General features: G+C 38.2%; 1 long non-coding RNA gene across 5 annotated transcripts; it reads left to right on the top strand.

The window, feature by feature from the left end:
• The first annotated feature begins 36232 nt into the window (after window positions 1-36232).
• Window positions 36233-64674, top strand: LOC122056441. Of its 5 annotated transcripts, none has more exons than XR_006133165.1 (5): window positions 36233-36610; window positions 36706-36796; window positions 36893-36985; window positions 37255-37318; window positions 38409-38625. It is a non-coding gene; the product is annotated as an uncharacterized LOC122056441 (long non-coding RNA). The 5 variants fall into 5 exon arrangements; XR_006133163.1 differs by having other exon boundaries at window positions 36893-37160; XR_006133166.1 differs by lacking the exons at window positions 37255-37318; window positions 38409-38625 and adding an exon at window positions 64578-64674.
• Window positions 64675-72089: the final 7415 nt, after the last annotated feature.

Genomic DNA, 72089 nt, shown 5'->3' with positions numbered 1-72089 from the left:
CTAGTCCTTCTCGTGTACTTTAATATATGCTTTACCGCATTCCAATGTCCTTGTCCAGGTTACTCGATATATGCCCTGGACAAAATAGATATCGGGTCTCGTATATAGCATTGCATACATTAGGCTTCCTACAGCATAAGGCTTTCATGTCCTCTATCTCTTTCGATGTCTTTGGAGACATCTCTTTAGATAGAGCTACTCCATGTCTAAAAGGTAAGAAACCTTTCTTGGAATCCTGCATGCTAAAACGAGCAAGGATTGTATCTATATATGAAGCTTGGGACAAACACAACATTCTTTTCTTACGATCCCTTATAACTTTGATCCCAAGAATGTGTGCACAATCTCCTAAGTCCTTCATATCAAATTGTTTGGACAACCATACCCTTACGTCTGATAATACCTTGACATTGTTGCCAATTAACAAAATATCATCTACGTATAGTACAAGAAATACCACCACGTTTCCGTTACACTTCTTATATACACAAGACTCATCTGGACTTTGAATAAATCCATATGACTGGATTACTTCATTAAACCGGATGTTCCAAGACCTTGAAGCTTGCTTCAGTCCATAAATGGACCGATTAAGCTTGCACACTAGATGCTCTTTGCCTTTTTCAATGAACCCTTCTGGTTGCTTCATATGGATGTTCTCTTCAAGACTTCCATTAAGGAAAGCTGTCTTGACATCCATTTGCCAAATCTCATAATCCATATGAGCAGCAATGGATAAGAGTATCCGGATAGACTTAAGCATGGCTACCGGTGAAAAGGTTTCCTCATAATCGATTCCTTCTTTCTGAGTGTACCCTTTCGCAACAAGCCTAGCTTTGAAGGTTTCTACCTTCCCGTCTGTCCCTCTTTTCCTTTTGTAGATCCACTTGCATCCAACGGCTTTTACACCATCAGGTGGTTCTACAAGCTCCTAGACCTTATTAGAGTACATGGACTCTATTTCAGAATTCATTGCCTTTTGCCAAGATGCTGCATCTATATCTTGGAGTGCTTCATTATATGATCGGGGATCATGTTTACCGGGATCAAGTCCGAAGACTCTCCCAAAAACATGAATCTTTCAGGCTGCCTCACAACCCTCCCACTACGACGAGGTACTGTCTGTGGTTGTGCATCATGTGTGACACGTGTTGCGTCTCTTGTGGTACTTCATCTTGTCCTTATTGAAGTAGACATGTCCTCTCTAAGTTCTTCTAAAACAACTTTACTCTGGGCTTGTGATCCATTATATAGTCTTCTTCTAAAAGCGGGCATTGGTGCTAACAATGACCTTACGGTCTTAGGACTATAAAATAAACCACCTTCGTTCCTTTAGGATATCCTACAAACACGCGAACTTCAGACGAGATTCTAACTTATCAGCTTCTGACACATGTGTTGGACTACCCCAAATCCGAATATGTCTTAGACTAGGTCTTCGCCCATTCCACAATTCTATGGGAGTAGAAGAAACTGATTTAGAAGGTACTAAGTTGAGAACGTATACTGCTGTTTCCAGTCCCCAAAACGAATTTGGTAATTTCGAATAACTCATCATCGATCTAACCATCTCCATAAGAGTCCTATTCCTTCGCTCTGCTACACCATTCTGTTGGGGTGTTCCAGCTGCATTGGATCTTGGCCTCCGATAAGTAATTCTAAACTCTCCTAAGAGGTATTCGCCACCACGATCAGATCGTAGTGTCTTGATACTTTTACCTAATCGTTTCTCCACATCAGCCTTGTATTCTTTGAACTTATCAAAGCACTCGGACTTGCGGCGCATTAGGTAAATGTATCCATATCTTGAATAATCATCTATAAAAGAGACAAAATATTCAAAACCACCTCTTGCCTGGACAGACATAGGACCACACAAATCAGAATGAACCAATTCTAACACTTCTTTGGCTCTATACCCCTTGGCCTTGAACGGCCTCTTGGTCATTTTTCCTTCTAAGCAAGATTCACAAGTTGGAAAATTTTCCAACTCTAATGAACTCAAAAGTCCATCGGCTATAAGCCTCTGAATCCTACTTAAGTTAATATGACCAAGCCTTAGATGCCAAAGATATGCTTGGTTCATTTCTGAAGGTTCTTTTCTCTTATTAGAATTAGAAGATGAGTTATAAATTTCCATGTTTTGCTTTGTGGAAGAAATTGGATTTAAAATATACAAATTGCCAACTAATGCACCAGAACAGATAATCACTTTATTTCTTTTAATAACTACATCGTTACTGAAAGAAACTGAATATCCATCTAAAACAGTTTAGAAACTGAAATTAAATTCTTTCTAAAACTGGGTACATAAAGACAATTTCTTAAAACCAAATTTTTATTTCTACTAAAAGATAAGTAGACGTCTCCCACTGCAACAGCTGCCACCTTAGTAGCATTGCCCATGTAGACGGTAATCTCTCCTTCCCTGGAACCCCTGCAAGGAATTGCAGACATGATCATGGCTCCCGTATCTACACACCAGGTGCTGGTAGATAACACCGCTAAACATGTTTCAACAACTAGAGCATGAGATATACCTTTGTTTTGGTTCTTACGAGATCCGCCTTCCAATGCCATTGTTTGCGGATGAAGCACTTGCCTTGACTTCTTCACTCGACTTTAAATCAGACTGAGATTTATTCACTTTCTTTCCTACCACTTGTTTCTTCTTCTTCTTTCCTCTCGGTTTAGAAGTAGAACCATTTTAGATAGTGAATTTGAGAATTTTGACGAAATAATCCTTCTGCTAAGTTCGTCAATAGTTCCCCTAATGAATAAATCCTCTTATTCATATTATAGTTCAAACGGAACTGCTCAAAACTAGGTAGCGTTTGGAGGATCATATCGATCCGGTTTCCCATCAATTTCTCCTCCAAGGATCTGTATCTCGTTCGGATAAGCCATCATGTTTAGGATATGATCCTTACAGGTGCTTGCATGGTGGCCATCATTATCTTTCTCATAGCTTCTTGTCTAGAAGCCCTATCCCGTGACCAAAGAGTTCCTTGAGATTGTTCATAATATCATGTAGCTGGTAAATCTTTATGTCGATGTTGCAATACATTTGACATTGAAGCCAAATGTAACACCCGCCATCTCATCCGCCTTTACCCATCTCTTATGATATTCAATCTCCTCTTGGGTAGATTCACCAGTGGGTGCATCAGGACAAGGTTCAGTCAGTACAAATTTATAGCTTTCAATCATGTAATTTGGTCCAGTAAGTCTATTTTGTTGAAGTATGATGGACAGTGGGTTGAAAGTCATCCTAAGAATCACAAATAACTTTTGGTCAGAACTCTAAATTTAGAATAATATTGATTCCTCAAACAATACTATGTTAAATTAACCAACACCTCATAACACCGTGAATTTTGTATGCCACGTTAGTGTGGACGTATACAATTTCAACATTTGTAAAAGGAGGGTTTTAACCCATTAATTTTATTATCTTGTCAACCTAACTTTTTGACAAATAAAATTAATAGTTGGTATTATTTGATCTCACAAATAATAACAGTGACTCCGTTGGGGAGGATACTATTAGATGTGTCTAAGTGTTCACCATTACTTTACACTAAGTCCATTAATAAGATTATGCCCCTTCCGTTGGGGAAGATCACACGCTCTTGATTAACTTCCTATAGTCATCCAGAAATGGAAGTCTGTTCTAGTGATCCGCAAACAAGCTCATCCGTTATGGAGGAAGGCACTCAGAGCCAACACGCAAGTTTGTTTGCATCACTTACAAACCAGTAATGGAGACCATGGGATTTACTTAAAAATCCCTCTCCCACTTAGTTATTTACAAATGAGGAATTTTAACTATGCTAGCCTACTAAACTTGTAAACTAACATGCACACACAGCACAATATAAAAGCAATAAATAGAAAATCTAATTTTCAACTATTATGGCTTTTATCTTTAATTGTCCTCCGTGTGTTGTCATCCGAAGCTGCTGCCATATTTGGCCACCGCCACCGGGTCTAACTGTCGCATCCATCTTGCTCCGAGTTCCGCTGCGCCTTTGGTCCTTAGAAGGTTCCACGCTTTGCAAGATTCGATCCGCGACATAAATAGAATTTTACATTTTTGATCCTATATTCCATAAAAGGAATGTACATGTATCTAGTGTTGGAGTGTATACTGAAAGCCTAAGTTTTGTAAACATTCATTATGAATAAAGAATCACATTTGGTCTAATTATCTACATTTGTTTTGTAGTTGTTCATTTAATTTATATTGTAGATAACATAGTATGTGGTGTCACATACAGAAGATGATGTTATCAGTACCTTATAAATTATAAACAGTAGCTCACGACCAGAATGGAAAGGAACAAACCATTAGAAGGTCGTAGTGTAATTAGGTATTAGTTTATCTTGACTATATAATTACACTAGTACACTCAGAGTGTATTGAGTAGGACCATTTGAGGTCGTTCCTTTTATACTGACTTTATAAAGGAACAAAGACCTCAGTTATTATGGAAGTGTGTGCTCTTAATCCTAATATAATAACAAGCACATATGTTTGATATTTATTTCTTTAATTTATCAATGGGTGAGATTTAGTTCGATGAATCAATAAACCCGATAAATTGGGAAATGGTATCACTCATAGTGTGTGTTGTTGATTATAGAAGGAAACTGTGTCCTAGTGATACTAGGTTGATAATGTCCTCAAGAGGAGCTCATAAAGATTGTCATGTTAAACCCTGCAGGTGGACTTAGTCCGACATGATAATAAGGTTGAGTGGTACTACTCTTGGACTTAGATATTAATTAAATGAGTTGTCAGTAACTCACTTAATTAGTGGACATTCGATATCTTAAACACAGGGAGACTAACACACTCATAATAAGAAGGAGCCCAAAAATGTAATTTGGGATTGGTGCGGTAATTCAATGATAGTTCTCTAGTGGAATGAATTATCATTGATAAAATTAAGTTGTGTGTTCGGGGCGAACATGGGATACTTAATTTTATCGGGAGACCAAAATCAATTCCTCCTCTCGGTCCCTATCGTAGCCTCTTATTTATAGAGTACTATACCCACATATACCCACCTTCTATACCCACCTAAAGGGGGCCGGCCAAGCTAGCTTGGGAACCAAGCTAGGGCCGGCCTAAGCTTGGGTTTAAGGTGGCCGGCCCTAGCTTGAACCCAAGCTAGTAGGGCCGGCCATAATTAAATAAAAAAGAAATTCAATTTTAGATTTTATTATTATGTGGAAGAAATATTTTAAAGAGAATTAAAATTAAAATATCTCTCTTGTAAAAGATTTACAAAAGATTAAAGAAAGAGATTAGATCTCTTTCCTTATTTGTAGATTGGAGAGTTTTTTATTTTCTCTTTAAAATTATTCACATGTTAATAAAATTAAAATTATAGATATTTCCTTTTATTAACCATGAAGAGATTTTTAAAGAGAAATTTCAATTTTTAAAATTTCTGGAAACAAATAAGGAAAGTTTTAATTGTTGATTAAAACTTGTCCAATTTGCTTCCTCTTGATGTGGCCGGCCATTAGAGTTTATTTGGGAAATTTTATTTTATTTTTCTCAAATAAATCATGTCAAGGAAATTAAGGAAATTTTATTGTAATTAAATTTCCTAATTTGCCTAGGCCAAGGAATATAAAAGAAGGGGTGAGGGTGCCTTCACAAGACACAACCTCTATTGTTTTCTCTCCTTTTCTCCTTGGTGTTGTGGCCGGCCATTACCCTCTCCCTCTCTTCCTGTTGTGGTGGCCGAAGTTCATCTCTCTTGGAGTTCTTGTGGTGGCAGGATACTACTTGGAGAAGAAGAAGAAGAAGGAGAGAAAGCTAGCATCTCTTGGAGCTTGGTTAGTATTTTGATTTTCTTCTTTGGTAAAGTTCTTCCTTTGTGGCCGAACCTTGCTTGGAGAAGAAGAAGGTGGTTGGTGGTTTCTCATCTTGGTAGATCGTTGCCCACACAACGTCCGAGGTTAGAAGAGGAATACGGTAGAAGATCAAGAGGTTTTTCTACAAGGTATAACTAGTAATTTCTATTTCCGCATCATGCTAGTTATTTATGGAAATAATACCAAATACAAGAGGCTTACGTTCTAGTATTTCGAATATGTTTTTTCGAAGTTGTGTTCTTTTGTTTCTTTCTTTTCCTTGTGATTTGATTGTTCTCTTTGGTTAACCTAAAGTTATTTTAGGAAATTAAATATTAGCTTTCTATTAAAGGTTTTGTCTAGTCGGTGGTGGTTGCTCCCATATCCAAGAAGGCCATGTGCCTCGCCACGTCAGTACTGGGAACCTTTTATGGAAATTAATATTTAATGGAATTAATAACTTAAGGAGACTTGGGTCGAACGTGTTAAGTTCCGCAGGAGATCCAAGTCAAAACCTAAAAGAACAAATAGATTAAGTTTTGGATCAAACGTGTTAAGTTCCGCAGGAGATCCAAAATTTAATTTAAAAGAACACATGGTAGCTAGGAAAAGGTTCAGATCTTTGTACAAAATTTTTGTACAGTGGAACCTATAGGTTTTCCGAGTAGCAACCAACAATTGGTATCAGAGCTAGGGTTTTGCCTCTGTGTATTTGGTATTAGTTTAATTATGCACATGTCATACATAATTTAGGCAGGTTAATAGTAGGATGTGCTAACTCTATGGATGCAGGATCCAACTATTATGGCTTTTAGTTATTATGTGTGTGATTGGACCCTTGGACATGTCAAGGGCATTTATATGTGTGTGCATGATTGTATTAAAATACAGCAGGAGCTGTATTTAGTTTTTATTAGGATTTTATTTTTTGATCTAGATACATGTACATTCCTTTTATGGAATATAGGATCAAAAATGTAAAATTCTATTTATGTCGCGGATCGAATCTTGCAAAGCGTGGAACCTTCTAAGGACCAGAGGCGCAGCGAAACTAGGAGCAAGATGGATGCGACAGTTAGACCCGGTGGCGGTGGCCAAATATGGCAGCAGCTTCGGATGACAACACACGGAGGATAATTAAAGATAAAAGCCATAATAGTTGAAAATTAGATTTTCTATTTATTGCTTTTATATTGTGTGTGAATGTTAGTTTACAAGTTTAGTAGGCTAGCATAGTTAAAATTCCTCATTTATAAATAACTAAGTGGGAGAGAGATTTTTAAGTAAATCCCATGGTCTCCATTACTGGTTTGTAAGTGATGCAAACAAGCTTGCGCGTTGGCTCTGAGTGCCTTCCTCCATAACGGATGAGCTTGTTTGCGGATCACTAGAACAGACTTCCATTTTTGGATGACTATAGGAAGTTAATTAAGAGCGTGTGATCTTCCCCAACGGAAGGGGCATAATCTTATTAATGGACTTAGTGTCAAGTAATGGTGTACACTTAGACACATCTAATAGTATCCTCCCTAACGGAGTCACTGCTATTATTTGTGTGACCAAATAATACCAACTATTAATTTTATTTGTCAAAAGTTAGGTTGACAAGATAATAAAATTAATGGGTTAAAACCCTCCTTTACAAATGTTGAATTTGTATACGTCCACACTAACGTGGCATACAAAATTCACGGTGTTTTAAGGTGTTGGTTAATTTAAAATAGTATTGTTTGAGGAATCAATATTATTCTAAATTTAGAGTTCTGACCAAAAGTTATTTGTGATTCTTAGGATGACTTTCAACCCACTGTCCATCATACTTCAACAAAATAGACTTACTGGACCAAATTACATAGATTGGAAAAGAAACCTGGATATTGTTCTTACTGCTGAAAGCTATAAATTTGTACTGACTGAGCATTGCCCTGATGCACCCACTGGTGAATCTACCCAAGAGGAGATTGAATATCATAGGAAATGGGTAAAAGCAGATGAGATGGCGCGGTGTTACATTTTGGCTTCAATGTCAAATGTATTGCAACATCAGCATAAAGATTTACCAACAGCTTATGATATTATGAACAATCTCAAGGAACTCTTTGGTCATCAGGATAGGGCTTCTAGACAAGAAGCTATGAGAAAGATAATGACAACCACCATGCAAGAGGGTACTCCTGTAAGGGATCATATCCTAAACATGATGGCTTATCCGAACAAATACGATCCTTGGAGGAGAAATTGATGGGAAACCCGGATCGATATGATCCTCCAAACGCTACCTAGAAGTTTTGAGCAGTTCCGTTGAACTATAATATGAATAAAAGGATTTATTCATTAGGGAAACTACTGACAGAAGCAGAAGGGTTATTTCGTCACAATGCTCAAATTCACTATGTTGAAAATGGTTCTACTTCTAAACCGAAAGGTAAGAAGAAGAAGAAACAAACTGGTTCAGCAAAGAAAGTGAATAAATCTCAGAGTACGGGATTTAAAGCGCATCTGCAAGCAGGCAGGACATTGGAAGGAGGACTGTCCTCGTAAGAACCAAAACAAAGGTATATCTCATACTCTAGTTGTTGAAACATGTTTAGTGGTGTTATCTACCAAGACCTGGTGTGTAGATACGGAGCCATCGATCATGTCTGCAATTCCTTGCAGGGGTTCCAGACTATCTGAAGGGGAGATTACCGTCTACATGGGCAATGCTACTAAGGTGGCAGCTGTTGCAGTGGGAGGCGTCTACTTATCTTTTAGTAGAAATAGAAATTTGGTTTTAAGAAATTGTCTTTATGTACCCGTTTTAGAAAGAATTTAATTTCAGTTTCTAAACTATTTTTAGATGGATATTCAGTTTCTTTCAGTAACGATGTAGTTATTAAAAGAAATAAAGTGATTATCTGTTCTGGTGCATTAGTTGGCAATTTGTATATTTTAAATCCAAATTCTTCCACAAAGCAAAACATGGAAATTTATAATTCATCTTCTAATTCTAATAAGAGAAAAGAACCTTCAGAAATGAACCAAGCATATCTTTGGCATCTAAGGCTTGGTCATATTAACTTAAGTAGGATTCAGAGGCTTATAGCCGATGGACTTTTAAGTTCATTAGAGTTGGAAAATTTTTCAACTTGTGAATCTTGCTTAGAAGGTAAAATGACCAAGAGGCCGTTCAAGGCCAAGGGGTATAGAGCCAAAGAAGTGTTAGAGTTGGTTCACTCGATTTGTGTGGTCCTATGTCCGTCCATGCAAGAGGAGGTTTTGAATATTTTGTCTCTTTCATGAGACGATTATTCAAGATATGGATACATTTACCTAATGCGCCGAAGTCCGAGTGCTTTGATAAGTTCAAAGAATACAAGGTGATGTGGAGAAACGACTAGGTAAAAGTATCAAGACACTACTACGATCGTGGTGGCGAATACCTCTTAGGAGAGTTTAGGAATTACTTATCGAGGTCGGATTCAATCATTGTCTGCACCTGGAACACCCCAATAGAATGGTGTAGCAGAGCGAAGGAATAGGACTCTTATGGAGATGGTTAGATCAATGATGAGTTATTCGAATTACCAAATTCTTTGGGGATATGCTCTGGAAACAGCAGATATCGTTCGAACTTAGTACCTTCTAAATCGTTTCTTCTACTCCCATAGAATTGTGGAATGGGCGAAAACCCGGCCTAACACATATTCGGATATGGGGTAGTCCACACATGTCTGAAACCAGATGTTGATAAGTTAGAATCTCGTCTGAAGTTCGCGTGTTTGTAGGATATCCCAAAGGAACGAAAGGTGGTTTATTTTATAGTCCTAAAGACCGGAAGGTCATTGTTAGCACCAATGCCCGTTTTAGAAGAAGACTATATAATGGATCACAAGCCCAGAGTAAAGTTGTTTTAGAAGAACTTAGAGAGGACATGTCTACTTCAGCACCAGGACAAGATGAAGTACCACAAGAGACCGCAACACGTGTCACACATGATACACAACCACGGACAGTGCCTCGTCGTAGGAGGGTTGTAATGCAACTGAAAGATTCATGTTTTTGGGAGAGTCTTCGACTTGATCCCTGTAAACATGAACCCGATCCCCGGACATATGACGAAGCACTCCAAGATATAGATGCAAAGATCTTGGCAAAAGGCAATGAATTCAAATAGAGTCCATGTACTCTAATAAGGTCCGGAGCTTGTAGAACCACCGATGGTGTAAAGCCGTTGGATGCAAGTGGATCTACAAAGGAAAAGAGGGATGACGGAAGGTAGAAACCTTCAAAGCTAGGCTTGTTGCGAAGGGTACACTCCAGAAGAGGGAATCGATTATGAGGAAACCTTTTCACCAGTAGCCATGCTTAAGTCTATCCGGATACTCTTATCTATTGCTGCTCATATGGATTATGAGATTTGGAAAATGGATGTCAAGACAGCTTTCCTTAATGGAAGTCTTGAAGAGAACATCCATATGAAGCAACCAGAAGGATTTATTGAAAAAGGCAAAGAGCATCTAGTATGCAAGCTCAATCGGTCCATTTATGGACTAAAGCAAGCTTCAAGGTCTTGGAACATCCGGTTTAATGAAGTAATCCAGTCATATGGATTTATTCAAAGTCCGGATGAGTCTTGTGTATATAAGAAGTGTAACGGAAACGTGGTGGTATTTCTTGTACTATACGTAGATGATATTTTGTTAATTGGCAACAATGTCAAGGTATTATCAGACGTAAGGGTATGGTTGTCCAAACAATTTGATATGAAGGACTTAGGAGAATGTGCACACATTCTTGGGATCAAAGTTATAAGGGATCGCAAGAAAAGAATGTTGTGTCTATCCCAAGCTTCATATATAGATACAATCCTTGCTCGTTTTAGCATGCAAGACTCCAAGAAAGGTTTCTTACCTTTTAGACATGGAGTAGCTCTATCTAAAGAGATGTCTCCAAAGACATCAAAAGAGATAGAGGACATGAAAGCAGTTCCTTATGCTGTGGCTAGAGGAAGCCTAATGTATGCAATGCTATGTACGAGACCTGATATCTGTTTTGCCGTAGGCATGGTCAGCAGATATCAGAGTAACCCTGGACAAGGACATTGGACTGCGGTAAAGCATATATTAAAGTACCTGAGAAGGACTAGGGATTATATGCTAGTTTACCAAGCAGATGATTTGCTCCCTGTGGGTTACACGGATTTAGATTTTCAATCAGATAGGGACAATAGTAAGTCTACATCAGGCTATGTGTTTACTTTAGGAGGTGGAGCCATTTCATGGAGGAGTGTTAAGCAGAAATGCGTTTCGGACTCAACCATGGAAGCTGAGTATGTAGCAGCCTCTGAGGCAGCTAAAGAAGCAGTATGGCTCAGGAACTTTCTAATGGACTTAGATGTGATTCCTGTTTGCCCAAGATCATCACAATTTATTGTGATAATAGCGATTGCAAACTCGAAGGAACCACGAGCTCATAAGCGAGTAAACATATAGAGCGCAAGTACCACCGATACGAGATATCGTGAAGCGAGGAAAAGTTGTCATCGCCAAGATTGCATCAGCGGATAACCTGGATCCTTTCACTAAGGCCCTTCCGAAAGCTTTCGATCGGCATGTGGAGGAATGGGAATCAGATGTATGGTAGAAGATATGGCAGCTTAGTCATTAGTATAAGTGGGAGATTGTTGGAGTGTATACTGAAAGCCTAAGTTTTGTAAACATTCATTATGAATAAAGAATCACATTTGGTCTAATTATCTACATTTGTTTTGTAGTTGTTCATTTAATTTATATTGTAGATAACATAGTATGTGGTGTCACATACTGAAGATGATGTTATCAGTACCTTATAAATTATAAACAGCTCACGACCGGAATGGAAAGGAACAAACCATTAGAAGGTCGTAGTGTAATTAGGTATTAGTTTATCTTGACTATATAATTACACTAGTACACCCGAGTGTATTGAGTAGGACCATTTGAGGTCGTTCCTTTATATTGACTTTATAAAGGAACAAAGACCTCAGTTATTATGGAAGTGTGTGCTCTTAATCCTAATATAATAACAAGCACATATGTTTGATATTTATTTCTTTAATTTATCAATGGATGAGATTTAGTTCGATGAATCAATAAACCCGATAAATTGGGAAATGGTATCACTCATAGTGTGTGTTGTTGATTATAGAAGGAAACTGTGTCCTAGTGATACTAGGTTGATAATGTCCTCAAGAGGAGCTCATAAAGATTGTCATGTTAAACCCTGCAGGTGGACTTAGTCCGACATGATAATAAGGTTTAGTGGTACTACTCTTGGACTTAGATATTAATTAAATGAGTTGTCAGTAACTCACTTAATTAGTGGACATTCGATATCTTAAACACAGGGAGACTAACACACTCATAATAAGAAGGAGCCCAAAAATGTAATTTGGGATTGGTGCGGTAATTCAATGATAGTTCTCTAGTGGAATGAATTATCATTGATAAAATTAAGTTGTGTGTTCGGGGCGAACATGGGATACTTAATTTTATCGGGAGACCAAAACCAATTCCTCCTCTCGGTCCCTATCGTAGCCTCTTATTTATAGAGTACTATACCCACATATACCCACCTTCTATACCCACCTAAAGGGGCCGGCCAAGCTAGCTTGGGAACCAAGCTAGGGCCTAAGCTTGGGTTTAAGGTGGCCGGCCCTAGCTTGAACCCAAGCTAGTAGGGCCGGCCATAATTAAATAAAAAAGAAATTTAATTTTAGATTTTATTATTATGTGGAAGAAATATTTTAAAGAGAATTAAAATTAAAATATCTCTCTTGTAAAAGATTTACAAAAGATTAAAGAAAGAGATTAGATCTCTTTCCTTATTTGTAGATTGGAGAGTTTTTATTTTCTCTTTAAAATTATTCACATGTTAATAAAATTAAAATTATAGATATTTCCTTTTATTAACCATGAAGAGATTTTTAAAGAGAAATTTTATTTTTTAAAATTTCCGGAAACAAATAAGGAAAGTTTTAATTGTTGATTAAAACTTGTCCAATTTGCTTCCTCTTGATGTGGCCGGCCATTAGAGTTTATTTGGGAAATTTTATTTTATTTTTCTCAAATAAATCATGTCAAGGAAATTAAGGAAATTTTATTGTAATTAAATTTCCTAATTTGCCTAGGCCAAGGAATATAAAAGAAGGGGTGAGGGTGCCTTCACAAGACACAACCTCTATTGTTTTCTCTCCCTTTCTCCTTGGTGTTGTGGCCGGCCATTACCCTCTCCCTCTCTTCCTCTTGTGGTGGCCGAATACTTCATCTCTCTTGGAGTTCTTGTGGTGGCCGGATACTACTTGGAGAAGAAGAAGAAGAAGGAGAGAAAGCTAGCATCTCTTGGAGCTTGGTTAGTATTTTGATTTTCTTCTTTGGTAAAGTTCTTCCTTTGTGGCCGAACCTTGCTTGGAGGAGAAGAAGGTGGTTGGTGGTTTCTCATCTTGGTAGATCGTTGCCCACACAACATCCGAGGTTAGAAGAGGAATACGGTAGAAGATCAAGAGGTTTTTCTACAAGGTATAACTAGTAATTTCTATTTCCGCATCATGCTAGTTATTTATGGAAATAATACCAAATATAAGAGGCTTACGTTCTAGTATTTCGAATATGTTTTTTCGAAGTTGTGTTCTTTTGTTTCTTTCTTTTCCTTGTGATTTGATTGTTCTCTTTGGTTAACCTAAAGTTATTTTAGGAAATTAAATATTAGCTTTCTATTAAAGGTTTTGTCTAGTCGGTGGTGGTTGCTCCCATATCCAAGAAGGCCATGTGCCTCGCCACGTCAGTACTGGGAACCTTTTATGGAAATTAATATTTAATGGAATTAATAACTTAAGGAGACTTGGGTCGAACGTGTTAAGTTCCGCAGGAGATCCAAGTCAAAACCTAAAAGAACAAATAGATTAAGTTTTGGATCAAACGTGTTAAGTTCCGCAGGAGATCCAAAATTTAATTTAAAAGAACACATGGTAGCTAGGAAAAGGTTCAGATCTTTGTACAAAATTTTTGTACAGTGGAACCTATAGGCTTTCCGAGTAGCAACCAACATCTAGATCAAAAATAAAATCCTAATAAAACTAAATACAGCTCCTGCTGTATTTTAATACAATCATGCACACACATATAAATTGCCCTTGACATGTCCAAGGGTCCAATCACACACATAATTAACTAAAAGCCATAATAGTTGGATCCTGCATCCATAGAGTTAGCATATCCTACTATTAACCTGCCTAAATTATGTATGACATGTGCATAATTAAACTAAATACCAAATACACAGAGGCAAAACCCTAGCTCTGATACCAATTGTTGGTTGCTACTCGGAAAACCTATAGGTTCCACTGTACAAAAATTTTGTACAAAGGTCTGAACCTTTTCCTAGCTACCATGTGTTCTTTTAAATTAAATTTTGGATCGCCTGCGGAACTTAACACGTTTGATCCAAAACTTAATCTATTTGTTCTTTTAGGTTTTGACTTGGATCTCCTGCGGAACTTAACACGTTCGACCCAAGTCTCCTTAAGTTATTAATTCCATTAAATATTAATTTCCATAAAAGGTTCGACGTGGCGAGGCACATGGCCTTCTTGGATATGGGAGCAACCACCACCGACTAGACAAAACCTTTAATAGAAAGCTAATATTTAATTTCCTAAAATAACTTTAGATTAACCAAAGAGAACAATCAAATCACAAGGAAAAGAAAGAAACAAAAGAACACAACTTCGAAAAACCATATTCGAAACACTAGAACGTAAGCCTCTTGTATTTCTACCGTATTCCTCTTCTTATCCCGGACGTCGTGTGGGCGACGATCTTCCGAGATGAGAACCACCACGCACCTTCTTCTTCTCCAAGCAAGGTTTGGCCACAAGAAGAACCACCTCCAAGGAAGAAGAACTTGATCACCACCAATGCTCCAAAGGATCTTCAAGATGAGGCTTCCTCCTCTTCTTCTTCTCCTTCCTAGGTCCGGCCACCAACAAGAGCTCCAAGAGATGTATGGTTCGGCCACCAAAAGAGAAGAAAGGAGAAAGGCTAGGGCCGGCCACAAGAAGAAGAAAAGAGGGAGAGAAAAATAAAATATTGTCTCTCTTCAAGGCACCTTAACCCCCTCTTTTATAATCCTTGGCCTTGACAATTAAGGAAACTTATTAAAAATAATATCAATAGCTTTCCTTAATATGAATTAATGAGGAATTAATAAAATAAAAACTCCCCATTAAATTCATATGGCCGGCCACAATTTAAAGAGAAGAAAAATTTCCAATCAACAAAAATTTCCTTATTTGTCCTTGTAAATTTAATTTCTCTTCAAAATCCCTTCATGGTTGATAAAAAGGAAATTTCTATAATTTTAATTTTATCAACATGTGGATAATATTTAAAGAGAAAATAAAACATCTCTCCAATCTACAAATAAGGAAAGAGATCTAATCTTTTTCTTTAATCTTTTGTAGATCTATTACAAGAGAGATATTTTAATTTTAATTCTCTTTAAATTATATCTTCCACATAATAATAAAAATTAAAATTAAATTTCTTTTTTAATTTATTTTGGCCGGCCCTACTAGCTTGGGTTCAAGCTAGGGCCGGCCACCCAATAATATACCTAGGCCGGCCCTAGCTTGGTTCCCAAGCTAGCTTGGCCGGCCCCTATTGGGTGGGTATAGAAGGTGGGTATAGGTGGGTATAGAACTCTATAAATAAGAGGCTACGATAGGGACCGAGAGGAGGAATTGGTTTTGGTCTCCCGATAAAATTAAGCATCCTGTGTTCGCCCCGAACACACAACTTAATTTTATCAATGATAATTCATTCCACTAGAGAACTATCATTGAACTACCGCACCAATCCCAAATTACATTTTTGGGCTCCTTCTTATTATGAGTGTGTTAGTCTCCCTGTGTTTAAGATATCGAATGTCCACTAATTAAGTGAGTCACTGACAACTCATTTAATTAATATCTAAGTCCAAGAGTAGTACCACTCAACCTTATTATCATGTCGGACTAAATCCACCTGCAGGGTTTAACATGACAATCTTTATGAGCTCCTCTTGAGGACATTTTCAACCTAGTATCTCTAGGACACAGTTTCCTTCTATAATCAACAACACACACTATAAGTGATATCATTTCCCAACTTATCGAGCTTATTGATTTATCGAACTAAATCTCACCCATTGATAAATTAAAGAAATAAATATCAAATATATGTGCTTGTTATTATATTAGGATTAAGAGCACACACTTCCATAATAACCGAGGTCTTTGTTCCTTTATAAAGTCAGTATAAAAGAAACGACCTCAAATGGTCCTACTCAATACACTCTGAGTGTACTAGTGTAATTATACAGTCAAGATAAACTGATACCTAATTACACTATGACCTTCTAATGGTTTGTTCCTTTCCATTTCGGTCGTGAGCTACTGTTTATAATTTATAAGGTACTGATAACATCATCTTCTGTATGTGACACCACATACTATGTTATCTACAATATAAATTAAATGAACAACTACAAATGTAGATAATTAGACCAAATGTGATTCTTTATTCATAATGAATGTTTACAAAGCTTAGACTTTCAGTATACATTCCGACAATTCATTCCCCCTTGTTTCATCATGAATGATGAGAACAAATAAATAAATAAAATAAAAAGAAAAAAATGAAAAAAAGGGGCTAAGGGAGAAGGAAAGCAAAAACCAATTTTTCTACCTCTTCCCCCTTAACATAAAAGAGAATATGTAAAGAGAAGATTTTATTTTTCTCTCATTTTCCCTCATCCTCCCTCTCCCTCACCGAACCCTCAGTCCCCTCTCCTCCATCTTCGGCCCCAAGCCAAGGTTTTCTCCTAAGAAAGCCTAAGATACAAGGAGGACTTAGCAAGGGAATCAAGGGAAGGGAACTAGAAGAAGAGGCTACTTCTTCCATCACCACACCTTAGATCCACAAGCGAAAAGGATGTAAGCTTCCCCTCACCTGTGGTACAAGGCGTTTTACGTACTTTTCGGATGTTATGAGGATTAGAAAACCTAGAATAGAATTTAAGAAAAATTCGGCCAAAGAAGAGTTTTCAAATCTAGGAAGGTTTAAACAAGTCATCATTTCATGATATTTTTCTATGCTATGTAGGAAGGTTTTCCTTCATGTTTTTTTATACCTATATGATGCTTGGTCAGAGGAGTATCTAACGCTAGAATTTCGGCCAAAAATATTTTAAAGAGGTTAGGGAAATCATTGTTTAACCAAACTAGTACAAGATTCCCTCCATGAATTACTAAGGGTCTTTTATTGGTTTTTCTTGCTTGAAAGTTACTTGGAACCAAAAGAAATCCACTCATATGTTTCGGCCAAGAAAAGAGCTTAGGGTTAGGAAGACCTTTAAATTTAGGTAACCATGTTTATATGATAGAATATAGAGTTCTCTTAAAGAATTGCATGTCGAATATTGCTAGAAATTCATGAACTCTTCATTAAGATTTTCGGCCATGATAAGATGGATAGCTTAGAAAAGCTTAAACAAAATTTTAACATGCTCAAGACCTCTGTGATATTAAGATATGAAAGTTGTTTAATGCTCTCATGCTTAATTAGGGTATAGAGAATTTAGTTACATGATATATGACATGTAAGATCACAAGGGTCCTAGCTTGTTTATGAACCAAATTTGTATATGATGTTCTTAGTAATTTTTGCCATGAAACTTACTTAGGTTTTCCATGCTTTAGGCCACTTAAAACCTAGTTTAGAGATTGGTAGGTTTCGGCCATGAGGAAAAATAAAAGAAAAAGGAAAGAAACCTAGGAAGCCTAAGACACAATTCACATGTATGTTTATTATGCTTGTCTTTATACATGCTATGAAACTTGTATGACTTCCTATGCTTTTAGGCTATTTGAAGCAAATTTAAACACTAATGAGTCTCGGCCAAGTAGGGTTTAAATGACCTAGAGGCCTTAGAATTGAAACCAAATGTGTTAAAAATGCTTCTTATGGAAATATGATAATATGTTGATTGTGTCACATGCTTGTATAATTTTTCCATGACCTAAATGGACCATTGTATGTTTCGGCCATGAAGGGATAGATGCCCTAGAAACCCTAGAACAAAAATTAAATATGCTCATGTCACTCTACATGAAATATGATAAGTAGAAAGCCAAAGTTCTCATGCTATATGTTGTTTAATGACCTAAAATGAGGCTAGGGTAAGTTTCGGCCATACCCATTGTATGATGCCTTATTATGAATTTATACATGATGTTAGTTCAAGTTCACATGCTTGTATGCTTGCTTTTAGCCCTAATGAATACTTGTTAAATTTCGGTCATGACATATGTTAAGGGCTTGAAGAACTTAGGAACTAGCTCAAATATGCTTACTATGTTACTTGGAAAAAAATGCTATAAATATGGTTTAAGGTTTCTATGCTTTCATGACATTTGGGACCTTGTTTCACACCTGATAGGGTTCGGCCACATGAAGTTTAGGGACTTGGAGAACTTAGAAACCAAGTTAATCATGCTTATAATGCTTCCTATGAAATTGATGTGATGATAATTTAGGTTCCACATGCTTGGAGGTTGTTTTTACCTAAATTGAGATCTAAAGGGGGTTCGGCCATGATAAGAACCCAAGGGATTAGGAAGCTTAGAACCCAAGCTAACTATGTTACCATGTTTCTTATGATAGTATAATCACATGATACACCCTTATGCTTAAACATGTATGCTTGTGATTTATACTTTCCATGATATGATATGTGCTTAGAAATATGCATGCTTTGATGATATGCTATGTGCTTAAAAAAAATGCATGCTTTCATGATATGCTATGTGGATAGAAATACGCATGCTTTGATGATATGCTATATGCTTAAAATATGCATGCTTTCATGATATGCTATGTGGATAGAAATATGCATGCTTTGATGATATGCTATGTGCTTAAAATATGCATACTTTTATGATATACTATGTGGATAGAAATATGCATGCTTTGATGATATGCTATGTGCCTAAATGCATGCTCTCATGATATGCTATGTGGTGAAAATATGCATGCTTTTATGACATGATGTATGCCTAAGTGATGCATACTTTTTATGACATGATGTATGCCTAAGTGATGCATACTATTTATGATATGATGTATGCCTAAGTGATGCATACTTTTATGACATAATGTATGCCTAAGTGATGCATACTTCTATGATATGTTATGTGACTAAATGATGCATTTTTATACATGCTACTTTACTTTGTAAGGCTTGTACCAAGGGTGGGCTCCTAATCAGCCCCTAGGCCTTTGGCTGTATGATCCAGGCTAGTAAAAACAAAGGGATGGACTCCTTAGTACGCCCCTAGGTCTATGGCTGTGTGATCCGGACCTAGTTCCTAGTATGATTCAAGACTTGCTACCTTGGATATACTTAGGAAGCGCGCATATCTACGTGATTTATCTATGTGTGGTACAAGCCGGGGCCCTGATTATGTTGATATTATGTTCAAGTATATATGTAAGAAGAAATGATTTTAAAGATCATGAGCCATACACATGTTTTTTGGATACATGTTTTCAAAATCATATTGCATATACCTTATGATCATGATGTGATGATGCTATGATTTATGATATGCCATGATTAGATATGATTATGTTATGTTTCATGCTATGCTTTAAGAGCTTGATATGCCATGCCACCTTATGATGATACTATGATATGCCATGATTAGATATGATTACGTTATGTTTCATGCTATGCTTTAAGAGCTTGATATGCCATGCCACCTTATGATGATACTATGATATGCCATGATTAGATATGATTATGTTATGTTTCATGCTATGCTTTAAGAGATGATATGCCATGACTAGTTATGATTTTGTTATGTTGCATGATATGCTTAAAGAGTATGATATGTTATGCCATGACTAGTTGAGATCATGTTATGTTGAGACATTCTTTGATCAAGTGATGATTTTCGGTTTTAGTGAGTAGGAAAGGAACTTACTGAGCCATGAGTGCTCATAGCTTACTTTCCTTGTACCACAGATAAAGGAAAAAGCTGGATGAGCTAAAGGAGCAGTAGGAGAGGCCAGGAGATGTGTGTGGCAGTGGCTAGGCAACCAAATAAGAACCTGCTTTAAAAACTTTTAAAGAACTATGCTTTGGTATCATGAATTGTAGTACCGTATGTGTGACTTGATGTTATGTTTCTACTAATTTTAATATCATGTTATTGATGCCGTGATAGTGTAGTTCGGATCTGATGAAAAGAAAAACAAAAGAAAAGTTTTTATTAAACTAAGAAAATTATTTTAAGTCTTCCGCTGTTTTAAAAAGAAAAATCTGTACATGGAGTATCGTAGCCCCGTCCCTTAGGGTTAGCAGGGAGGGCGGGCATTACACACATTGATGCTCGTTCGACCTTCAATCAACCGGTAATATACTAAGAACTTCTTATAAGGCTAAATACCTTTACGTTCGGTCGGGCTTTGCTTGACCGAAAGCGTGTAGGCACACATTGGTGTCCGCTCAGCCTTCACTTGGCTGGTAATATACTAAGAACTTCTTATAAGGCTAAGTGCCTTTACGCTCGATCGGGCTTTGCCTGATTGAAAGCGTGTAGGCATACATTGGTGCCTGCTCAACTTTCACTCAGCCGGTAATATATTAAAAGCTTCTATAAGGCTAAATGCCTTTACGCTCGGTCGAGTTTTGCCTAACCGAAAGCGTGTATACGCACAATAGTACTCACTCAACCTTTAATAGGTTGGTAATATGTTAAAGACTATATATAAGGTTAAGTATCTTTATGCTCGGTCGGGCTTTGCCTAATATAGCGTGTGGAGGCACATGGGTGCTCGGTCGACCCTCGCTCGGCCGGTAATATACTAAGAACTTCTTATAAGGCTAAGTGCCTTTATGCTCGGTCGGGCTTTGCCCGACTGAGCACCCGCAAAAAAGCCTTTTACTTAGTCATTCATTATCTTATTAATTATACATTCGTCCAGCTATATACTTCTCCCATCCTTCTCAATCCAAACTCCTTCATTTGATAGGCCGATCTATCATAACCTGTATTAGCCTAGTAGCTCTGAAATTACTTAACTATTTTTCAAGCAATTTTAAAAACTTTTTCTTTAAAAGTATTTTCTTTAATTCCTAAGTAATATTTTTTTTCTTTATCTAGCACTATTAATCCCAAAACGAGAGTCTTGGAAATTTTCTTCCTTTTTACTCTTTGTTACAAGGATGTCGAACTCCTACCAAGAAGGGTACAACACCATTCTCCCTCCATTGTTCAAAGGAGAGAACTTCAACTACCGGAAGAACAGAATGGAATGCTACCTCAAATCTGACATCGAACTTTGGTTCACAATACTCAAAGGATATACTCCTCCAATGGTAGATGGAAAGTTGATAGAATTAGAAGACTAGACTCCACCAATGATCAAGAAGGCGCAATTAAATTATAAGCAATCAACACCATTCAGTGCAGCCTGACCATGGAAGAACTTAATAGAGTCGGGCCTTACATAAATGCAAAAGAACTCTGGGACCATCTAGTAAAGCTACATGAAGGAACCGATGAAGCTAAGGTAAATAAAAGAGATTTACTATTTAAAAATTTATTTAATATTAAAATGCTTCTCGGAGAGACGACCACGCAACTGCACGCGAGACTAAAGGATATTCTCAATGGCCTACATCTCATCGGACACAACATAGAGAACCATGACACAATAAGGTATGCACTGTAACGCCCCGCCCCTCCTGCTAAGGCGACGGGGGTTACTTTAACATACATACCTACTTACTACAGCGGAAGTCTTATTTATAGAAATTAAAAACTTTTTTTTTCTTTAAAATTCACCATGACTAATCACCTGGACATATAAAACCACATAGCATACTTAACATGATTTTTAAGTCATAATACCCAAACACATAATTAGATGTCATGGAGTCATAAAGTAGTAACATAAACTAGGCATAGTTCTTATTAAACAAAAGCAGGTCTCCACTACCACACACATCCTTCTAACCCCTCCTGCGCTCTAGTTCATCCATTCTTTACCTTTATCGTGATACAAGAAAGTAGTGTGAGCACTCATGGCTCGAGTTCCTTTCCTATCACAAAAACCGTATCAAAATCACAAGACATAGCATGGAACATCATCATATCATCACATATCATGGCATATCGTAACATAATCGTAGGTATCATGGCATAACATAACATGATCATCAAATACACGACATATCATAACATCATCATAAATATCATGGCATAATCATGGCATAAATAGATCTAGGATTAGTAAACATGTATATTATAAGTTTTACATAATTTTATGTTTTCGCATGATACATGTTTAGAAATTCACCTTGCATATACCTTATGATTATGTCATGATATTTATGATGATGTTATGATATGTCAGGGTGCATTTGATGATCATGTTATGTTATGCCATGATACCTTACGATTATGTTACGATATGCCATGATATGCTGCATGATATGATGAATTTATCTCCATGCGTTATGTCTTGTGATTTTGATATGCTATACGGTTTTTGTGAGTAGGAAAGGAACTTACTGAGCCATGAGTGCTCACAGCTTACTTTCTTGTACCACAGATAAAGGCAAGGAATGGATGAACTAGGGGAGCAGCAGGAGGGGCTAGAAGGATGTGTGTGGTAGTGGCTTGGCTAAAGGAGAAAGACCTGCTTTTGTTTAATAAGAACTATGCCTAGCTTATGTTACTACTTTATGACTCCATGACATTTAATTATGTGTTTGGGTATTATGACTTAAAAATCATGTTAAGTATGCTATGTGATTTTATATGTCCAGGTGATTAGTCATGGTGAATTTTAAAGAAAAGAAGACTTCCGCTGTAGTAAGTAGGTATGTATGTGTAAAGTAACCCCCGTCGCCTTAGCAGGAGGGGCGGGGCGTTACAGGTTGGTATCAGAGCCAGGTTAGCCTTTTCACTACACACATGTCAAGCCTCCATCCTGCCGCTCTAAGTAAGAATCTATATGCTTAATTTAATTTTCTTTTTTTTTATGATGCTTTAATATTATGCATGTTTACTTATTCTTTTGATTGAGTTTAGGTATGCATGATGGTAGGATAGGAATAGTAATAACCTTATGACAGCCGAATAGGAATAACGATAATTTATTGTTATTTAATGAAGATAAGCATGGCTAGGAGACGTACTACCCGAGCAGACGAGATAGTAACTCCACCAGATCTGACTCAGGTAGTTACCGACCTCCAACGTCAGATCACGGAACAACAACAGCTGATCACGACTTTGATGGGTCAACAAGGAACTCCTGCCACCCCGCCAGTAAATCAGAATGCAGTGCCCGTCGTGCCAATAGTTGCACCAGTACCACCAGTAGCCCCTGCCCCAGTGATTCGACAGGAGACCTATTTAATACAGTGGCTGAGGCTGAAGCCGGAGAACTTCTCGGGTACTTGCGAGCCATGGGATGCCCAGGCCTGGTTCAAGATAGTAGAAAGCATAGTGGAACTACTGGACTGGCCCGAATCGGAGAAGATCAAATGCGTATCTTTCTGCTTTTCCGGAGACGCGAGAATGTGGTGGGAAAGAGTTAAAGCTAAGAGACAAATTAATCTGATGAATTGGACGGACTTCAAGACAGAGTTCTTCGAAGAGTTCTTCCATATGCAAGTGACGAACCGGCATTACGACGAGTTCACCGAGTTCCGGCAAGGCGACTTATCAGTGAACGAAGCAATAAAGCGCTTCAACCGTCTAACACGCCTTTGTCCAGAATTGATCAGCACAGAAAGAGAAAGGGTCAGACTGATGCTGAAAATGCTTCGACTTGAGATAGCACTGAATGTGGCCGGCGGAATTAATAGGTCGCATACTACAGAGGAACTGGTCAGCAGTGCCCTAACTACATAACACTATCAGAAAGCGATGAACGAGAATAAGAAACAGGCACGAGTAGAAGGACAGAGACCTCAGAGTACCAAAACAGGCTGGAAATGAACCCTTACCGGGAAAAGGAAGCAATGGGACATTGCTAAAGGTGGCCCAGTGAATAAGCAACCGAAGTACCCTCAGTGTACTATTTGTGGGAAGCTGCATTCCGGATTATGTCACAAAGGTACAAGAAAATGCTATAATTACGGACGGGAAGGACATTTGGCCAGAGACTGTCCTACTCAGTTTCAGGCACCACCCCAGCAGAATAACCAGAACAGGAGTGCCCCTTCACAGCTACACCAGATGCAAACTGCTATAGAAGGGACTTCGATCAGCCAAGGGAGATTGGAAGCCCCGCCAGTGACGACGAACGCCAGGGTTTTCTCGCTTACCAGAGAAGATGTGGTGAATGCCTCTACTGTCGTTACAGGTCAGCTACCTATTTTCAGTCAGTATGCTATAGTACTATTTGATACTGGGGCGATACACTCGTTTGTCTCAACACCATTTATGAAGAAGTTAGATATGCCCCCACGAACACTAAATGGCACGTTCTTAACAACCCTACCATCCGGGGAAATTATGCCATCCGATCATATGCTGCAAGTCGTACCTATCCAAATCGCAGACAGAGAACTCTACTGCAATATGATAGTACTCGACATATAGGATTATGACATTATATTGGGCATGGATTTCTTGAGCAAGTACGGCGCCTCGATCGAGTGTCGTAAGAGAAAAGTTATATTTCGACCTGAAGCTGAACCGATGTTTGAATTCGTTGGAGAACCAGGGAAAGAAACTGAGAGATTCTTATCAGCTATGAAGGCACAAAAGATGTTAGACAAGGGATGTACTGGATTTCTAGCGCACGTGGTCGATACAAGTCAAATCGGAAGCCAGAAGCTAGAAGAGGTCAGGGTGGTATGCAACTATCCAGAAGTGTTTCCCGAGGAACTATCGGGATTAGCCCCTGATTGGGAGATAGAATTTGCAATCGAATTAGTTCCTGGTACTAAACCAATCTCTAAAGCACCTTACCGGATGGCGCTGACTGAGTTAAAGGAACTTCAAGAACAGCTACGGGAGTTACTCGACAAGGGATTTATTCACCCTAGTCACTCTCCATGGGGAGCTCCAGTACTGTTTGTGAAAAAGAAGGATGGGTCTATGCGAATGTGTATAGACTATCGAGCGCTGAATAACGTGACAATCAAGAATAGGTACCCCCTTCCAAGGATCGACGACCTGTTCGACCAGCTAAAGGGTGCAATCGTGTTCTCCAAGATTGACCTAAGGTCCGGCTACCATCAAGTAAAAGTGAAACAGGATGATATTCCGAAGACGACATTTTGAACAAGATACGGACACTATGAATTTGTAGTTATGCCTTTTGGAGTAACCAATGCTCCTGCTGTATTCATGGATCTGATGAATCGGGTATTTACAGCTTATCTCGATAAATTTGTGATCGTCTTCATTGACGATATTCTCATCTATTCGAGAACCCAAGAAGAGCATGCCGAACACCTGAATACAGTATTGCAGATCCTTCGAGAGAAACGACTATATGCAAAGTTCTCCAAATGTGAGTTCTGGCTCGATCGAATATCATTCTTGGGTCATATTATCTCCAAGGACGGAGTAATGGTAGATCCGAATAAGATCGAAGCTGTAAGCAACTGGAATAGACAAAAGAACGCCAGTGAAGTCAGAAGTTTTCTCGGGCTAGCAGGCTGCTACAGGAAGTTTGTAGAGGACTTCTCCAAAATAGCCGCCCCGATGACAGTTCTCACCAAGAAAAACAAAAAGTATGAATGGACGGACGACTGCGAGAAGAGTTTTACGGAACTGAAACGGAGACTGACCAGTGCTCCGATTCTTACTCTTCTAGAAAGTAACAAAGACTTTGATATGTATAGCGATGCTTCCTTATTAGGACTTGGAGTTGTACTTATGCAAGATGGCAAAGTCATTGCCTATGCCTCTAGACAACTCAAAGAGCATGAAAGGAATTACCCCGTTCATGATTTAGAGCTAGCAGCTGTGGTCTTCGCTCTAAAAACATGGAGGCATTACTTATATGGGGCCCAGTGCAGGATTTATATAGACCACCAGAGTCTAAAATATTTCTTCACGCAAAAGGACCTAAATATGAGACAACGCCGATGGCTCGAGCTAGTCAAGGACTATGATTGCGAAATCTTTTATCACCCCGGTAAAGCGAACAAGGTGACCGATGCACTCAGCAGGAAGTCCGGTACCACCTGACGTCGCTATTTTAAGTTCGAGGATGAACTTTCTATGAGGTATGGGGTACTGTAACACCCACGAAATTATAAGATAAGTATATGGATAGTATTTTCTTTAGAGCATGAAAGTAAGAGGAATCAAAAAGAAATAAAAAGAAGGAGAGGTTGAGGTTTGAACCTTGAACCTCCCACAAATGATAGAGTTAAATTAGTGTGAAGTAACCACTAGAATAATGAATCATATTTGGATAGGAAGGAATGAAAAATTTAGTTAAAGGTGAGGAGAAAATAAAAGAAAACTAAGAAAAGAGCAAGAGAAAACCAAGTGGCTTACCTCCTCTTCCTCTTGGTTAAGAGAAGAAGCAAGCAAAAGGTGAATTGCCTTCCTCTCCTCTCTCCCTTCTCATTTTCATGGGAATTAAAGAGAAGTTAAAGGGGGGGATGAATGGGGACAAGAATCCTTCCCATGATGAATAAAAAGGATTAGAGGAGAAAGGAGAAAGGGAAATTCTAAATCTTCTTCTTCGTCATCCTCTTTCTCTTCTCCACCGAGAACTAGAGCTCTCCTCCCTCATCTCCAAAAGCCAAGTTTAGGTTTTTCTCTCTAAGGGAAAACAAATACTAGCAAGGAGTCTCAAGGTCTACCTCATACAAGAAGAAGAAAAACAAAAAGGGAAACTAGGAAGAGAAACTTCTCCTCCCTCCTCACAAGGGTGCCACTTCCTTAAGGATCAACAAGCGAAAACTAGGTAAGCTTCCCCTCACCTGTGGTACAATAGCTCATGTGGTTTTCATGAAGATAGATTTCTTAAAAACCTAGGGTTGCTTCATGAAAATTTCGGCCAAGATAAAAAGAAGGATCTAAGGAATTTTAAGACCTAACTAGATATGCTCATTATATTTCCTGTGACATGTATCTTATGGTAGGAGGTTAACCTAATGTTTCTATGCTAGAATGTTTAGTTAGAACTTAGATTCATGATCCTAGACTCTCGGCCAAGCATGAACAAAAGAACTAGGTAAGCTTAAGACTCAAACTAAACATGCTCCCTTGTTCTTATGATATGTGCTCTATGATAATGGCGTTGTTAACATTTTCTCCTACTTGTATGTTGATTGGAACTTCATCTTCATGCTCATGAACATTCGTCCATGGTAGAACTAAGGGCCTAGGAGAGCTTTAAACCTAAAACTAAGCATGCCATGATTTCCCTAGGATAAGATATGAAGCTAATATGATATGCCCATGATTATATGTTGATTTGAACTCTATTTCATGCTTATGAAGATTCGGCCATGTTAAGATTTGAATTTAAAACAAGTCTAAGATGCTCATGACCTTCTTGATGAAATGATATGAAACTAACTTGATGTTCTTATGCTTGTTTGTTGCATAGAAATTTGGTTACATGCTCTATAACTTTCGGCCACACAAGGTTTTAAGACCTAGGATGCTTAGAACTTAAACTAAGTTTGCTCATGTTGTTCCTTGTAATAAATGCCATGAAATTTGTGTAGGGTTTCCATGCTTTTATGTCACATGAAAACTAGTCTATGTCTTACATGTTTCGGCCACCATTAGTTTAAGGGCCTAGGAAACTTAGAACCCAACTTAGATATGCTCATGATGTTTCTTGTAATAAATGCTATGAAATTTGTTTATGGTTTCCATGCTCTTATGCCACTAGAAACCTAGTTTCCATGCTTAACAAGTTTCAGCCACCTTAGATTAAAGGGCTTAGGAAGTTTGGAACTTAAACTAAATGTGCTTATGATGTTTCCCATGATATGTGTTATGATATTGGTTTAAGGTTCAACACTTTCATGCTACTTGTTATTGGGATCTTAGATGGCTAGAGGGGGGTGAATAGCCTCTTAAAAACTTAAACACAAATTTCTACAAAGAAACTTGTTAGCACAACGGAATTAGGAAACTAAAACAAAGAGGAAACAAGCACACTAACACACGGATTTACGAGGTTCGGGGATAACTTGCCCCTACTCCTCGGCGTGTCCGTAAGGTGGACGACCCCTGATCTTCGGTAGATCGCACCCCGGATAAATTTCGGCTAAAGATCCTCCTTCTCGGTGGAGTAACCTCTCCACAAAGTCTCAAGAAATATATATGTTAAAGCACAAGACTTACAGAACTCGGTGGTAGAGAAGAATGAACTAACGCTTACAACCACGCGAGGATCAGTGGAAACAGAGAACTCACAGATCGCAGTTTCTCACCCGAGAGCTCAAGAACTTAGCACACCTCAACGATCAACAGAACGTTTTGTTTTCTTTTTTCACTTTCTTGCTTTCTTGTTGTTCTTTCCTCTCGCTTTTTACTGCTTATTAAGCCCCTGTTCTCTGTTGTCACGGATCGTGGTCAAACTGCACAGGATCATCGTTGCAGCCAATCCCTCTTCCTCCTTACCTGGTTCTCTGAACTCACACCAATGAAATCACAGTCTTCACTGGTGTCTTCTGAGCTCGAACCAATCACCAGGAGTCAAGCGGATCGCAGCCAGATCACACTAGTAGCCGTTGATGCTTCAAATGCACCATGCGCCGTGAATCACAGCAGAGAGGCCATTTGTCATATTCCTCTTATGGACTTAATTTGAAATTAGGCTTGGAATGATACCTGGGATCCTGCAAACTCAAAAGCTAACAGCACAGAGGGTTATATCACATGAATCAGGCAGATCAAATGCAGTGGAGGAATCGCAGAAACACAAATCGATTGTGTGTGGATCGGTCACCGATCGATCCATGGACGATCAGACATATCCGATCGGTCCGCAGCTGTCTGATCGGTCGTGGTGATCGATCGATCGGTGGATCGGTCTCCACGACCGATCCCCGCCTTCTCTCTTCACAATACCATCTCGATCGGTCCCAAGACCGATCAGTTACCGCGGTGCTTATCGAGTGTTTCTGATCGGTCTGCATCGATCGATTACACCAAGATGCTATCGAGTGTTTCTGATCGATCTGCCGATCGATTACACTCGAGCTCGAGTGTTTCTCGATCGGTCACCAGACCGATCCATGGAAACTTAGTTTCACTGGATTGGTCCGACCGATCCACTGTCTTATGTATCACTGGATCGGTCTGCCGACCGATCCAATGTACCATGGAATGTTCACTTAGGTCCCTCTCTGACCTAATCCGGAGAACAAGCTACCGAGCTAGAGAACGAGCTACCGAGCCCTCTCTGACCTAGTCCGGAGAACGAGCTACCGAGCCCTCTCCGACTTCGTCAGGTCCAGAGAACGAGCTACCGAGCCCTCTCTGACCTAGTCCGGAGAACGAGCTACCGAGCCCTCTCCGACTTCGTCAGGTCCAGAGAATGAGCTACCGAGCCCTCTCTAACCTAGTCCGGAGAACGAGCTACCGAGCCCTCTCCGACTTCGTCCGGTCCAGAGAATGAGCTACCGAGCCCTCTCTGACCTAGTCCGGAGAACGAGCTACCGAGCCCTCTCCAACTTCGTCAGGTCCAGAGAACGAGCTATCGAGCCCTCTCTGACCTAGTCCGGAGAACGAGCTACCGAGCCCTCTCCGACCTAGTCCGGAGAACGAGCTACCGAGCCCTCTCCGACCTAGTCCAGAGAACGAGCTACCGAGCCCTCTCCGACTTCACGTGCCAAGTTTCCAACTTGGACTTTTCCCTTCCACTTGATCAACCTTGATCATTAATCAAACCGAGTTTAATTAACATTTGATACAAATTTAAATCCGTGTCAACATCAAAACAACAGCCAGGTCAGACTGTATCAACACTTGTAACCTAGAATCATGCTTGCTAGGGTTCGGCCATGATAAGGTTAAAAGCTTAGAGAACTTAGAACCCAAACTAAACATGCTCAAGTTGTTCATTATGATATATGATATGACATTAGTTTAGGGTTTACATGTTTGCATGTTGCTTATAACCTAAATTGAGCCTTGATGGGTTTCGGCCATGATATAAGTAAAGACCTAGGAAGCTTAGAACCCAAACTAAGCATGCTCAAGGTGTTCCTTATGATATAGGATATGATAATAGTTTAGGGTTCACATGCTTTTATGTTGCTTGCTAACCTAGGCTACAACTACATGTTTCGGCCACTACATGATATTAGGGTTAGAGACCTAATTATGATTTCCCATGTGCCTCTCATGCAATGCTTTATGATATAATAAGAATATGTCATGCTGCTATACTCATTTATGTATGCTTGTGACCTATGCATGATGATGTGCTATGTGCCCATATTTATGATATGCTATGTGCCTAAATTTATGATATGCTATGTGCCCAAGTTCATGATGTGCTGTGTGCCTAATTATGCATGTGATCATGATGTGATGTGTGCCCAAATTCATGATGTGCTGTGTGCCCAATTATACATGTTTTATGTTATGCCTAAGAGTTGCTTCCCTATCAGTTGGGACTAGGAGCACTCTTCATGATATGAATATGACATGAATGATAGGTTAAGAATTATGATATGTATGACATGCTACTTTACTTTTAAGGCTTGTACCAAGGGTGGACTCCATGAGCGCCCCGGGGTCGATGGACTAAGAAACGGACCTCGTTAGGGATGGGCTCCTAAGTGCCCCTAGGTCGATGGACTAAGAAACGGGCCTAGTATGTATGCCTTGTAGGGTTCAAGACTTGCTACCTTGGACCTACATAGGACGCGCGCATTTATGTATGTGGTACAAGCCGGGGCCCCCCTTATGTTCAGATTATGTTTAAGTATGTATATTATAAGTTTTCAAAAGACATGTTGCATATGTTTTCATAATACATATTTAGAAATTCACCTTGCATATACCTTATGATTATGCCATGATATTTATGATGATGTTATGATATGTCAGGGTGCATTTGATGATCATGTTATATTATGCCATGATACCTTACGATTATGTTACGATATGCCATGATATGCTGCATGATATGATGAATTTGTCTCCATGCGTTATGTCTTGTGATTTTGATATGCTATACGGTTTTTGTGAGTAGGAAAGGAACTTACTGAGCCATGAGTGCTCACAGCTTACTTTCTTGTACCACAGATAAAGGCAAGGAATGGATGAACTAGGGGAGCAGCAGGAGGGGCTAGAAAGATGTGTGTGGTAGTGGCTTGGCTAAAGGAGAAAGACCTGTTTTTGTTTAATAAGAATTATGCCTAGTTTATGTTGCTACTTTATGACTCCATGACATTTAATTATGTGTTTGGGTATTATGACTTAAAAATCATGTTAAGTATGCTATGTGGTTTTATATGTCTAGGTGATTAGTCATGGTGAATTTTAAAGAAAAGAAAAGTTTTTAATTTCTATAAATAAGACTTCCGCTGTAGTAAGTAGGTATGTATGTGTAAAGTAACCTCCGTTGCCTTAGCAGGAGGGGCGGGGCGTTACATGCACTAAATGTCTTCCCGAGAAATGCTTTATGGGCATGAATAGTAGATACATACAAAGTTTCAAGGGACCTCTCAATTCTTAAATTAGATAAACTTTTTTGTGAATTAGAATTGCACGAACAGACTAACTTGAGTCAAGCCGAGAAAGGGATTGCTTTGTATGCAGGATCAAGCAAAGAAACCATGACCAGAATTAAGAATGAACCAGAAAGTGATTCTGACTCAAACTCAACCAATGAAGAAGAGCTGGTCAACATGGTGCAAAAACTACTAACAAGAAAGAAGTTCAAGAGGAGCACCAAGAAGGCACCGATCAACTAGACGCAAAATAAATCAGAAATGATTTATTACGGATGCAACAAGAAGGGGCATTTCAAAAAGGAATGTCCTAACCAGAAGGAGGAAAATCCAAAATCAACAAGAAGGAAGAAGGCCCTCAAAGCAACATAGGACGAGTCATCTTCCGAGGAATCCGATGCGGAAGAACTGAAGCACTCGAGCCATCTTACCCTTATGGCAAGGAACAAAGATTCTAAGTTCGAGGAAGAGTACGAGTCTAAGACTGACACCGAGTTTGAGATTGACACCGAGTCAGATCGACATCGAGTCTGAAAGAAGCTATGGATCCATATCCATCTCCGAAGGTCCAAATATGGTAATTTTTTATTCCAAGTCAAACTTACTTAAAGTAGTTAAATATTTGTTTAAAAATTTGATAAAAATGAAAAATAAAATAACTTACTCCTTAAAAAAAATAGACCGCCTTAAGGACCAAGTTAACTTGAGTAACTCAACTAACTAAGTTCAAGTTGGAACTTCAACTCAAGTTGTAAAACTTGAGGAAGAAAATTCTAGCTTGAAAGATTAAGTCGAGAGACTCAAGAAAATTTTAAAAAAGTTCAAACTAGGATTCATGTGTCTAAATATAATACTTGGGTCGCAACGAGCCATGTACAATAAATCGAGACTTGGCTATAACCCAAACAAAATCAACAAACCATATTTATCTTTAATTAGTCAAAATGTTAGAAATCAAGTCCAAGCATAGGTTCCTAAAAATTGTTTAACCAAACTAATCAAACCAAATCTTTATTTGATTCCTAAGAGTCAAATTCATTACTTAGATAGATCATATCTAAGCTATGACTCGAGAGGAACAAATAAGAAAATTGTTCAACCAACTTGATTAATCAAATATGAATGTTTAGGATTATGTTTACTTTTCTGCTTAGTTTAGAATAATTAGTTAAAAAGGTTTACCAAACTCTAATAACATAGTTTCGGAATCGATTGGGATGATAATACGCCAAGGAAATTTTGTTGAAGACATGTCTAGGCTAAATCTTATGTATTCTACTTGGTGCACTAGACTTAGTGGATCTGGCCGAAGCTACCCCAGTCAAACATGGGCTGGTTAGACTAAAACCTAGTATTAAGTTTTTTGACAAGACTAATTTGGAAAGCATTCACAAAGTAGTCCACCATTGATACACAAGAAGGTCATATGCCTTGCCACTAACTGAAAACTTATTCTTAGGAAGCTTGCTTGATTAATCCAAAGCTAAGTATGAATTTAACATGAGTTAAATAATTTTTTTTAATAAGTTAAATCAATCTTAACTTAACCTAATAATTAATTCTAGAAATTAATTAACTCTTTAATTTTTAGTTAGTTAAAAGTTAATCAATATTCAGAATAAACAAAACTTAATTAATTAAAGCTTAAATATTTTAAAACTTAATTAAAATTATTTTAAAACTTAATTAAAATAAATTAAAACATAATTATTTTAAAATTTAATTAAAATTATTTTAAAACTTCATTAAAATAATTTTAAAAACTTATTTAAAAAATTATTTTAAAACATAATTAACTAAAGCTTATTAATTTTAAAGCTTAATTATTTTAAACACTTAATTAAAATTATTTTAAAACGTAATTAAAAAATATTTTAGAAACTTAATTAAAATTATTTAAAAAATTAATTAATTAACGCATAATTATTTTAAAACTTAATTATTTTTAAAACTTAATTAAAATTATTTAAAAAACTAATTAATTAACGCTTAATTATTTTAAAACTTAATTATTTTAAAAACATAATTAAAATTATTTTAAAAATTAAATAAAAATTATTTAAAAATTAATTAAAATTATACTAAAACTTAATTAAAGTAAATTAAAGCTTAATTATTTCCAAATTTAATTAAAATTATTTCAATTTAAAACCTTATCTCAAAATTTATTTTAAAACTTAAATAAAATTTATTTTAAAATTTAATTAAAATAAATTAACGCATAATTATTTTAAAAACTTAATTAAAATTATTTTAAAAAATTATTTAAGTTAAATTTCAAAAATTAATTATTTTAAAAGCTTAATTAAAATCATTTTAAAACTTAATTAAGAATTTTTTTTAAAAAAATTAACTGAAAATTTCTTTAAAACTTAATTAAAATTTATTTTTTTAATAAAAACGTAATTAAAAATCTCTTCAAAACTTAATTAAAAATATTTTATAAACTTAATTAAAAATTCACTATAAAACTTAATTAAAAATCTCTTTAAAACTTAATTTAAATTATTTTAAAATTTAAATAATTTTTTTAAAAAAAACTTAATTAAAAATATCTTTAAAACTTATTTAAAAATATTTTTAAAACTTAATTAAAAAATACATTTTAAAACTTAATTATTTTTTTAAATATTAATTAAAAAATCATTTTAAATCATAAATAAAAATCTATTTAAAACTTAATTAAAGTTTTTTTAAAACTTAATTAAAAATAATTTTAAAGCTTAATTTATTTTTTTTTAAAATTAATTAAAAAATATTTTTTAACTTATTAAATAAATTAAACTTAAATTAATACTTAACTGAATTCTAACTTAATTAAATTTATTTTTTTTAATTAAAACTTAATTAAAAATCTCTTCAAAACTTAATTAAAAATATTTTATAAATTTAATTAAAAATTCACTTTAAAACTTAATTAAAAATTCACTTTAAAACTTAATTAAAAATCTCTTTAAAACTTAATTTAAATTATTTTAAAAATTAAATAATTTTTAAAAAAAAACTTAATTAAAAATATCTTTAAAACTTATTTAAAAATATTTTTAAAACTTAATTAAAAAATACATTTTAAAACTTAATTATTTTTTTTTTAAAATCTTTTTAAATCTAATTAAAAAATCATTTTAAATCTTAAATAAAAATCTATTTAAAACTTAATTAAATTTTTTTAAAACTTAATTAAAAATAATTTTAAAGCTTAATTTAATTTTTTTTAAAATTAATTAAAAAATATTTTTTTAACTTATTAATTAAATTAAACTTAACTTAATACATAACTAAATTCTAACTTAACTAAAATTAACTAAAACTCAAAACTTAACAAATTCAAGAACTTAAAACATTAATACTTAACTCAAAAAAATAAAATAAAAATAAAAATAATAGAACAAACTAATCAGTCGACCGAACTCTAGGTTCAGTCGACCAAACTCACCATTTACTCGAAATCGCGCTCTGAATCGATTAAGTCATGCAATTATTGGTTTGGTCGACCTATAAACTAGTACGATTGACTGAAAAAATAATTTCACTGTTGAGAATTCAACCTATCTTTAATTGTTCGATCAACCGGACACCAGGTTCAGTCAATCAAAAACCTAAATTTAACCTCATCTAGAGCTCAAAAATATCTTCCATGATCAATTTATCAGTCGACCGAAAAATTGGATCGGTCGACCGAAAACCGACCACCTTCTCCTAATTGGTCAAAAGCGTAACATTTTTAAGGGATCGGTCAACTGAATCCCTTATCTATCGACTGGTCATAGTCTATAAATATGATACTTGGGCAGAAGCCGAGTCTCATCCCACTCTCCCCTCACCTTCTTCTCCTTCTACGCCTTCCAAGCCTATTTCACAAGTTACAACCTTCCTTGGAATATGATAATGCCTCCGTAATCTCTTTTCGAACCTTCTATATCTATTTATGATTTATTTATTTCATTTCTTTAATAATAGTGAAAAGAGTCATATAACTGCGCAAAGGGAGGTTGGCTCCTTAAATCCTAGCCAGGACCCTCAATTCTCAACTGAAGATTTACGTCAATCTTTCCCTAATAAAAAATTTAAAGTTATAGGAACTCATTGTCTGGACCTTTCTTTCTATCAAACTTTTTGTCCAGAGGTCATAGACATTTCTCAACATTTACAACTTTATAGTATTATCTTCTGTCGACATGTATATAACCCTATTCTGTGTTATGAGTTTTATCATTACTTATGTAAAATTGATCATCATTACTATAGGACTAGAGTCACAACTAGGGAGATGATGTTTGACCTTGATATATTTCTCAGATTTTTATGAATTCAACCTTATGTTGATCGCGTCTTTTTCAGTGCTTCCCTTCCTGACATCCTACCCACCCCTTTTGTAAGATATGAGAAGTAAATAATAAAGGGTAATAGAAGAATAACCTTATTGTAATTAATGAGAATTTTTAGATATGTTTTTGGAATTATTTAGAGATCGTATGGTATAAATTAAGGGAATAAATCATTAAGTATAGAGTGATAAAGGAAATCATCATTGAGGAGATTTAGTGAGGAGTTAATAATAAGCGGATTAATTAAAAACTCTACTTATATATATACGGAAGCTACAGTACCTAAAGCCCTAAAACGTCGACTCCCTTCTTTTCGTGCCATCTCCTCCCCGCCGACGGACTCAACTCTGACGCACGCTCGGGCCCGATCGCCAGCGCCAGATAGCAAGACGAGCCTCCGATTTCCTCTACTTCTCATCGGAGGTCTCACTGGTAGCGTCTTCCATCGAAACACTGCTTTGCGCAAAGAGTCTTCGGTTGGGTGAGGAGATTTGAGCTCTGTGGATGCTAGAGTGTATCGCCCGTTCCAGAGCTCGATATTGGCCCAGGATTTGCGCTCCAAGCGGCTGTCTCATCTTCCTGAGCCTAGGACCCAGCTTATCTTGTCGGGTTTCCTTCGCCGATGGTGGGGGACTCCGTCATTAAGGTAGATTGAGGTATGGTGGTCCGATTAGGGTTCTTTAGCTGTGGAGAGCTGGGATTTGATACCAGTATGGAAGGTTAGGTTAATTTGAGGTTTGTTTTCTGGCAGTGTCTCACTGTAAGGCTCGACCAAGATCTCCAGTAGCAAGTTATCACCGGTGGGCATCCTCAGCAGTTGATTTTCGGCCGTGAGTTGTTAGGTAAGGCATCTCCAGCTTCGGATATAGATCTGTAGTACATGGTGTTGAGTTACAGTAGGAATCATATGTTGAATGGGGTGCTTGTGATGTTTGTAGCTCTGTAGAAGCTCTGTTTGTGGGTGTGTGGCAGCAAACATCACCTGTGTGTTTGTGCCGACAATTTCATCTCCGAGCAGTGGGTCAACCAAGGTGACGTTATTGTAGAGTAAGGAGTTGGGTTATGAATTCTTAGTGTGGATTGAATCTGTATTAATGTTATGTTTTATTTAGGGAATAATCTCATGATTTGGTAACCCTAATTGTGTAGTGTATATTAGGGGTTTGGATTCTTGTTGAGTAGATCAGAAATGGGGATTAGTAGAGGGTAATGAATGAACCCGGATGAATTACCTGTCTCGTATTTTGGTTTAGTTATTTAAATTCATACGAAATTGGTTAAAATTGATACATTGACACAGGACTTAGATCGAGGCAGGTGTCATGATGAAGTTGACATTGGTTTTAGACTACATTTAGAGACGGGTACTTCTTACCTTAATTCTGAAGTTCTTTGAACTTAGTGCATGAGCTGTTTTTTTTTGATAGAAATTACTTTTACCTTGACTCCACTCATATTTTTCCTACATTTGATACTTCCACTTGATCTTTGAGCTTCTTGTTTTTATATCTATACAGTTTCTCGTTGTTATCTAAGATATTTAGCAGATACCAGATACTGTATAATAGATATTGGACATGTGGATACTAGATACCATGATTACTTACTTTGAATGTTGTATGTTTACATTCCTTGTTGAGTATGCTGGTTTCATGTAGCATACCTATTTTCTATTTATATATATATGATAACTGTTGCATTTTACACATCATGTCATTGCATGCATGCAAGCGACCACGTCACCCTTGTGGGTAAGTGAGTCATCGGGTCGCGCCGCACACTCGACCACTCGAGGGTAGTGGTAGCTAGAGGAGATTTCGCTTGTTCTGTCGTGCCACACTCGAACACTCGTGGGTAGTGGCAGCTAGAGTTGCGAGCAGCAGGAACCCCCTTCGCTTTATAGCTAGATAGCTACTTAACACCTGTCCACTCGGTCACTCGAGAGTAGTGGCGGCTTTTGAGTGGTACAGTTGTCATTGATTCGGCCTCTCGACCATACAGAGGTCGTGGTGCGGAGAGGTGGGTGGGGGTGACCATTCGTGCATACGCTGTTATTATTATATCTGCTGATACTGTTGCTTATTTATGCTGCTGCTGCTAGTTTATGCTGTTGTTGTTTACTTATGTTGATATGCTTGCATAGGTTGAGATATATACCTGTGATATATCTTTAGACACTGGCTTATTTATTGTTAACATGTATATACCTCATATGTACCCATGTAGTTAAGAGCAGGACTGTAGCAGGTCTTTGCTATACTTGACCTTCTGTTACTAGCCTAGAATATTGTTTCAGGTATAGACACTTAATTTGATATCACTGTAGTATCTGCTATTTATCCCTCCGAGACTGTATACTGTTGTATCTTTGGTTCATTATTTCACTCATGCACTGTCTATCTATTATCCATTGAGTCTTAGCACTCACCACCCGTAAACTGGTTATTTCGCCAGGTAGCCAGTAGTTGATGCCAGTACACTTGGAGGAGGATCTTGACTACCGGTCCCACGTAGCTCCTGAGGACGGATTTCTAATTTTGGTTGTGTTTTGAACTTGTGAATTTGGTATTGCAATAACCCATTATGGACTTGATGTTATTTTGTATTTGGTTTTGTTTTATCGAGGAGTCAAGCCGTGCCGACCCGTGGTGAGTAGTTTTGCTATTTTATACATGTTATTTGTTTTTCCGCTGTGTTTGATTTACCAGCCGAGTGGGTTGCGTATTATCTGCGTGGATGTGTTTAGATCCAGCCGAGTTGGCTGTGTTTGCATATGTATATGGCTTTGTATACTGGTTTCACATGTCACTGCTACAAGGGAGGTGCTATCCGATTTTCGTCAGACAACCTTACTCTCGGGGCGTGACAATTTATGTGTATCAGAGCCATAGGTTTACGATGCCTATTTCGCAAGTTTTGGATTTTCCGTGAGTTAATTCCTCGATGTGACTTTTTGGAGTTTTGGGATCAGACAGTGGCGGAACACCTCCAAGTTATAGGATGTAAGTGTTATAAGTATAATCATATATTATTGGTGGTACTTATTAGTTGTTTATATTAAGTATGAGATGAGGTCAGTCAATAGCTGGTTATCGCCGTGGTCCGGGACGACCATGGAAACGACCTATCGAGGCAGAGGGACCTGAACCAGTTGCTCGGGAGGCGGATTCTTCCAAGGATCCTACTGATGTTGAGACTGTTAGCTGAGGGTAGACTCATCAAACTCCTAGCAGGGATCAAGGATGACATCCTCAGGGGATTCCTCCTATGGCACCACCAGTGGTGAATCAGGGATTTCAGCCTTAGAGGATTCCTTCTATGATACCACCTGTGGTACCGACACCTACTACTACCGGGTGGATGATGGATTGAGCTCGTATATCATTGTTGGCGAGGTCAGTAAAAGATAGATTTACTCTATTCCAGGGAGGTGCGGATCCTGGGGTTGCTCGTAGTTGGTTGAAGAATTTGGAGGACACATTCAGATACATAAACTGTACGGATGAGGAGAAAGTAGAACTGGCTGCATACCATCTCAGGGATCAGGCTGTTACTTGGTGGGACATGCAGAAGATGATCTTTGGGGAGCAGCACATCACGTGGTCCATGTTTCGTGATGCTTTCGAGAGGCAGTACTTTCCTACTACATTTTGTCTAGTTCGACGCCAGGAATTTCTGAGCCTCAAGCAGGGCGACCGTTCAATGATGGAGTATAACACATAATTTAGTAGATTGGCTGAATTTTGTCATCTGGTGGCTCAGGATTATGATCGGATGCAACAGTTTACTCAGGGCCTTGCGGCATATATACGGATTAGGATGTCAGGATTTCCAGGCAGTTCGTATCGTGAGGTATTGGATCAGGCATTACTCGTTGAGATGACTCAACAGCAAGTGACAGCAGAAAAGTAATGATAAGCAGTTCTCACAGAAGAGAGGGAATAAGGGTCAAGACTTGCAGGTTACTTCCGGAGGATCTTCACGGCCTCAGAAATTAGGGTGAACAACGGATGGGTCTTCTTGTCCCCCTTAGCGAGATCGAAAGGGTGACATTAGTGAAACTAGGTGTTTTCAGTGCGGCTCGAAAAGTTATCTCAAACCCAATTGTCCATTGGATCACTCTATATGCTTCTATTGTAAGCTTCCGGGTCTGAGAGTCGGGATTGCACTCTGAAAGCTCAGTCGGAGACTACTAAAGTTACCTCTCAAGGAGATCGACCCACTCAGCCAGGGCAGCAGAGAGGACCTCAGAGGACTCAGAATGCTTCACGTCAATAGTGACTGCTGAGCTCCCAGGGGCAAGTATATCATATCCAGAGTCAAGAGTATCTAGTGATGCCAGCGACCACACAGTACTCTTACACAGTATTGTTGGTGCGGGAAGCATCCGACGATCGAACCTATGTTTTGATAATGACAAAGGGATTCAAAGTTAAAATTCCTTGTTATCTAATGTACTTAAATGAGGTTTTAGGAAAGTCCTAACTGCGGTTAGGCAGGTGGAAAAACCTAAGGGGCGATAACCTTAGGTCTTAGGGGGTGGTAACCATAGGTGAAGGAAAATCCTAAGGGGCGGTAACCTTAGGTCCTAGGTGGTGGTAACCCTAGGTGGGGAAAATCCTAGGCCACGGTAACCCTAGGTCCTAGGGGGTGGTAATCCTAGGTGGAGAAAATCCCTAGAGGGCGGTAACTCTAGGTTCTAGGGGTGGTAACTCTAGGCAGAAAGTCCAGTCGGTCTGGAGGACCGGACTGGCACTAGGTAATATCTCCTGAGGGGAGTAGGTGAGGGCGTGTTCCCCATAGAGAGAACAGTAGGCGTCGGGTCGACCTAGAGTTTCCGGTCGGAAATCCGAAGTCAGACCCGGACAGTCCGATGACTGTCAACCACTTAATTTATCATGTTTATATATGTTCTAACTTTGTCTTGCAGGGTACAGTGTTGTTTTAGGACTAACATATCTTGCAGGTACAAAAGGAACAAGTTAAGCCTCGGATGAACCGTGTCTGAGGCGCCTCCATGGAGCTTAGAGGCGCCTCAGGTGCAAGCCGAAGCCAGCTGTGCAGAGGAGCTGTTGGCGCCTTCATGGGGATGAAGGCGCCTTGGACCGTAGCTTGGAGTCGCCTTGGAGTGACTTGAAGGCGCCTTCAAGTAGATGAGGTGTGACCGGATCAGTGCTGATCCACGCGGCTGACTCAGCGGGTTGGAGGCGCCTCGGATGGGCTTTAAGGCGCCTTCAGCAGTGAATAAAAGGAGGTCTCGAGCAGCAGTCTAAAAGATCTTCGAAAAAGCAATCCTTCTGCATCCAGCTGCTAACGAGTCCATCCCGAAGTGCTGTAACAACATCCCGACGATCTGGAACTCTGAATCTGCTATTTTCCAGTGTTGTTGGTATATTTAATTTCTGTTTATTGTACTTAAATTGTAACATCTTTTCGATATTATAAGTGTTGCCCACTGTAAACGCTCAACAAGCGTGGGCCTTGGAGTAGGAGTCACCGCAGGCTCCGAACCAAGTAAACAACCTGTGTTTGCGTGTGTGTTTGTTTTTTTTTTTCCGCTGCGTATTCCAACTCTGTTTCTAAATCTAACGAAATAGCCACGAGCGCTATTCATCGCCCCTCTCTAGCAATTCTCGATCCAACAATTGGTATCAGAGCGGGGTAGCTTTGATTTGGTGCAACCACCAATCAAGCATCTTTCGTGGTATTTTCTATTTTTAGGAGTCGATCAGAATCGATATTCTTGCCGTTTTCCAATCCGTTTCTTTCGTAATTGGATTTCTTGCTTGAGGTTGGTGCAACACCATCCGAGTTTGTTTTTCATTTCATATACTTCTTGCACTACTAATCCAGGATCAAGTCCTGGAATTTTCTTGTTGTTTATCTTCTACATACTAGATCTAAAATGGCCCTTCAAGAAGGCTACAGTATAGCTCGTCCCCCCCCCCCCCGCTATTCACCGGAGACGACTTCGGGTACTGGAAGGGTCGGATGGAGGCGTATCTCCAGACTCATTTTGAAGTCTAGATGATCGTCAAAACCGGGCTCCAACTACCAACTGATGGCGCCGGCAAGCCACTACCATACGAGGACTGGGACGCGTCACTGATTAAGAAGGTGGAAGCAAATGCCAAAGCGACCTGCACCCTCCAGTGTGGCCTATCAAAAGAAGAACTTAACCGCGTCGACCCCTTCACCAGTGCCAAGAAGTTGTGGGAGAAGCTTATCGAACTTCACGAAGGAACGTTCGACACCAAAGTAAGTAAAAGAGACCTAATATTCAATAAATTATTTAATATTAAATTGCAGGAAGGTGAGACGGCTGCCCAACTCCACGCCCGGATACAAGATCTGCTCAACGGGCTTCATGCAATTGGACAGAAGGTAGATAATCGGGACATCATCAGGTATTCTCTAAACGTCTTTCCGAGGAATACCTTGTGGGCATCAATGGTAGACGCTTACAAGGTATCCAAGGATCTATCTACCATTAAATTAGATAAACTTTTTGCAGAATTTGAACTTCATGAGCAGATTAATGCACACCCTGCCGAGAAAGGGTTGGCTTTGGTTGCAGGTATAGGTAGAGCGCGCGAATCAAGAACAAAATGCAGAACCGAACCAGAGTCAGAAGAAGAACCAGATTCGGATGACGACAACGAGCTCACAACCGAAATAGTCAACCTGGTAAAGAAACTCTACAAAAAGAAGAACTTCAACAAAAAAGATGTCAGAAAGGTCATCCAGTCCAAAGAAGCCCAACCAAACTCAAAGGTCAAATTCGAGGTGACCTGCTACGGGTGCAATCAGATGGGCCACATCAAGGCGAACTGCCCGAACCAAAAGGATCCAAAGAAACTAAGGAGGAAAAAGGCCCTGAAGGCAACTTGGGACGAGTCATCTTCCGAGGAATCCGACGACGAAGAAGTCGAGCAGGCAAGCTTTCTCGCATTGACGGTCAGGGACTACACCAATGAATCCGAAAGCGAGGTCGAATCGGAAGCAGAGTCCGAGAGAAGCCACGAATCTGCATCTATTTCTGAATGGCCAAACTCCTCTATAAGTAAATGTCGTTTATACAGTTTAATTAATTACTTAATGCATAAAGTAGCTAAATCCAAAATTCAGATAAAGTCGCTTCTAAAGAAAGTAACTTCCCTTAAAGAAGCGACTAACTCCATAACCTTGCCTGACCCAGTTCAGACTGGAAATTCAAATCAAGTCCAAAAGCTTGAGGAAGAAAATTCTAGTATGAAAACTCAGGTCAAGGATTTGGAGAAGACCTTAGAACGGTTTTCTTTGGGGTCCAAGAACCTTGATCTAATTCTTGGGACACAAAGAACCGTTTACAATAGAACTGGACTAGGTTTCAAAACCAAGAAGAAATATCGATCCTATCTATCCTTAGTCAACAGACCAAATAGTAAACTAGTCCAAGCATGGGTACCCAAGTCCAACTTGATCAATCAAGTTGGACTTGGTAAGTATTGGGTTCCCAAGGATCAAGTACATTACCTTGATAGACCTTATCGAGGCTATGATCCAGGGGGAGCAAAAAGAAAAATTATCTTAACTAATAAATAATTAAATAAAGAAAGAAAAATTATCTTACTCTAAATTATTTTAACAAATAAATAATTAAAAAACAAATTAATAAATAAAAAATTATCTTAACAAATAAAATTAAAAGGAATATAATTAAAAAATAAGTTAAAATAAAAAAATCAATAATGGAGGCTCTAGAATAGCTGACACCTCTAAAAGGAATCTACCCAACAGGGTAACCAAACGCAACCTACCCGGCAGGATAATTAGGACTAGAATAAAAAAGAGCTAAGTTTAACTTGACCCATGATACTGATGAAGTATTGGATGATAGTACGTTAGGGAAGCTTAGTCTATGCATGTCTAGGAAGATATGACTTCGACCTGGTGTATTTGGCTAAGCTGAACTGACCGAAGCTACCCTTTATGGATCCTGACTAGTTAGACCAAGGTTTTGTACTAAGTTCAGTGGATAGAACTATTTGGAAAACAACAATAGAACATTTCATTGAAATAAATGGAACAACATTTGTCCTTTATTACAAATGAAAAATCTTTCTTGTCCAAACAAGAAACAGAGATAATGTTCTTGGTCAAGGTAGGCATATAGCAGCACTCTTTAAGTTCTAAAACAAGCCTAGTAGGCAAAGATAAGGAATATGTTTCTACAGCGACAACAGCAACTCTTGCACCATTGCCTACTCGTAGGTCCACTTCGCCCTTTGTCAACACTCTACTATTTCTCAACCCCTGCATATTCGTACAAATGTGAGATGCACATCCGGTATCTAATACCCATGAAGAAGAAATAGATAGATTGATTTCTATAACATATATACCTGAGGCAGAAATCTCACTTCTCTTCCTTTTTCAGTTCCTCTAGGTATACCTTATAGTTTCTCTTCCAGTGTCCGGTCTCACCACAGTGGAAGCATGTTCCTTCCTTAGCAACCCCACCTTTGGGTTTCAGTGCATAAGTCTTGTCCTTTCCTTTGGCTTGGGTCTTATCCTTACCTTTAGGCTTCCACTTGCCTTTGCCCTTAGACACCATCAAAATGGTACTAGGCTTTGCCTTCTTAAGATTGAGTTCAGCAGTTCTCAATATGCTCAACATCTTAGGCAGTGGTTTATCAATTTCATTCATGTTGCAGTTCATGACAAATTGACTATAGCTATTGGGCAATGATTGCAAGATAAGATCAGTGGTCAATTTTTGGCCTAGTGGGAATCCCAACCTTTGTAGATTCTCCACATTCCTGATCATTTTGAGCACATATGGCCCTACGGGACTTCCATCTTGCATTTTACATTGAAATAGTCCTTTAGAGATCTCAAATCTCTCATGTCTTACTTGTCCTTGATATAGTTTTCTAAGGTGTTCAACCATATCATAAGCATCCATGTTCTCATATTTCTTTTGAAGCTCAGAGTTCATGGTGGCGAGCATAAGGTATGATACGTATACATCTAATGCATCATCTTGATGCTTGTAAGCATCCTTATCAGCTCTAGTGGCAGTAGCAGGGGGCACTTTAAGAATAGGCTGCTCTAAGACGTACAGTTTTCTTTCTCTCTTGAGAACTATTCTTATGTTTCTATACCAGTCTAGAAATTAGCTCCATTGAGCTTATTCTTATCAAGGACGGATCACAAAGATAGTTTCTTCTACTTACTAGACGACATGGTGGTCTACAACAATAAAATGCAGAGAAGTATCATACTCAGATCATTTAATTAGGCCTTTAATTAAATGATTCTCCCACTGAATTCTAAAGCTTGATAGAAGCAAGTCACTACTAGCTCTAAGCTCAAAAGCAAAGACATTCTAGTGGGACAAGATCCATATTATACTTCATCTTGAGTTAGCTTTGGCTAATCACCCAAGACTTGTATAAATTAGGTAGGCAACGTGTACCAATTGGATAAGATCCACATTATACCTTATCTTGAGTTAGCTTTGGCTAATCACCCAAGACTTAGTATAACTTAGGTAGACAACGTTTATCAATTACATCCTATGTAACTCTTGTATCCTTAGATGAACAACACTGTTTGTTCGTTTTCCCATCTTATAAAATCCATATTATAATTCATCTTGAGTTAGCTTTGGTTAATCGCCCAAGACTAGTATAATATGATTTACATCTTATGGGATATGTCTTTAAGTTCTCAATCCAATTCAGGTAACTTAATTAAGTCACACCCAAAGGTTGGTAGTCGGACATCACAATTGTCCTGTCGCACTCTACCAAGATAAAATGAGTCACTTTGCTTTGGCAAACCTGACTACAAATGATCGAGGTAGTAATGAATACCAAACTCTGGAAGGCATATGTAAATGACCTAATTACGATAGCTATACATGCATCACATACATCATGGCATATATCAACATATACACAAGTTTAAACGTGACAAGTTTATGGCCCCCATAAACTACGATCTTCTCAAGCCAATGAGAAAAGTGATAAGTCAACCTAGGTCTAAGCCGCTTCTCCAAGCGCTTCCTTGGTTGTCGTGTGTTGTTGTCCTTCCTTCCTTTTCACCCGTCTTCTAGAAGACTAACTCCTTCTAATTTTGTACATTACAAAATCTAAAGAAACTCGAGTTACATTCGAGTGTAATCTAATTACAACAAGAATAAAAGGGATGAAGGCACGACGCGCAGGCCGTATTATGAATTACAACATTACACACCAACTTTCGGTCAAGAGTCAAGATTTGGCCGAGTCACAAAATCTAGCCAAGACTCATAGTCTGGCCGAGATTCACTCTCTTGGCCGAAACCTTATGTGGCAGAAACTTATAAGAGTTTGCAAATCACAGTAAATTCTATCATGCAATTTCTATATCATATATAAAAATTCTAAAACTTAGCATAGCCCTTTCACAAGTGGCTCTGATATCACTGTTGGGATCTAGCGCGCAAGAAGACGCGAAAACATAGTGGAAAAATACTAGATCCACTTATCCAGCGGATCCATGCGAAAGGGAAGAAACAATTTCTATAAACTAATCTATGCTAAGCTACATGATAGGATTATACCTTTGTTGTGTGCCCTTCGCAATCCCGACAGCAACCTTTTCTTTGGATCCAGATCTCAGCGCGTTCAAGTGTCCGCGCCTCTATGGTATCCACACGAACATATCCTTCGTTCGTCCCACGAACAAAGCCTTTGGAGAAGAACCATCTTCTTGTGCTAGCAAGAAGTATGGTTCGACCATGGAAGAAGGAGGAAGAAGGAGGAGGAAGATCAAGAGACATCCATCTCATCTAATGAAAAATCTCACCAAAAATCTATTTATATTCATCCAATGAATATGAAGGGTTTTTTTGTCTCTTTGTATTGTTAGAGTGTATACTAAAAGCCTAGCTTTTGGTATAAACATTTATCTAGAAATAAGAATCACATTGGTCAAATGTCTGCATTTATGATAAATGTAGTTGTTCAATTAATTTATATTGTAGATAACATGGTGTGTGGTGTCACACACAGAGGATCATGTTATCAGTACCTTATAAATTATAAACAGTAACTCACGACCATAATGGAAAGGAACAAACCATTGGAAGGTCGTAGTGTAATTAGGTATTAGTTTATCTTAACTATATAATTACACTAGTACACTTAGAGTGTATTGAGTAGGACCATTAGAGGTCGTTTCTTTTATACTGACTTTATAAAGAAACAAAGACCTCAGTTATTATGGAAGTGTGTGCTCTTAATCCTAATATAATAACAAGCACATATATTTGATATTTATTTCTTTAATTTATCAATGGGTGAGATTTAGTTCGATAAATCAATAAGCTCGATAAGTTGGGAAATGATATCACTTATAGTGTGTATTGTTGATTATAGAAGGAAACTGTGTCCTAGTGATCTAGGTTGAGAATGTCCTCAAGAGGAGCTCATAAGGATTGTCATGTTAAACCCTGCAGGTGTGATAAGGTTGAGTGGTACTACTCTTGGACTAAGATATTAATTAAATGAGTTGTCAGTAACTCCCTTAATTAGTGGGCATTCGACATTTTAAACACAGGGAGGCTAACACACTCATAATAAGAAGGAGCCCAAAAATGTAATTTGGGATTGGTGCGGTAGTTCAATAACAATTCTTTAGTGGTATGAATTATTATTGATGAAGTTATGTTGTGTGTTCGGGGCGAACACGGGAAGCTTAATTTCATCGGGAGACCAAAACCAATTCCTCCTCTCGGTCCCTATCGTAGCCTCTTGTATATAGAGATTTACACCCACCACATACCCACCTTATTACCCATCCTAATGGGGCCGGCCAAGCTAGCTTGGAACCCAAGCTAGCTAAGTGGCCGGCCAATAGCTTGGAGCCCAAGTTTAGGTGGCCGGCCACATCATATTAAAAAGGATTTTTTATTAAAATTATTTCTTATGTGGATATCATAGTTTTAAAAGAGAGTTTAAAAATTAAATCTTTCCTTTTAAAGCTTTCTACAAAAGATTAAGAAAAGATTTGAAATCTTTCCTTATTTGTAGATTGAAAGGAGATTTTATTTTTAAGGAAAACTTTCCTTTTTGACCATGATAATAATTTAAAAGAGAAGTTGTTTCTACAAAAGATTAAGAAAAGATTTGATATCTTTCCTTATTTGTAGATTGAAAAGAGATTTTAATTTTTAGAGATAACTTTCCTTTTGGAAATTATCCACATGTTTAGAAGAAGAATTTTAATTTATAAAATTTCCTTTTTATTAACCAATCATGAAGGGATAAAAATTATTGGAGAAATTTTTATAAATTTCTAGAAACAAATTAGGAAGTTTTAATTCTGGTGTGAATTAAATTTTCCTTGTTTTGGGGAATTAGAAGTGGCCGGCCATTATTATTAAAAGAAGAAAATTGTTTTTTAATTAAAATAATTTTTCTTTTTTATGACAAAAGAATTAAGGGATTTTTTATTAAAATTTCCTTATTTGTCAAGACCAAGGATTATAAAAGAGGGGGTAGAGGTGCCTTCACGGGTGATCAACTCTATTATTCTTCTCCTCTCTTTTCCTCCTTGGTGGCCGGCCCTAGCTTCTTCCTCTTCTCTTCTTCTTATGGCCGGCGGCAACCTCTCTTGGAGCTCTTGATGGTGGCCGGTTCTAGCTAGGAGAAGAAGGAGAGAAAGGTGGTTTTGTTTCTTGCATCCCTTGGAGCTTGGTGGTGGTGGCCGGACCTCTACTTCTCTTGGAGAATTGTGGTGGCCGAAACTTGCAAGGAAGAAGAAGGTGCTTGGTGGTTCTCATCTCGGAAGATCGTTGCCCACACAACGTCCGAGGTTAGAAGAGGAATACGGTAGAAGATCAAGAGGTCTTTTTAGAAGGTATAACTAGTAATTTTTCCTTTCCGCATCATGCTAGTTATTTATGGAAATAATACCAAATACAAGAGGCTTACGATTCTAGTATTTCGAATATGTTTTTCGAAGTTGTGTTCTTTTATTTTTCTTTTCCTTGTGATTTGATTGTTCTTTTTGGTTGACCTAAAGTTATTTTAGGAAATTAAATATTAGCTTTCCATAAAAGGTTTTGTCTAGTCGGTGGTGGTTGTTCCCATATCCAAGAAGGCCATGTGCCTCGCCACGTCAGTACTGGGAACCAATTATGGAAATTAATATTTAATGGAATTAATAACTTAGGTGATTTGGATCAAACGTGTTAAGTTCCGCAGGAGATCCAAGTCTAAACTTTAAAGAACAAATATATTAAGTTTTGGATCAAACGTGTTAAGTTCCAGAGGCGATCCAAAATTTAATTTAAAATGACACATGGTAGCTAGGAAAAGGTTCAGACCTTTGTACAAAATTTTTGTACAGTGGAACCTCTAGGTTTTCCGAGTAGCAACCAACATGTATTCCTCTTAATGGGTTGAATTTATTATATTGGATTAACCATTAATCCAATAACCCAATAAGTCTAACCTATTGAGTCTAACCTATTAATCCAATGTGTCTAATTCGGATTGAACTCAATCCAATGAGTGGGTTCATTTGAGTCTAACTCAATTAGTAACCAAAAGACCTAATCATCTCATGATTGGCTCTTAGGGCTAATTACTAACATATGCCTCTAAATCTCCAAGGCATTCGGGTTATACGTCGCACTTATGTCCCAGACTCTCATGCTACCTGGCCGAGTTATAAGCGAGCATGCTCTCGCGCCTATGCTAAGATCTTACGTCGTCCGACCAAGTTATAAGTGTTAGTGAGAGCCCTAGAGAAAATCATGTGATGATTGTTGTATGGACTCAATGTATCATATTCCTATATATTTATAAAGGAATTTCTTTATGGTTACTATACTTACTTGTATTGGTACCAAATAACTAAGTATAATAACGTCCTTGAGTAGAAGATTCTTATCTATATCAATCAATTAGTTGAATTGATAATGAGATGATATAGAGAACACTATTCTTAATCATTCATAGTCAAGTATTAACATTCAGGGACAATGTTAATACGATGAGACTAGCATGTAGGTCAACTCGATGACTTGGTCTCACAAGTCATGGATATAGAGATATCAAGTTGACACATGGGTATGCATTGGAGAATATATACTAAATGACCCGCCATGAGAAAGTATCATGGATCGTTATATGAGTGTCATATACTTTCTCATGTGACTATTAGTATGACTATCAGTCCTTGGACCTGAAGTCACCATGGTTCCCTACATAAGGAGTTGCATACTTTGGCTTCGTCAAACGTCACCCGTAAATGGGTGGACTATAAAGATGACTACTGGGTATGTAACAAATTATGCGGAGGGATGTGAGTGATGTAGATGAGATCTATCCCTCCTATATGACGGGAGTGACATCATGATTCTTGATAGAGTGAGACCACTAAGTGCATGACCATGCCCAAATGAATCAATATGAGATATTGAGCTCATTTGATTAGAGTGAGTCTACTTGGAGTTCAAGACATAAATTGATTAGAGGATGACACGGTCTATGCCTCAATTGATCAATTTAGATGTCAACGATAGAAGGACATTGTCACATATTGTGAGAGTCACAATTAGTAGTCACAAAGGTGATGTTGGATCTCAACATTCTTGTAACTTGGGTAGTAATGATGTGTTGTTAGATACCGCTCATTTCTTATGTTTCTAAATGGGTTTAGGAGTATTGCCAACGTTACAAAAACCTATAGGGTCACACACAAAGGGCAATTAAATGGAGATTAGGTTCATATGATGAACCAAATTGGATTAAGAGTAATCCAAATTAGACTAATTGAGTTGGACTCAATTTGATTCATGTGTTGAATAAGTCTAATTTTGACTATGATTCATTGAGTCAATTTAATTCAATGAATAGAGATTCATTAAATTAAATTGCCTTGAATCAAATGTTAGATTTGATCAACCATGGGAGATAAAAAGGTCAAGTTTTACTTGACTTGAGAGGGAAGATGAAGGGTCAAGTTTGGCTTGACCAAATGTCACCTCATTGTGACTTGGCATGGGGTCGGCCAATGATGATGTTCCACATCATCAAGACTACATCATTATGTGCCACCTCATGAGGAAGACCAAGAGTCATGACTCTTGGTGTTCATAGAGGTATTAAACCTCTATTAAGTGGTCGACCACTTTAGTTGTGTGAATGAATTGCATGGTGTGCTCATTTACTTTTTCTTCTTCCTCGCAAGTTTTTCTCTCCCTCTCATCCTCCATTGCCGAGACTTCTCAAGGCTGCTAGCACACTCTAAGTTGTTCTCTCCACCTTTTTGTCCTTGTGGATACGTGTAGAGGAGTGTTCACTTGACACTCTACGAGATCCGGCAACCTTTGGACGAGCGGGATAAGCGAAGGGCATCGCTACAAGGGTAACGCTCTTTTCATGTAAATCTAAGGTAGATCTAGTGTAGACAAACATGTACAAGATTATTTTATATATTTTTGCACGGATCTGTGGCTAGCTTCTGGGGTTCCGCAACGCAAAAAGTGATTTTTGCGGCTCGAAATGCTAACAATAAGCAAGAATGTCCTTGTACATATCCCAGACTCTCGCTCCATCTGGCCGGGTTATAAGAGAGCATGTTGTTGGAAGTAATCTTGCCATAAGATGGTCTAGTTTGACCATGGATTTTGATATTTGAGCAAAGGATTTAAGTTAGGTTCACCCTTATATTTGATATGTGTATTTGAGTTGTGCAAGTTTGTAGGATATACATATGACTTAGCTTGATGGTTTTGGGTCTAGTGAAGGATGGAGTATCCAAGAAACTATGGACAAGGCATCAAGGACAAAGTCCAAAGGAAGTGCACTTTGAGATATACGCGAAGGATGACATTGAGATAAGCCACGGGTTTGAATGCATCCGAGGGATGAGAGATAAAGAAAGGAGTCTTGAAGGCAAGAAGTCAAGACTATGAGTAAGAGTCAAGTGAGTTATGAGGGGTCCGACTGTGAGAGAAATTGTAATGTCCTAAACCAATTGCTTTAATTAAAAATATTTATTTAATTAGTTCATATTTAATTAGAATGAAGTTTAATTTAAGTGGCTAGCCTTAATTATGGTTGATTAAATAAATTATAATATATCCGAACTTAAATAAATTGTATGACTTAAATATGTAAATAATTAAAATTTAACATAATTAGATTATTTTAAGAAAAATAAATATTTTTAGCGGATAATATATCAGAAAATAAGTTTATATGAATTTATGAAGTTTATAAAATTTTTTATAGATTTTAAAGGACCCTTTTTAGGTTTTAAGTGATATAAATGGGTGAGAAAAAAACCTGTTTAGAAATACTCATTTTAATGAAGAGTTGATTGTTATATAAGCCTAAAGTTGATTTATCTAAACCTAAATTTCGTTCTCTCTCCCCCGGCATCACTTTGCACGTGGCGCAGCCGCAGAGTCCGACCATCGCAGTCGTTTCACGCCGGCGCTGCCTCATCCTCCTAAGCCCCTCTCTCAATTACCCCTCTCAGGCGATCCACCTCTGCCGACACCTGAGCTCCCTTTCCGGTCATGCCCTAGCTCTCAATGTCGTCACCCTTTTTACCGACACCACCACCCAATCACTCTAGCGCCGCCAACTGCCGATGCCACCGCTTGGCCTCGTGAGACACCATCGAAGAAGCCGACGCCACTCCCTTCACGTGCGTCGACAATGTTGCTGCCTGATCATGCTGGTGCTACCTGATCGTGCCCGCACTACTAGGTCCAGGCATCGGCGGTGTGAGAGCCATCGTCTCCCTCTGCTCAGAGCCGGCACTATCCATTTTGACCTAGAACCACTGATTGCCCCTTCCTAGACCCCTCTACCTCCGTCGACAGGGATTAGTTCCAGCATCATCTCATTGTGTGCTGGCATCTCTTGACCTAGCACCGTCACTAGCCTCTGTTTATTTGCTGTCATTGCCGAAGAAAAGGAAAGTTAGTGGATGATTAGTGTGCAGTTGATTGGTTCAAGCCAACACAACTCCGACTATTACAGTTCATCGACGATCCATCTCTTCTGGTTGTGGGTCACCTCCAGCCGAAATCCACCACAGCTCGACTTAGCCAACATAGCCAATTGTTGCTGCTTTACCTTCGCTCCTGCCACCACCATTCCAAACTATAAGGAGAGAAGGAGAAAAGAGACCAAGTAGCAAGGAGTCGAAGGCATGTTCTTCACTTTCTTGATGCTTTATTTCTTCCTATAATATGTAGAACTATGGGTTAAGTATAGATAACATTCTAAGTGGTCTATTCCGTAATGTAAAGGACACACAAATAGGATTGAACAAAATAAGTATTCATGTAGAATAGATTTAGCTTTCTATGTATTATGTGTATGTTCTTCCCTCATTCGACTTGTAGAGCTATTGTTTGGTGTGTAGAAGACAGATTAAGGATAGGACCAAATTCAATGTCAAATAAATTTGAAGAACAGTTAGGAAACCATGGTATCCCATGAAGTAGGATCCTTGTTGTGTCTTCTATGCATTAGGTATGATCTTTATCCCTTTGGGCCTATATTCATCTTATAACTGGTAGAACTAAGGCTTCAGGTTTAGGCAATCAGTCCAGGCATTTAACTACATTTTATTTCTAGGAAGTCTGTTAAAAGAATTAGTTTTGATATGACACATGCAGTATGGTATATGATATTGATGTCCCTCTTTCATGTTGCTCCTCTAACTTGACAATGCTTAACTTAGTTTCTTTGGATGTAAATCTAGTACTACATGACTAGGAAATCATTTAAGGTATCTAACTAGATTTTATTTCTATTGAAATTCTATTAAAAGAGGTAGATTCTATATAACACATGTAGTAGGGTATTTCCTCATTGACTACCATAATTCATGTTCTTGTTATGTCTTATTAGGATGCCTTAATATGATTTGGGTTTAGGCAGATGTTTATGTTTCCTCTTACATCTTATTATGATAATATTTATAGATTATGTGTTAGCTTTGTAACGCCCTAACCTTCTATCCTTACCTATCCGGTCAGACGTTACTCTTTCATTGCTTGATTTCATACTTACATTATATACTGCTCAGTTCAAAAAACTACTCTGAACTTGTTTCGACTGATAGGATATGAATTGGAGTCAAGCAGAGTTGGAAGAGAGTCTAGGCCTTCTAGCGGGTCTGGGACATCTGGCCCTGACCGACCGTGTAGCCTTGTCGAGGCCAGAATTTGGCACGGTCGTGGGTGCCACACAGCCGTGTAAGGCATTCCCTGCTAGTGCAAGGCACAGCCATGTGAGGGTTACACGGTCGTGTCACCTTGGCAGTGCATGACCGTGTGAGGGTCACATGGTCGTGCCACTTTGGTCGGGAGGAAGAGGTGCACGGCTGTGTGAATCCACACGGTCGTGTCACTTTGGCCGAGAGGAAGAGGTGCACGGCTGTGTGAATCCACACGGTCGTGTCACTTTGGCCAAGAGGAAGACGTGCACGGCCGTGTGAATCCACACGGCTGTGTCACTTTGGCCGAGAGGAAGAGGTGCATGGCCGTTTGAATCTACACGGTCGTGTCACGAGCCGTGTGGGGGTCACACCCTGCTCTACAAAAAGGGGTTGTTCTCCCCTTTGTACTCATCCTTGGCTTAGAATTCTCTCCCATTGCTTGAGGAGAGGTCCTCCTCTTTGGGGAGACCTTAGATCTTCCCTCCTTTCCCCTCTTGTTATTGTCAAACTAATAAATTCATCCTAAGCAACTATTGGTAGTATTTCATGTAAGCATAGAGAAGAAAATACTTTAGCATCAAGATCTATCACATTCCATATAATAGCAAGTTCCCAGATCTCCTTCCACTGTTCCGTCACACACACACAAAACACCGCTCCTACTACCTCCTCCTACTCGAGCTTTCCTTTACCTTTATCTGTAGTATAAGGAAATGCAAATCTATAAGTGAATGCTTAGAAAGTACCATCTACTCACAAAACAAGCATTAAAACAAGAATATGCTGTTCAAAACTGCTTGGGAAAACACAAAACTCGCACTTGACAGTAATTCACACTAAAACGCATAATTCAAAAATATATACAGGGCAAGCATTTTTAAATAGATTTATCATGCAAAACATCAACTTAAAACTATGTTAGCAAAGTAAACATGTAATGGAAACATAAGTCTTGTCATACTATAGAGTTCATCCATGCTACACTTCATAACTCAAGTTCTCAAATTTAAGAAGACTTCCACTAAGACAAACAACGAAGTTTGAAAACTTTATATTACATAACTAGTGAAAATAATAATAAACTTGCTTGGGCCCGGCATTGTACCACTTTGCGCGCATCCTTAATAAGATCCAAGGTAGCTGATCCCGAACCTATCAAGGTACTACTAGGCGATCTAGGGGCCTAGGGGCGATCTAGGAGCCCACCCATGGACCTTGTGTCTAGTACATGTCACCTTAAAGTAAAATACTTTCTTTTAAATATTTCTTTCTTATACTTGCACTTACTTGTCATTTAAACAAGCACTTTATGTGCGCTTAATCCCCCATACTTATAGGAAAGCACTTTAGGGTACTTGAATATGCTTCTTAGCTCCAAAACTAAATGGGAAGCAATTTAAGATACTCTAAACATGCTCTTAATCCCAAAACTTTAGAGAGTATCTTACAATCATAACATGTATCTTCTCTAACATGCATAAAACATATCACAACATGTATCTTCTTTAACATGCATAAAAATATATCACAACATGCATCATCGAAGAAACTCATACTGCAGGTGAGTAGTACTTACATCCTTTCATTAGATCTTACTATTATACGGTGTAGGAGAGACAATCCTCTCTTGTAAGCCTTAATCTCCAACTCACCCTACACGCGCGTACTAATCCTTGTGAAAACTCTCCTCCTAGATTCTTCTCTTGAAGAACTTAGAAACATGGAACCCAAGGGTTCTTGGCCGAAAACTAACAAGAGAGAAGAGGAATTTCGGCTAGGGAGGAGAAGAGGAAATGACAAATTAGGTTTTTGGTCTCTTCCTTTCCCTTTTATACTAAGTGGAAGTTGAAGCATCTCTTCCCACATAACCTACATATAATGAATAGTTTCCTATTTCCAATGTAATGCTTTACCATCACCTAATGGCTACTTAAACCACTCTTAAATTAAGGGTCTAGGGTTCAAATCTCAGCCCGGGTCATATATATATCTATATTTATTTCTTTTTTTTTGCTATTTCTTTTTTCTCTTTTTGGAAGAGAGGAAATTTACGGGTGTTACAATCCCCCATACCTTATAAAAAGTTCATCCTCGATCTTAGAACAATTGTAGATATTTCTGTCTCATATCATCCTCGCGTTCCCATGTTGCCTCTTCATTACTGTTGACTTTGCCACAGCACTTTCACTAACGGTATCTCTTTGTTTCTTAGCTTTTTAACTTCTCGATCTATTATCTGTATAGGTCGACTTTCATAACTGAGATCCTCTTGAACTTGTACCGACTATGACTCAATCACTTGATTTATATCAAGAACATGCTTCTTCAGCATTGAGACATGGAATACATTATGGATGACTGACATTTTTTGAGGTAGTTCCAGCTCATAAGCTACCTTTCCAACCCTTCTAGTGATCAGGTATGGCCCCACATAATGTGGACTCAACTTTCCTTTCTTTCCAAACCTCATCACTCCTTTCATAGGAGCTACTTTGAGGAACACTGAGTCCCCAACCTCAAATTCCAGCGGTCTACGGCGTACATCCGTATAGCTCTTCTGCCGGCTCTGAGCAGTTTCTATTCTCTAGAGAATGTTCTAAATGGCTTTGGTGGTGTCCTCGATAAGATCTGTCTAGAGTTCTATTTCTTTCTTTTCACCACCTTCATACCAATAGATAGGAGATCTACATCTCCTCCCATAAAGAGCCTCGTAGGGTGTCATTTCGATAGTAGCTTGATAGCTATTATTGTATGCGAATTTCGCTAAGCATAGGTATCGACACTAGCTCCCTTTAAAATCTAAGGCACAAGCCCGTAGCATAACCTCCAGAACTTGATTTACTCGTTCTGTTTGCCCATCGGTTTAAGGATGAAATGTTGTGCTAAACCGTAGTTTAGTGCCAAGAGCTCTTTGAACACACTCCCAGAAGTGTGAAGTAAAGCGACCATCTCTATCAGAAATTATGGTTTTGGGAACTCCATGCAATCTGATAACCTCTTTAACATACATTTGCGCTAGCTGTTCAATAGAGTTGGATATTTTGATAGCTAGAAAATGAGCAGACTTGGTCAATCTGTCAACTATTACCCAGATAGCATCGTATCCATTCGTGGTTCTGGGTCGTCCATAAATATATCCTCCCACTTCCACTCTGGGATCTGGATAGGCTGCAGAACTCTTCCCGGTCTCTGATGTTCTGCTTTAACCCGTTAACATGTCAGACAGGTACTGACATATCTTGCAATGTCTCTTTTCATTCCAGACCACCAGAAGCGTTCCTTTACATCTTGGTGGAACCAGGATGCATAGTGTAGGGTGTTCCATGAGCTTCATCTAAAATTTTCTGTCGCAGATCTTCTTGATTAGGGATATAGAGACGATCACCATAATATAGTATCCCACGGTTTGATACTCGGAACTCTCCATTTTCTCCTTCCTTTATTCCCTACTTGATTTTCTGAATATTAGGATCTTTATCCTGCCCTTTCTGTATATCTTCAAGTAAGTTGACACTAATGTCAAAGTGGAGAGCTGCCCAGTAATAATTTCAAGTCTAAAATTTACTATTTCTTTCTGTAGGGGATGAGACATAGCAGATAAGGACAATAAAGTTACGCAAGATTTCCTACTTAGTGCATCTGTCACTTTGTTCGCCTTTCTTGGATGGTAGAGGATTTCACAGTCATAGTCTTTGACCATTTCAAGTCATCTCCGCTGTCTCATGTTCAGGTCTTTCTGAGTGAAGAAATACCTAAGACTCTGGTGATCTGTGTAAATCTTGCACTGAGCTCCGTGTAAGTAATGCCTCCAAATTTTGAGAGCGAAGACTACCGCTGCTAACTCAAGGTCATGAGTAGGATAGTTCTTCTCATAATTCTTGAGTTGTCTTGAGGCATAGGCAATGACTTTGTAATTCTGCATTAGTACAGCCTCGAGTCCTAATTTAGAAGCATCACTGTAAATATCGAAGCTTTCACTATTCTCTAGAAAAGTCAGGATTGGAGCACTGGTCAGTCTCCTTTTCAATTCAGTGAAACTCTTCTCATAATCCTCTGTCCACTCAAATTTTCTGTTCTTTCTAGTAAGTACTGTCAATGGGGAGGCAATCCTTGAGAAGCTCTCTACAAATTTCCTGTAGTAGCCTACTAACCAAAGGAAACTCCTGATTTCACTATATTCTTGGGTCTATTTCAGTTACTCACAACTTATATTTTCGTCGGGTCCACCATAACCCCATCCTTGGAAATAATGTGGCCTAGGAAGGACACTTGATAGAGTCAGAACTAGCACTTGGAGAACTTTGCATATAACTGGCTCTGCTGAAGAATTTGTAATACTGCCCTTAGATGTTCAGCATGTTCTTCCTGAGTTCTGGAGTATATAAGGATATCGTCTATGAAGACGATTATAAACTTGTCCAAATATGCTTTGAATACTCTGTTCATCAAATCTATAAATGTAGCAGGAGCGTTCGTCACTCCAAAAGGCATAACTACAAACTCGTAGTGCTCATACCTCGTTCGGAATATCGTCTTCAGTACATCATCTGCTTTCACTTTCACTTGATGATATCCGGCTCCCTTTAATTGATCAAATAGATCATCAATTCTCGGCAGGGAATACCTATTCTTGATTGTTACTTTGTTCAGCACTCGATAGTCCACACACATTCGCATAGACCCGTCTTTCTTCTTTACGAACAACACTGGAGCTCCCCATGGTGAGTAACTAGGGCGAATAAAACCCTTGTTGAGTAGCTCCTGTAGTTGTCCCTGATGCTCTTTCAATTCTGTCGGAGTCATGCGGTAGGGTGCCTTTGAGATTGGATGGGTACCAGGGATGAGTTCAATCTCAAATTTAATTTTCCTATCTAGAGCTAAGCTTGGCAACTCACCCAGAAACACTTCTGGGTAGTCACATACGACTCTAAATTCCTCTAGGTTTTGGTCTCTTTCTTGATGGGTATTAACCACATGAGCTAGAAACCCAGCACATCCATCGGCTAACATTTTCTGAGCTTTTATGGCCGATAAGAATTTCTGTGTTCTCTTCTTTGATTCTCCGATGAACTCAAACTTAGATTCTGCCTTGGGTTGGAATAGGACTCTTCACTTATGATACTCGATGGAAGCACCATAATTACCCAGAAAGTTCATCCCAAAAATAACATCATAATCAGACATGTTCAGCATTATCAGATCACTGTATAGTTCTCTGTCTGAAATTTTGACTGACACAGCACGTAACCAATGCGTAGATGTTATTAACTCTCCCGAGGGTAGCGTCATCAAGAATTATCTACGTAGGACCTCCGGGGGTATACCTATTCTTTCAGCAAATGCTATGGAGACAAACGAATGGGTTGCCCTGGTATCAAATAGCACAGTTGCATATATACTAAAAATGTATATCTGACTTGTGACAATAGTGGAGGCGTTTGCTACCTCCTCTTTAGTAAGGGAGAAAACTCGAGCATTTGTAGAACTTGGTGGAGCCTCCAGTCTGTCTTGGCTAATATGAGGACCCTCCAACGCGGCATGCATCTGATGTAGTTCTGCCTGCTTGCCTCCATACTGAACAGGTTGTGCTGGAGGTAGATTGATCTTGGTCGGGCAATACTTGGCCATATGCCCCTCTTGGGCACACGTATAACAGCCACTAGTGCCCTTGCGACAGATTCCAGGATGCATCTTTCCACACGTGGGACACGTAGCATACTTAGGTTGGTTGCTTACGGATCCTCCCTTTTTATTACTCCACTGCTTTCTCTTGGAGCCCCCCTTCCAGGTTGAATCATGGCTCTGGGGTTTATGAGTGCCAGAACTCCCTTGACTTTTATTCTCAATCAGTACTAGCTTCTGCTGCTTGATACTGTTCAGGTAATGCTTCATGATCAGGGCACTACTAATCAATTCTTCAGCAGTCTGCGATCTATTAATTTTGCCAGCTACATTCAAAGCTATCTCTGGCCTCAGCATCTTGAGCATTAGCCTTACCTTTTCTCGCTCTGTGCTGACCAGCTTGGGGCATAGGCGAGCCAGCCTATTGAATTTCTTCACAGCTTCATCCACTAATAAACTTCCTTGTCGAAATTCCGTGAACTTGTCATAATGTTTGTTCGTGACTCGCATATGAAAGAACTCTTCGAAGAACTCAGTCTCGAAGTCAAACCAGGTCATTTGATTCACTATTCTTTTTGCCTTGACCCCTTCCCACCACATTCTTGCATCACCAGTGAGGCAGAAGGGAGCGCACTTTATCTTTTATACCTTCGGTCAGTCCAGTAGCTCCATTATGCTCTCCAGGGTTTTGAAGCATGCTTGAGCATCCCATGGTTCATTGGTGCCAGAGAAGTTCTCTGGTTTCAGTTTCTACCATTGGATAAGGTATGCTTCCTGCTTCACTACCCTTGCAGGGGCTACAAGTATAACTGCTGGAACCTCAACCGCAATTGGTGCCACCACATTGGCTTCCGGTGGGACTACAGGAGAAGTTCGCTGATTAGCAGTCAAGGTGGCTATAACCATCTGTTGTTCTACAAATTGTCTCTGCAGCTGAATTACTACTTCTAAAAGGTTGTGCGGTGGTGCAGACTCATTCGTCTCTGGTTGAGGTTCATTAACTCTCGGCTATCTAGCCAGGTACCAACCAGTGAGACATACGTCATCCCATCATCATTCCTACTTGCTGCCCTTAATACTTTCATGTATAAACATGCTTAGTTTTACAAACAGTTCTTGTTAATCATAATAGAAATAGAATGCATAAAAGTTGGGAGAAGGTACTTTCTTACTTGGAATCTGCAAGATCAATGCTTGATGTGTGTGGCGGAAGGGTGGAACTTGCTCGATATCAAACTGTAATGCCCCAACCTTCTACCCTTACCTATCCGGTCAGACGTTACTCTTTCATTGCTTGATTTTATATTTACATTATATACTGCTCGGTTTAGAGATCTACTCTGAACTTGTTTCGACTAATAGGATATGAATTGGAGACAATCGGAGTTGGAAGAGAGTCTAGGCCTTCTAGTGGGTCTGGGTCGTGTGGCCCTGACCGACCGTGTAGCCTTGTCGAGGTCAGAATTTGGCACGACCGTGAGTGCCACACGACCGTGTAAGACATTCCCGGCTGGTGCAAGGCATGACTGTGTGAGGGCTACACGGTCGTGTCACCTTGGCAGTGCACGACCGTGTAAGGGTCACATGGTCGTGCCACTTTGGCCAAGAGGAAGAGGTGCACGACCGTGTGAATCCACACAACCGTGTCACTTTGGCCGAGAGGAAGAGGTGCACGGCCGTGTGAATCCACACGGTCGTGTCACCTTGGCCGAGAGGAGGAGGTACGAGGCTGTGTGAATCCACAGGTCGTGTCACGGGTCGTGTGGGGGTCACACCCTGCTCGACAAAAAGGGATTGTTCTCCCCTTTGTACTCATCCTTGGCTTAGAATTCTCTCCCATTGCTTGAGGAGAGGTCCTCCTCTTTGGGGAGACCTTAGATCTTCCCTCCTTTCCCCTCTTGTTATTGTCAAACTAATAAATTCATCCTAAGCAACTATTGGTAGTATTTCATGTAAGCATAGAGAAGAAAATACTTTAGCATCAAGATCTATCACATTCCATATAATAGCAAGTTCCCAGATCTCCTTCCACTGTTCCGTCACACACACACAAAACACCGCTCCTACTACCTCCTCCTACTCGAGCTTTCCTTTACCTTTATATGTAGTATAAGGAAATACAAATCTATAAGTGAATGCTTATAAAGTACCATCTACTCACAAAACAAGCATTAAAACAAGAATATGTTGTTCAAAACTGCTTGGGAAAACACAAAACTCGCACTTGACAGTAATTCACACTAAACGCATAATTCAGAAATATATACAGGGCAAGCATTTTTAAATAGATTTATCATGTAAAACATCAACTTAAAACTATGTTAGCAAAGTAAACATGTAATGGAAACATAAGTCTTGCCATACTATGGAGTTCATCCATGCTACACTTCATAAATCAAGTTCTCAAATTTAAGAAGACTTCCACTAAAACAAACAACGAAGTTTGAAAACTTTATATTACATAACTAGTGAAAATAATAATAAACTTGCTTGGGCCCGACATTGTATCACTTTGCGCGCATCCTTAATAAGATCCAAGGTAGCTAATCCCGAACCTATCAAGGTACTACTAGGCGATCTAGGGGCCTAGGGGCGATCTAGGAGCCCACCCATGGACCTTGTGTCTAGTACATGCCACTTTAAAGTAAAATACTTTCTTTTAAGTATTTCTTTCTTATACTTGCACTTACTTATCATTTAAACAAGCACTTTATGTGCGCTTAATCCCCCATACTTATAGGAAAGCACTTTAGGGCACTTGAATATGCTTCTTAGCCCCAAAACTAAATGGGAAGCAATTTAAGATACTCTAAACATGCTCTTAATCCCAAAACTTTAGAGAATATCTTACAATCATAACATGTTTCTTCTTTAACATGCATAAAACATATCACAACATGTATCTTCTTTAACATGCATAAAAATATATCACAACATGCATCATCGAAGCAACTCATACTGTAGGTGAGTAGTACTTACATCTTTTCATTAGATCTTACTATTATACGGTGTAGGAAAGACAATCCTCTCTTGTAAGCCTTAATCTCCAACTCACCCTACACGCGCGTACTAATCCTTGTGAAAACTCTCCTCCTAGATTCTCCTCTTGAAGAACTTAGAAACTTGGAACCCAAGGGTTCTTGGCCGAAAACTAACAAGAGAGAAGAGGAATTTCGGCTAGGGAGGAGAAGAGGAAATGACAAATTAGGTTTTTGGTCACTTCCTTTCCCTTTTATACTAAGTGGAAGTTGAAGCATCTCTTCCCACATAACCTACATATAATGAATAGTTTCCTATTTCCAATGTGATTACTTTACCACCACATAATGGCTACTTAAACCACTCTTAAATCAAGGGTCTAAGATTTAAATCCCAGTCGGGTCATATATATATATATATATTTTTTTTTTCTTCTATTTTTTTTTTTTTGCTCTTTTTGGAAGAGAGGAAATTTACGGGTGTTACAAGCTTCGGATACAAATAGTCATTTCTTGATGCTCTAGTTGATTTCTATGTTTATGTTTATGCATGCTCACACTGTTTATGTACGGCATTATGTTTAAATCTATGCTTAAGCTTATGTATGAGTTTGCATACTTGTGCTTAAGTTTATGTTCATGTTCTTCTTATATCCGATTATGATACCTTAAGGTGATAATGATAATGATAAAGATTTAATAAGGATATTATGAGGGAAAATGCCCCAGAGGGACCCCGTTTACACAAGGCCCTAAAGGGAGCCCAATATTGGGTAGGTTGATTGTAATAAAGTGATAATGATAATGATAAAGATTGAATGAGGATACCGTGAGGGAAAAGGCCCCATAGAGATCCCGTTTATAGGGACAAGACCCCAGAGGGAGCCCAATATCGGGTAAGTTGACTGTGACAAAATGATTATGATAATTATTTATGAGAATACTGTGAGGGAGAAGGCCCTAGCGGGACCCCGTTTATGGGCCAATGTCTCAAAAGGAACCCAACACCAAATTTTCATAGGCTACGGCCCAGTGACAAATGAGTTGCTGGAGACCCCGTCAACTATAAGCCAAGACACAGTAACGAAAAAGTGGTTGTTGATGTCTCACCGCCTGGTACCATGGTTTTACAGCTGAGATTGATCAATCGACCATATGATGATCGCTAGTCACTATCAACGATCCAACCTTACCTTAAAAAGATTTTATGATATGCTACATTTAGGTATATGTTTAGGTTCATGATATATTTTGTTTATGTTCATGCTATGTTATAAATATGTTAGGTTCATGATATGTTACGTTTATGTTCATGTTATGCTATAAATATGTTAGGTTCATGATATGCTATGGTTATGCTCATGTTATGCCATGTTAGATTAGTTTGTCCTATATTTACACTAGTTCATGTTATACTATGTTTATGTCACGTCAGTTATGATCATGTGATGCTATGTTCATATCCATGTCAGTTATAACCCTATTAAGCTATTTTCTATGTTCATGTTAGTTATAACCATGTTATGCTATGTCTATGCCTATGCTAGTTCATGATATGTCATGTTCTTGTGTTGCTAGGTTTATGTTTATGTTCATGCTTGTTGAAACCATGTTATGGCCATCAATAAGCTTTGGTTTACGTTCAGACTATGCTAACTAGGTAGGTTGATAATATAAATAAGCTTAAAAATTTAGGCAATTCACGCACCCTTAGTACGCACATTATACGAAATAATTCTTGCACATGATGATTTTGAACATGCTGGATCATTAGACTTACAGTTCTACATTGTTGCAGGAGATAAGGTGCAGCTCACAGGAGGCCTTGACCATTGAGCAAACTCGGACAGTGGCACAACCCAAAGACCTTCCAGTTCATGTTTCTGCATTTGTTAGTAGTTCCTTTATTTAGTAAATACAACCTCGGAATTGATGACATATAATAATAACCATTAGTGACTTATTCTTCTAGATTTGTTCTATTTAGTAGTCTTTCAAGATGCCCGCTTATATTTAGTGGAAAAAAGACTAGGGACATTTCAGAAATGTACTTGGGTAGGGAAACCCTAGGTTTAAGGTTTTATTGGTCGACTAGTGTCTGGACCAATCAATTGAAGTAGGGCATAGAATGCTTCTATGTCTGAATGGCTGAGGCACTAGGTGCAAGGACTAGTCGACTAGTAAAGAACCATTGGCAGAATCGTAGATTCTGTGGAGCTTAGAGTGGCTGGCCTTGGTGATGAAATTAGACTTGGTTAAAGCCTAATTAGAGTCTCTAAGTTCCTATGTGATCCAAGTGTCTTGATCAATTTGTGGTGAGATTTCTCCATTGATAAAGGGCCTTGAGCTAGACAAAGGTTTTGGGGACTAATCTACCGACGGATAGGGATCGTCCACCTTACGGGCAGCCATGGAGTAGGAGCTTTATCTCTGAACCACGTAAATAAATGTGTTAGCGGTTTTCTTATTCTTACTTATCTTTAGCTTTTATATTTATATGTATTTGTATTTCCGCTGCACTAACAAATACGTAGGTAAGTGAACACTTAGGGTGATCATCTATTCAACCCTCTTTTTAGCTGGCCCAATGATCCTCAATAAGTTGTATCAGAGCGAGGGCGCTCTCCATCAAACTAACCACCGAGGAAGCTAAGGATGGACAAATTGATTGTTCCGTTGAAGTATGAAGGGGAAACTCTATGGGATATCACCTTTTGGATGGTGAAAATGAAGGCTTTTTTTAAGACAGATTAGGATACCATGATGGTTGTCGAGGAGCCATTTAAAGTTTCAAGAAATAACAAAGGAAAAAGACTCCAACCATATTATTGGACTAAGGAGCAAACCTCACGATCAAAGGCAAATGAAAAGATTATATCAATTGATCGATATGTTGCCTAATATATTGCAAGTCATGTAGGTGAATACGAGAATGGCCACAATTTGTGGAGCAAAGTGAAGAAGGTTCTTAGTGAAGAACCAATGCCTACACACGAAGAGGTGAAGTCTGAGGAAAGGGATGTAGTGGCTCAAGTGGAGATGGAGCATCCAAAAGTTGACTCATGTTCAACATTCGAGGATAAAAAGGATGAGGAAATGTCATCCACAAGTGTGAATGAGGAAATGTCATCAAAGCTTGAAGAAGAAGCCAAGAAGGATGAAGAACATGAGAAATGCCATCCACCAAAGTGAAGTCAAAGGACCACATTATTTGCTTCAGGTGTTATAAGAAGGGACACTACAAGAGTAGGTATCCAAATGGTATGAAGAAGGTAAATCCTAAATCCATTCAAGTTGTTTTAGATGCTAATGTGGTTTGTAGGAATGAAAAAGCTAAGAAGAGGAGAATGTGCATTGTGTGCTTCACGTGTGGCGAGAATGGTCACTACTACACAAAGTGCCCTAAGAAAAAAAAAATCAAGAAGCTAGTGCATTTGATGAAATGGGAGAAGAAGAGAAACTCAAGTCGAGGGAGAGCTTCAATGGTAAAGGAGGTATACCCTAATTTAAAATGTAATTTAAATTGTTATTTTCCCATGCATGCTAGGAGAAATGATTTTGTTAATCATAGTATATCCATGCATAATTTTGGCTTTAAGTATCATGATAGAAGTAGGGTAAATTTTAGAATTAACTCTAAGGTACCTATGCATGATAGACCTAAAAAAGTTATATTCTCATTACCTAAGGAGAAGAAGGTAATGGAAAACCTAGACATTAATCCCAAGAAGGGGAGGCACATGCCTAGAAAGATGGGTAGGTCTAAAAATGTTCAAGGTGGACAACAAGAGTCTAGAATTAGGAATCTAGAAAAAGGAGAATCAAACGTTGAAGGCAAAGCTTGATAATTTGAAGAAAATCCTAGAAAGATTCAATGTTGGATCTAAAGGGTTAGGTATGGTGTTGGGTAGACAAAGATCCAACAATGATAGATAGGGTTTAGGATACCAATCTAGTTCCTCCAAGACTAAGGGAGAGTTTTATGCTAGGGTTGCATATGACTATAGCAAGGAGTGGTCAAGAAATGGTAAGGGAAAGTCATTTAAGGATACGGAGATATTAACCAAGGACAAGGTGTCTAATAAGAAGGTTAAGTTTGTAGTCTAAGTGTCACCCAAGGTACACCGATATGGCTGGCTATAGTGGATGAGTCACCTAGGGAGCGAGCTAAGGTTAAGAGCTCTAGGGGAAGCTCAAAGAGTCAATTTATGACTCATGGCCAATGGATCTCAAGTGGACATTTCTTGAGATTTTAGATAGGTCATGGAATGTGTCAAGTGATTTGGAAATGGACTTGAGTCTCAAATCAAGGGAATTGGCACAATTGAGTTAAGTTCATGCATGAAAATATGACATTGGGGTCATATGGTATGAAAATTAGTTTTTGATGTATATATGCCATATAAACTAATGTCAGGGATGCATTATGGTTGTGTATGGGAAATACATCAATAGGAAGCCAAAACTAGGACTTTAGGTCAATATTTAATTGAACTATTTAGATAGTTTTGAGTTTTGTGTCAATCTTGGGATATGAGATATATATACATTTTTAAATGTATTTTTTTTTCCAAATAGACACGAGTAAAACAAATCCCTCTACAAAATTTAGGATTTTTGGATGTCTATGGAATTTTTAGCGCATTTCTGAAGTTGGGTTTAGAATGAAGTTTTGGCTTAACATAGGGTGTCAGTCAACTAATGTAGATACTAGTCGACGGGTAACAATTTTTATCGAATACAAAATGGTTCTGTGAGGTTATTGCAATAAGGGCAGTTAACTGGGACCTAGGCAGTCGATTGGTACAAGTTTGAAATTATTTTTCAGCATTGGATTTGACCGAGACAACTCGTATAGGTGTATGAGATCCTTAGGGGATAAATACACTAGTTTAGGGTCAATTTAGATGATCAAGTTTCGACAATTGGGATATTGTTGGAAGCTTTTTGATATTAGGCAAAGAGGGAGAGTCGTATTTAAGTGGAAAACCTTAAATACCTTTTCGACGAGAAATTCCTAGCTCAATGGGGAGATTATGTATAGGGAGAGCCTTGTGATAGGTTCCAATGCATGTTGCATATTTCATTAACATGTTGATTGCTATTGTGTTTTCCTAACTTAAACGTATTGCCAAATATCAAAAATAGGAAGATTGTTAGGAGCAATCTGACCTCAAGATGGTCCGATGTGACCATGGGTTTTAATGTTTGGGCAAAGGGTATAACCTAAGTTCACCCTTGTATTTGATATGTGTATTTGAGTTATGCAAAATTATAGGATACACATATGACTTAATTTGATGACTTCAGGTCCGGTGAAGGATAGAGCATCCGAGGGACCGTGGACAAGGCAATAAGGAAAAAGCTAAGGGAAGCACACTTCGAACCATACGCGAAGGATGTCATTGGGATAAGTCGCGGGCTTGAATGCATCCAAGGGATGAGAGCCAAAGGAAGGAGGCTTGAAGGCAAGAGGTCAAGTCTGCTAGGAAGAGTCAAGTGAGTCGTGAGGATCTGAGTGCGAGAAAAATATACTCAGGTAGGGAAACTCTAGATTTAGGATTTTACCAATCGACTAGTGTTTGGACCAATCGACTGGGGTGGGGCATAGAATACTTCTATGCTCGAATGGCTAAGGTACCAGCCGACTGGTGCAAGGGCCAGTCGATTGGTAAAAAGTCATTGGCAGAATCACAGATTCTATGGAGTGTCATTGGGTGTGTACAACATTAACACCAGTCAACTGATGGAGACACCAGTCTATAGGTCCCAGTCGGCCAACAAGAGGGGGGTGAATTACCTGAAATTAAAAGAATATCTTTTCTCGATCTTTGGACTAAGTTAGGAAAACACTTGTTTAGAAACAAAAAGTAAATGCATAAAATAAAGACAGAGGCATGAATATTTACTTGGTTTGTAATAAGAGGATTATTAATCCATGGAAAATGTGGCTTACTAAAATCTCCTTCTCTTAAAAGCGAAGTAGCCTCTTATAACATTGAAAGTGTAGAAAAGTAAAAGAACAGAACTACATGTTGAAGTACAGAAGTCGTTTACAAGTGTTGTTCTGAACTACTGAGACCAGGGCTCTATTTATAGCCTGCTGGTCAAATTTGATCATTTGCTGATGTAGCAGCTCTGGGCACCTAGAAGTGCTTCAGGCATCTTGACATGGATAAAACTTTATGCTTGTCGCAACGGTTCGTAACGGCTCGAATTGGAAAATCTTATCCTAGTACGGGCACCTAGACCAGTCCGGGTGCCTGGATGAGACTAACACGTCTCTGCGTCGAAGAGGTGCCCTGGGCTACCCCTAGGGGGTCCAGGACCCTATACAATCAACATAGTATTGACCATCTGATTTTTCCTCCGTTCTGGCTCTTTTTGCTTGGGTGATTTCGGTCATTTAGAATAGATCTCACCTGAACCCATTTTCTAGCATTCTCCTCGAGCAAACTTCTGCTCCGGCTTCTCGTCCCTCGGAAACATTGTGCACTTCCTTCTCATCCGCTAGCGCACTCTTCCACAACACCTTATCCCTCGAACACCGATCCCGTCAACTCTCTCCCGTGTCTTCCTTATCACTAGCTGCGTCTTTTGTTTGACTTCCTGTACTTCTAAGTTACTGCACACTTAGACATAAGATATAAAACTTATACAAGACCTAACTTAACTTGGTTGAGCACATCAAAACCATCATGAGGTAATTACAATCTCCCCTATTTGATGTGGATCAATCCAAGTTAAGTTAGGAAAAAATAAAATATTAAAATAAATAAATATGCAAATTAAAATATTAAATATATAGATTAAAATGTACCTCCCCTATAATTAATCTATAATTCATTCCCTTTGATCATATTAAAATAAGGGTAAAAGAATTAAGGGTTACACAATTATTGACGAACACTTAGAAAAAAAAAATTGGAAAGTATGTTTTGGAAAACTAAATTTTATGATTTATAAAGTAATTTTAGAAAAAAATATTTTAAAATTATTTATAATTATTTCAAAAATTCTAAAAATTTTAATAAAGGTTAAACAACATATCCAAGGCAATGATAAAATTTCCACTAAAAAATAAAATTAATTTAAGTAGTATTAAATTATTTTCTATAGAAAGATGTATTTTCCTAAAAAAACATGTATTTTTTGTAAAAAAATAAATTTTCAACAATTGAATCTTCAAGAATTTTTAATATTTAAAATTAGTATTTGGATAAATAATTCATAGAAAATTTAATAACGGTCAAAAAATTTTAAAAATATTTTATTTGACGAGAAAATAATATTTTATCATATAAAAAAATAAAATTTGTAAAAAAATAACTCTACGAAATAATTTTAAATTAAAAATATGATTTTTATAAAAAATAATATAACGATCAAAAGAATTTGAAACTTTTTTTTACAAATAAGTAATGCAGTCCTCTTTCTCGAAAAAATTAAGATCTAATTACTTTAAAACAAAAATAGTATGAAACAGTTTATTTGAAAATGTTAGATAAAAAATATTAAATCAAATTAAGATTAGAAATATGCCTAAAGAATTTAATCTAAGTATGATTTTGGAACCCAATATAGACTCCTTCCTACTAGATTAATCATAATTTTTTTTAAAATTATACTTTTTTTTTACTTTTTTTATTTAACCCTTGTGGAATTTATAATATCAATTTAGTCCTTGATAATTTCTAACATTTGAAGGTGTAAAATTTGTACATGAGGAATTTTTTATTTGTTTTTTCAAATTAGCATTTTCAATTTTTAATTTATCAAAATCTTCTATTAAACATGATTTTGCTAAGATTATTTTTATTTCTAAATTCTCTATTTTCAATTTTTCATTTTTAGTTTTTAATTTACACATTGATTTAGACATCGATTTAATACCAAAATACAAATGATTAAGAGGTAAGAGACATACCACACTTATCATGTCAGATTTGAAGCTAGATTCTCCCCCTACATCGTTGTATTCATCTGATGTCACTCCTTCATCGATGCTAGCTTCTGAGTTACTTTATTCTTCGTGACTAGCCATCAGTGCTAGTCTAGCATATGATTTTATTTTGTACTCAGATGATGAACTCTCATCCTAAGTGGCTTTGTAATTTTTAAGCTTGTTCCGCTTTAGCCCTTGTCCTTTCTCCTTCTTAAGATCTGGACAATCTTCCTTTATATGTCCTTTTTGGCAATGGTAGCATCAAACCTTTCTCTTATTTTTTGGATTTTTTTTGTTCTGCATTTCTTTAAATTTGTTAGATTTAAAAATCTTTTTAAATTTCTATACAATATAAGCTTCTTGGTCTTCATCAATATCTGAGTCTGACTCGGGTTTGTCCTTCTTGGTGGCTCTTAGTGCCAGATTCTGACTTGGCTCTTTATTTGTCCTTGTACATCTGGATTCATGTAATTCTAAAGTTGAAAATAGTTCTTCTAAGATACTTACTTCCAAGTCTTTCGAAATGTAGTAGGCGTCTATGATCGAAGTATGTTCTGGGGTTCTGGGAAAGACATTGAGAGCGTAGCGTACCGAGCCCCAGTTGGTTACCTTTTCGCCAAGGTTGACCAATCGGTGATCAGCTCCTTGATCTTTGCGTGTAGTTGGACCACCTTCTCACCTTTTTTCATACGGACGTTTGTTAGTTGATTTCGAAGAAGGTTACATCATGCTAGCTTCACTTTAGATGTTCCTTCATGGAAGGAATTTTTCCCAAAGTTCTTTGGCTAATGAGTAATTTCTGATGCGGTTGACTTCTTGAGACGGCAATACACATAGCAAGTGGTATTCTACTCTACTATTTACTACGAAATCACTTTGTTCCTTCTTTGTCCATTGATTTTCTTCTTTCTCTTCTCCTTGTTGATCTGTAAGAACTACAAAACCATATTTTATTATTAAGAAGATTTCGAAATCAATTCGTAGGAATACCTCCATTCAGCATTTCCAATGCGCGAACTCCCCTTCAAACATTGGTCGGTTGAGACTTGGTCAGGCCATTAATTTCTTTTCTTCGATCAACAGTTCGTCCTTGTAAAGCATCCTTGCTCTAATACCAATTGTAGGTCCCCGGTTGGTCGATAACGGGGGTGAATTATTTGAAATTAAATGAATATCCTTTCTCAATCTTTGGACTAAGTTAGAAAAACACTTGTTTAGAAACATAAAGTAAATGCATAAAATAAAGACAGAGGCATGAATATTTATTTGGTTTACAATCGGAGGATTGCTAATCTAAGAAAAATATAGCTTACTAAAATCTCCTTCTCTCAAAGGCAGAGTAGCCTCTTACAATGTTGAAAGCAT

Source organism: Zingiber officinale, chromosome 3B, assembly GCF_018446385.1.
Source record: "Zingiber officinale cultivar Zhangliang chromosome 3B, Zo_v1.1, whole genome shotgun sequence".
Classification (NCBI taxonomy): domain Eukaryota; kingdom Viridiplantae; phylum Streptophyta; class Magnoliopsida; order Zingiberales; family Zingiberaceae; genus Zingiber; species Zingiber officinale.
The sequence above is the reverse complement of the archived record's forward strand: the minus strand, read 5'-3'. Positions and strand labels throughout refer to the sequence as shown.